This window comes from Ruditapes philippinarum, unplaced genomic scaffold, assembly GCF_026571515.1.
Source record: "Ruditapes philippinarum isolate M1 unplaced genomic scaffold, ASM2657151v2 ctg5907_1_1_1_1, whole genome shotgun sequence".
Classification (NCBI taxonomy): domain Eukaryota; kingdom Metazoa; phylum Mollusca; class Bivalvia; order Venerida; family Veneridae; genus Ruditapes; species Ruditapes philippinarum.
Genome location: NW_026853611.1, coordinates 1 through 72,089, shown reverse-complemented (window position 1 = coordinate 72,089; position 72,089 = coordinate 1). Strand labels below are relative to the sequence as shown.

Genomic DNA, 72,089 nt, shown 5'->3' with positions numbered 1-72,089 from the left:
TGTTGATGAAATAACGGACATTTGAAAAAATAGTGTTCTGCATCCTCTATGGTATATCCACAGTCACATTTTTGATTATCACGTAAGTGGTTGTAAAATAAGTCGGAGTTTAGGTTACTACATTTATTACGTATTCTTGCATGATGGACCTGTGAAAATCTTTCCCCAGAAATAAAGAATGGGGGGACTATTGGGGGTTTAAATTTTTCTTTTAGATTACGTTTAAAAGCTGATAATGAGTCTACAGTACGAGATTGAGTGTCCAAATTGTTCCAAAGTTTGATAGATGAAGGTATTGTAGATTTAGCATAGATTTCAAGCCGGCGTGCCATAGTAGCATAGTCAGAATTGTTTCTCAAATTGTATGTATTTGCTTCTAAAACGGTATTTGGAAAAAGTTCAGACAGATAACAGGGTAATTCTCCACGGCTATATTTATATACCAAAATTAATTTCTGCATGCTTCTTCTGTCTGATAATGAAACCCACCCTATTTCTTTTAGTAAACGTTCTATTGATACAGATCTTGTTAAGCCAGTTACAATTCGTGCAGCGTCATACTGAATTTTGTCTAAAAGATCTTTTTCATAAACTGTGCAGCTATCCCAAACAATCGATGCATATTCAATAATTGGTCTAAGATAAGATATATATATTTGATTCAAAGTTTTCCGTTTAAGCTTAAACTTTAACATACGCATAGATCCTAAAACTTTTGTGGCGGAAGATGCTATATTTGTAATATGTTCATGCCATGAACCATCTTTACTAAATGTAATACCCAAGTGTTTATGGTTGTCAACAAACGTTAAGCGTGTATTATCAAAGAAAAGTGTAGGTACGTTCACGTGTTGTCTATTAAGAGAGAGAAATAATACTTCTGTTTTAGTCGGATTAAATTTAACAAGCCATTGTTTTGCCCATTTTGATAATATATTTAGGTCGTCATTTAATGTTGATTCGATATGATAAATATTATTGGAACTAACTGATAATGAACTATCGTCGGCAAATAAACGTGTTACACTAGACAGAGAATCTGCAATGTCGTTCACGTAAATAAGAAAAAGTAGAGGTCCAAGTACTGAGCCCTGTGGCACGCCGGCATTAATAGTTCTTTCCTCAGAAAAGGTAGATCCAACGAATACTTTTTGTTTTCGACTTATTAAGTAACTAGACATCCATTTAAGAATATTGTCTGTAATTCCATATTGTTTTAATTTGAAAATCAAACCCTTATGCCATACACGATCAAAGGCTTTACTAATATCACAAAAAACGATGCAAGTCGAATTCTTGTCATCAAAAGCTTTGCAAATTTGATTGTAAATGTCAATTAATTGATACACTGTAGAATGTCCAGGTAGGAAACCTGACTGATTTTTATAGATTAGATTATTTTCATGAAAATAGTTATAGATATACTTAAACATAATTCGTTCCATAACTTTACCTATACAACTAATAAGTGAAACTGGTCGATAATTTGACGGCATTGAGCTATCACCCTTTTTAAATAAGGGCATAACATTTGCAGTTTTCCAGCTATCTGGGTACATATTAAGATTGACAGACATGTTGAATAATATTTTCAGGGGTTCACAAATAGTAAAACGAGTGTCCTTTAACATACGATGGCTTATTTCATCAGGTCCACTTGCCTTATTAATAATAAGATTTGAAAGAACGTCAATAATATCTTGATTGGTAATGCTGAAACTATCGAGCTGTTTATTCGTCTTATATACTAGCGGTGGTAAAGTGGTATTAGAGTCATCAATAGTTGAAATAGATACGAAAAAATCATTAAGTGTATCGGCCTTGTCTTTATCAGAAAAGGCTAGGGAATTATCATCTTTTATTAATGGGGGCATACATTTACAATTTGGGGAATTTTCTTTGACTAATAATTTAACCAGTTTCCAATATTGACGCGGATTCGTTGAACTACAATCACTCAAAGTAAATTCGATATTATTAAAGAACTCTTCTTTAGCATGCTTTATCATGTTATTAACCTTATTTCTTAAAGTTTTATATCCGACCCAGTCTTCGTATTTTCTGGTAGAAATAGCTTTTCGTTTTTGTTTATTTCGTCTTTTAGTGGTTTTCCTAATTTCAGAATTGTACCAAGGTTTATCTTTTGGACGGATAGTTGCCATAGTGGTAGGAATACACGTTTTCGCCAAATTTAAAAACTTATCTGTAAATTGTTTTGTTGCAGTATTAATATCAGTGAGTGTCAGAAATGACCAGTCAGTGTTTTGAATCTTTTCATTAAGTTGTTCGAAATTTTCTCTTTTATAGTTCCAGACTCGTCTTTTAAAAGGATCATTAATTTGATATCTTGTTCTAATATAGGCAAATGTTCCAAAATGGTCACTGATTAACTTGTCTGTATTATAAACACCCGAGAATAAACATTCTAAAGAAGACGACATTCCAATAGGATCTAATAGAGTTGCGAGTAAGGAGTAATTCTAGTGGCTTCAGTTATAACATTTTCCATATTATTTAAAAGAAGTATATTACGCAATTTGTTATTGTTTGAATTGAGTTGGTCCTCATTTAAGTCGCCAACTAAAATAATATTATTACAAGTTTCTAGTGCAGTTTCCATACTAATATTAATCCTATCCCAAATTTCAACGCTTGCGTTAGGTGGCCTGTATAAATTACAGAGTAAATACGTTTTAAATTCCGTTTTAATTTCCAGCCAAATAGATTTAGGTAAAATAACTTCTAATTCTAAAATTCTTTTTGAGCCAGAGGACACGTAAATTAAAAGACCACAAGAATGGGCGGTATTATCTTTGCGATACATCTTATCGAAACCATCTAGATGTAAGGAGTCATTTGGAATATCAAATGATAATTTACTTTCTGTAAAACAGACAATATCATAATCAAGAAAATTTGTCTTAATATAATCAAACTTATTTCTTATGCTACGGATATTTTGATGAAAAACAGATAAACACGAATCAAATGTATTTGGTCCCGGATTTTTCTCTACATCGCCGGATAAAATTAACAATATTTCAACTATTAATAAGAAGTATGAAAGAAATAGTACGTCAGTAACTTCTGAAAATATTCCAATAGTATTGTTATAATAAACACTACACACTACTAATGCAACTGCTAGCGAGAAATAATAATCAACAATACCGTAATACAAAAACATCAAAAAGCGTATGATAAATTTTCGACATCGAACCTATACCTTTAATAAACAAGCCAGCCAATATTTGAGTAACTTTAAATTCACTCCTATATTTAATACGTATGTGCTGTCTTCGAACATTAAAGAGTCCAATGGTCGATCTGTAGGATATTAAATCATTACCTGTAAGGATACATAATAATGGTTATACAAATACAGATCGACCAGTGGACGAGAGTTACGAAACCAGAAGGAGAATGGTGACGAAAAGCGTAATCAAAAAAAGACGGAAAGGTGAACAAAGTACTCAAATGATAGAAAAAAAGATACATAACTACAATAAAATATTGCAAAATTCGAAATACAAACATATAATGCCTTCTGAGCTAAGCTAAATCTGGTACATTTTAATAATGCGACATCTTACATGAAACTATTATATATAATTTGATTTATAATTAAATTAGCCTGAGAACTATATAAAAAATAAGAATTGAAATTAATATAATAAATGTGTTAGTGATATTTTAGAACATAAACACTGTGGAACAACCACAATGTCGAGTTCTGTAACAATAAAAGCTATTTTGCTACACTTTACACATTTTGCAATTAGAAAATTGTTAACATTCTTATTGTACCTTACATACATAAACTCGGACACTCCAATTTGTTGAAATTTTGCAAAACAACAGTGATTGTCGGCCATTTTGTCGAAATCGAAAGTACAAAACATATACCGTAATGTTTCGTTGTTCTGGTCCCCTACGACTACGTTCGCTGAACAATAGACAACAGTAACCAATAAATTGATGGTTACCGTTGTCTACTGTTCCTCGCACGTAGTCGTAGGAAACCAGGAGAGCGGACCAGTACGATGTATGTTTTGTACTTTCGTTTTTGACAAAATGGCCCACCATCAACGGAATTTTGCAAGATTTTAACAAATTGGAGTGTCCGAGTTAAAATGTAAGTTATTTAAGATTGTATGTAAGGTAGATGAAGAATTTAAACAATTTTCTAAATGCATGGTAGCAAAATAGCTTGTATTGTTACAGAACTCGACATTGTGGTTGTTCCACAGCGTGTCCTAGTAAAGCTCCATAGCGTTACAGCGACTAGGTGACCTTTTCGTAGTAATGGTATATAGGGGGAAAAAAAATCATTTTTTTTTCTTAAACTCAACCGAAAATAGTTATTTTGATATTGTTTTTTTTTTTCAAAATTTTTTTTTTTCAATTTTTTTTTTAAACTTCATTTTTTTATATGGGCACCAAGACTGGACGAGCACCTGTGTTTATACTCGCCACCAGTTGCCCATATGGGCGAGTCCTCCAGAAGAGTATTAGTCATTTTATTTTTCGGAGGATAGTGCAATTACAGATACAGAAAGATGCCCCAATTCCAGAAGCTTCTCCTGGTTCTTTAGCGTGCCAAGTGTTTAAGCACTCATACATGGGACCTCGATTTAAAGTCTCATCCGAAAGACTGATTAGTAATTTTAGTTGGCCGGCCCGGGAATCGAACCCACAATGTCGAGATTACAAGTCTCGCGGTCTAACCGATTGAGCTAGCGTGTTTTGGAAGTTTTTTGTTGAAACTTCTCCAAATCCCTCCAGAGGCGTGCACGTCGCGGAGAATGCACACGGCAGGTCAAGGTCAAGTCATCTCAAGTACCAGAGGTGATTGGTTGTCCTTTCGTGACTTACTCTGGAGGTTTGGCGCTAATGAATGCCGTTTTTGTTGTCGTCAGTCAGGAAGTTGATGCCTTGCCTGTATTGTCATCTCCTTTACCACCAACGAACGAAGAATGGGCTACCAGGAAGATTCGGCTTGAAAAAGACGTCCTCGATTCTATAATCTCGGACATATGGTTATTCCGGCCCCGAGTATAAATAAACTTAAAACACACACACTTTTGTTAAAAACAAAACAAAAAAAAACAACAACACATTTTCTGTAGTATTTTTTGAAGTGTTGTAAAATGAATACGAAATTCCTCTTATGCCGCCGATTATTTTTAGAACATAAACATATAAGTTTTTTTATTTGATTTATTCAAATAAACATTAATCACTTCAGCGCCCGCAAATATCGTTTTCAAATTAAAGTTTCGTAAGATATATTGATGAATTCCCGATGCTAAACTGTAAGTCATTCGCATATATATATATATATATATATATATATATATATATATATATATATATATATATATATATGGATTTATATTCAATATAATATATATATATATATATATATATATATATATATATATATATATATATATATATATATATATATATATATATATATATCACACAATACGGGATCATTCATTTGATTGAAGACTGATCTTTGCGTCTTTCTCTGAAATAATTATTTCCTTGTTAAAACATATTTGACCACATATTTCTGTCATGTAACTGTTCACTTTACAGCTATATGATATGGCGGTTTATGAGCGTTTTCCGCGTACAGCCTCCTAGGGTGTACTAATAAGTTTGTTTTCCCTAGTTATCACGCAAGCACGATCCATGTCTCTGATGTAAGCGCCAATTTACCATTATTTGTCTTTAAAAAATATTAAGGACTATTAATGGTTTATGTCAACAAAAGAACATGCATGATATTGAGACTACGGTGTTGCAACGTTCTAGTTAATGACCCGTCATAAACAGTTGGTCGCTGCGTAGTAATTGGAAAATTGTTATCAAAAATAATAAAGAATATTTGCCACCTAATAAAAGCATTTACTTATAAATTTTCTTTTATGCTTTTTGTTAAAAAATTATTGATAAAATTATTATGTAGAAGGGTTTTCATACCAGAACTATTTATTACAGACGTACGTATGCCTAAACCTGATTACCGCGGCAGTATGACGTCACGGAGTAGTAATTTTGAAAAAATAACAAACAAAAATCAAGAATTTTTCAGAAAATCATTATCTGATATGAAATTAAAGAATGAAAATATATTCATATTGTAAATGTCTGTGATGAGTGATCAGTCAGCTTAGAAAAAATCAAGGTACTATTTTTTGACCTGATTACCGCGGCAGTAAGATTTGACAGATGGTATTAACATTGGGTCGGCATAGCCTCCACAAAAATTACATGGTAAAATGATGTTTTTCATTTTTTCACCTTGTCTTTTAATTGGAGCGAACCCCATTAATTAATTAAAATAATGTTTATGTGTGTTTGTTTTTATTTAATTCTCTCCAAAGTTTACAAAAAAAGAGAGTATGACCTCTTTAACAGATAGAAATACATCTGAACATGTATTAAAACGTTCTGAAAATAACTTTTTTCAGCAAAAGAAATGATAAATGGTTCACGTCCTGTCCTTAAGTATGCAAAAAACAATGTGTTTGTTATTTTCAGATTATATAAGTTTTGAATGGAGGTGGAGGTGCATGGTTGACAGCAACATCAAGACCCGGTACAAAGCATTTCTTACTGCATGACTCACGGTGTCAAAGCCATGCAGCAAATGTCTGTTTTAGTCCAACAGCACTGCGTATCTAGGCAGAAAGAAAACAATGTTGTAGTTTGTCATCAAAGCGCTTGTTATGGTAAATGTATCATATATAAATATGCAGAAGAAATGCAAATGTATATATAGAGTACAAACAAAAGAAGATCCGCCAATTTTGCAATCAAATTCCCAATGTCTATCACTCTTTCTAGAACAGATTAAAGCTTTTTATGGTAATTGTACTAATTATTGATTTGGAAATCGTTATAAACAATGAAAATATGACAACAGACAGAATGAGAGACGAAAATAGTACATGTTTAATGTTGTGATCCTCACAAAACATTATTTAAAATATATTATGCTATTTGATGATTTCATAGTGTCCTTTAAAAGACTGGCAGTTTTTATAAGAAAAAAAAAACAAAAAAAAACAAAACAAATTAATTTGACAAGTAATAGGGAATGCAGCTTCCTGAACATTGGTTTTACATTTACTTATTCAAATCAGACATAGTCAGAGGAATTTTCTATATTTCAATAAATGTCTTCAATAAAAGTATTTTACCCAAAGATGAGCATAGTAAAAGTTTTGCAGAGAGCTGACTGCTGTATCAAACGTACGTGTTATAACCAAATGAAAAAAATAGAAGTAAAGTAAAATAAGCAATGGTAAAGTCTTTACTCTTTTCGTCATTGAAAACTGTTAGGAAAGAAAACTGTTGGATATAAAGGGATGTGAGTATTAAAATGCATATTTATAGCGACAATTCAATTTTGGACACATCCATGCCGTTAAATTTTCTGTAACTATGAAATTGCACTTGTAAATTTCATACAAATATGAAATTGATTAAAAAACGAACTTTGTGGTGAAAAATCAAACATTGATTTTATGATCCATTTCGAATGACAGGAAGTCACCTGACAACTGCAGCTGCCAAGTGCCGTGTGTAAGCTGTAAAATGTTGCCCCGTACTTCACTTCAGTGTTGTTTTTATAATTATATTTTTCTGGTCATTCGGGATCATTGATGTCAGAACTATTAAACGTTGAGAACTGAGTACCACTCAAGCCGGTTTTAGGGGCGTGAGGGAAGTTGAATTTAATGATTATCCTTGATCAAACCAAGTCTGCAATTTTCATATAATTCTGTTGTGATTAATTTTCCTGAGGGATCACTTTGTTTCCATATTTTATGGTAATGTTTATTCCAATTATGAAAGTAAGAGGAACTCGAAACACATAAACTGTTAGAATTTTTATTTTTAATTTTTATTTTCTTGTATAATTAAAGACATTGCTTTATCGGACCATGCCATTAGATGATGGAATCATATATTAGAAATACAGACTCATTTGATGTATATTTATTCATTTACAAATCATTATATTATATTTGATATTATTATATCTTATGCTATGAAATTCAGTCGTCTTCTCGTATTCCAAGGCATTTATTTTCTTTCTTAGAATGGGTAGACTGAAAAGAGAACAATATATTCTACATGTATAAAATATACATTTTTATGAGATAAGATTATTAGTCAATGTTTTCAAGTTTCATATTTATCAAATTTCAAAATCTTTCTTAAAATTTTCCCAAGCAGAGCCAAACTAACAGTTACTGGAGGATATTTAGATTAACAGTTACAAATATAAGTTACATTGCACCTTGTTTTAACTTGCAACATGAATATACTATTAAATATAAAGTACTATTCCAACAAAACGAAAGGTGTAAAGCAAAGTTTTAAGAAAGTAAAAAACAACTCTCAATTGTGTAAGATACAATGCTTACCTGTATGTATTTTTAACCCTAAACAACAAGGTATAATGATCCTCTCCAAACCCCTCCACATTTCTCACTTGTAGCACCTTTACAATCACGGCTACATTCGCTGTCGGCAACCTTCTGTTCTGTTGTTAAGCTGTTTCCACAATAACACTGATTAGAAAACTGTGAACAACAACAAAAACACGACATGTTTTAATCAACAACGACAAAAAATATAACCACAAAAAAGGTTTAAATCAACAACGACAAAAATTTAACCACAAAAAAAATAAAAAAATAAAAACACAAAACCGTAAAAAAACCCACAAAAACAACCGCACTACCAAAGAAAAAACAACAACAACAATTAAAACAGTTTAGTAATGTATATTCTTATTTAGGCCACTTACCTGAGTTAAAGCATATTTTAGGTTGTGACTTTTGCAGAAAGCAATACATGAAGCTGTCGTCATCTGTTTGTTTTTGGTAGATTGTTCATTAAGAATTCTGGTTCTGGAGTCAACATAGCATCCAAGATATCCTGTATGGCAAATATAAAATCCATTACAATTATACTGAAATATCATTTTCCCCTAATACTCAATTTATAGATTGTGTTGTACATGTTAGAAACTGTAGATTAATCTTAAGTAATATCTTGAATTGTTCAAATTTAATATGGGCTGGTTATTTTTGACACCACATGTTTATACTAGTCTAGTATTCATCATTAAATTGAAAGTTTATTTTTTTAAATTCAAAGTATTTATGATTTAACCGTGTATTTATCGTAAAAACAAACGAATATTATCTGTTTACTCACTATGTGTCTCATACAATGATATTTTCCAAAAACCACCGCAATTCTGGGCGGCATTTCCATCACATTTATAATCACATTCTGTTTCAGGACGTTTTGTGTATGGTCTTAATTGTGAACTACAAAAGCATTCGGTACTGTACTGAAAAGAAAAAAAATCAACTTTATTTAGGCTTTCATTGACCATGTCATGTCAGTATCTTTTTATGGATGAAGCACATCATAAAATATTAAAAAGGAACCATTAAATCTCAAAACAAGATAATAATAATAATAATAATAATACTACTAATAATAATAATAATATTAATAATAATAATAATGATAATAATAATAGTAATAATGATAATGATAATAATAGAATAATAACAATAATTAAAAAATAAAATGATAATAATAATTATTATTTTTATGATTATTATTAACTATTATAATTATTGTTATTATTATTATTATTATTATTATTAACCATGTTAACCAAAAGCGTTTAAAATAGGAAAACAGCGACAAGAAAAAAGCACCTTTTCAAAACACTCAAGAAAAAAAGTTAAATAATAAATTAATATGAAAAAAGGAATAAAAATAATATATACGGACATAAACATTACAACAACAACAAAAACAACAACAACGACAGAACACAAACTTAACATGATACCAGATTTCACCAAGAAAAAATTAAAATTCTTTGTATTTAAAAATCCATTTATATTCATTTTTTAATTGTGCATATAAAAACGTTCTGGTGATATAAACGAAGGAGATTTTTTTATAGTTGAAAAAAATAAAACTATTAAGTTATAAAACTTTTATTGCAACAATTATTATTTTCAATTTTAAACATTTGTATTAGACAAAATGGTATTTTTAAAATTATAAAGAACATACCCGGAAAAATAATTTGTCATCTTAAAAATATTATTTGCATCGTATGAAAAAATACATCATTTTTGCGATGACAGGTTATAATTAACTCATAAAGATGAGCTTTTACCAAAATAAGCAATTACAAAAAATTCCCGTATCATTTTATCATTACTATTGATTGTTTTATTCAATATTGTTTTTTTTAACGAAAAACATGTAAGAAGTTTTTGTTAAGCAGCGGTAATTGCTATATTTACCTCAACACCTGCAAATAAAGTTCGCTCCATGCTGCATCTTTGCAAGCATTTCTCAACTGTCATACCGCCAGTCGTCATTGTACCTTCTAAGATCCTTGTTGAATTGTCTTGGAAACATCCTATATAGTTAGGACCAGAAGCTGCAAGTGAAATAATCAAATTTAGATATTCATATCATTGTTTAGTGTCACAATTTATCATATAACCTACTCGGACTAACAATGATGTTCCTTTGTCACCAGGACAGCCTGTACTTCAACATTTCTTTTAATTTTTTGAAATTCAATTCACTTATACTTTAAATGAATTGTCTCAAACTCAAGGTAAACAAAATCTATAAAAAAAGACCAACAAAATGTATAAATAGTTAGAAAACATTTTATATTTTATGCTGAAAACATTGCTAGATAACATTTTAAATTTTCTGTAACTATTTTCGTCATCATAATTTTTATATTTTATTATTTTTATATTTTATTATTTTTATTTTATTATACTTATGAATCTTTATACCGTACAGTGCACTTAATATTTAACAGCTTTAAAATCATTTTACTTTTCCTTTTTATTTAGTACATCAGGTAGTCTTAAAGCAACCAATCGATTAATGTGGCAGGCAATTTAGAAGCAAAATAATTATAATATAGTAAAGTCTTGAATAAATATTCGTAATTGAGTTAGTTATTTAACACAGGAAATAAAATAACTCGTATAAAAATGTTTATTTTAATGGCAGTTAGAATGAAAAACTTGACTTAACAAATATTTTAATTACTTAAGCATCGATAAAATTTTTGTAAACTCAAAACATAATTGTACATTTATTTTTTTCTCTCTTTTTTACAATACTTCTGCAAAAGCTTTAAACAACTGTTGTTTTTTAAATGAAACTTCAAACAAGTATTCATTTAATACCAATAGACAACATAATGGGTTTGCGACCAGCATGGATCCAGACCAGCCTGCGCATCCGCGCAGTATGATCAGGATCCATGCTGTTCGCTATCAGTTTCTTTACTTGATTTAGGGTTTATAAGCGAACAGCATGGATCCTGATCAGACTGCGCGGATGCGCAGGCTAGTCTGGATCCATACTGGTCGCAAACCCATTATGTTGGTTTTGTCATGATGCAGCTCATATTATTCTTTCTGATTTTGTTGTTAAAAAATGCCAGAACAAAAAATATGTTTTTTAGCATATTGTAAAATATTTCCTAAAAATAAATAAAACATTAGATACCGTAAGTTGCTGATACGAACACGGTCACAACTATCGCCAAAATAGAACTCGTCATCATTGTTCCTTTGTTTAAAGAAATGAACTTATTCTTCGGTAGATGAGTCTTGATATGTATGAAGTGTTAACGCTTTGCCTCTTATATAGGGCTGCTAAGCATGTTTATGTCAGTTTGGGCGGAACAATTAAATGATGTTGTTTTTTTTCTCAAAAAATCCCAAAGGCCTTCGGAGACACAATTAAAGATAGAAATCTGTACAGTTTAATGTATTTTTCATATCGAGGAAATCTTGAAAGCGTATAAATCGTAAAAAGATAAAACAAAATGTTGTTTACCTTACGGAGTTGTATTGTTTAAGTCTTATGACAAAATTATTTCACCTTTTTTGTCATGATCATGAAGAAGCATTCGTGTTTGATATTGCATTTTACAGTTGAAATGTTAATTAATATTTTGTTATTGTATTTTGCATGATTGTTTGTACGATATGGTTATTTCATTCGTTTGGTGCTTATAAAGAAAAAAAACGTAAAATTGTACAATATACATAGAATATTTGTTTGATACAAAAAACAATCAAATTTATTTTTTTATTTCATTCTTAGATATACGTTGAAATGATCAAATGTTAATATCGATATCAAATGATGAATATTAACTTGAATATAGAAATATGTTTACCCCATTGGTAGCCCCAAATTTTAGACTGTTTGTTTGTTTCATTTTACGCCTTATCCAACAGTATTTCAGTCATATAGGCGATTAGTTTCCTAACCATTGTTCCTGGAGAGTTACACCAGTACTAGACTACCTTCCTCCGTACTAAACTACCAAAGCATCTCCAGGGGATCGAACCCACGCCAGAGAAGTAACTGGGTCAGAAGTCGCCAACTCTAACCCCTCGACCACGTAGGCGGTCTCCAATTTTAGACGAATATCTCATATATACATGAAAGTAAATTTGGATTTGATAATTTTACACCTTTTCAAAAGAAAGGAAAACTATTTGAGGATTGTTTCAGTTAAAAAATAAATGTTGAAAGATGTGTATAAATTCAAGAAGCGACTAGAATTTTGGAAAATATGGATAATTTTGAAAGGATTTCTTACGAACGCAGACCTATTTTCTTATATTTCCGGTTGATGACGTCATTGCTTTTATACATTACATTACAATTATTGCCCGTAGTTCTAAAACATGCACAGAATGTCCCTGAAAGTAGTTGTGCACGTGGAATGAAGTGCAATCAACAGACTGATATGAATGTAGCCAAAAGTAAAGAGACAATGTTTGGTGATTGGAAAATTGAATAAATTGAAAGAAGGTTTTATCTATTTGATTACGTTTGTAAAATTTCTAAATCTAGTACAGCTTTGTTTTGTAATTCATTGTTATACATCTGTTTGCATTCAACAGAATATGTACATGCCTTTTACAAAAAAAAATGTATTACACGAAAAGTTAAACTAGCGACTATCAAAATGGTGGCATATTTCAACATACAAGTCACAAAGGGCTTTAAGAACTATCCATCATAGAGTCTCCCACCTGGAAAGCGTAGTGGCCAACTGTAAAAGGGTCGAACACTTAACATGCAGTATGTCTTACAATAGTAGGGTCATAACCTCTTTTAATAAAACGTTTAATGATTTTGAAAAACAGCAGAAAAAAATCTAGTAAAATATTTCCGTAATTTATGATATTGGTAGCCCTGTTTTAGAAGCTTGCTGGTAATAAAAATATTCCGCTCGTTGAAATCCTTTACGTTGCTACAAGCTCTAGCGAATCTAATTAACTAAGAAACATATACCCCGTAAGATGTTGCATGGGGTACGTCTCCATCTAAATGTGGATAATTAACTATACAAAAGTCAAAGTCATCTCTTTTATCATAGATTTTCGTGTGAATAGAATTGTTGTTGATAGTAATATGAAGATCCAAAAATGATGTACTAAAATTTCAAGAGTTCGTTTTATTAAGTTGTAGTTCATGCGGATAAATGTCAGACACAATTTGATCAAAATAAGAATTATTGTTTAAAATGTCTTTTTCGGGTTGCAGAGGTTTTAGAATACGCATTAGTACTACAGTATTAAGTTACTTATGCAAAACGTTAATATAATGGATTCGTTATACAATTATAATACTATTAGCCGCCTTGTCCGCTGGCATCAAAACAAATTTTGAATGAAAAGCTAGAATATCTTTTTTCAGATGTCTTAAAGTAAGTCTTTGTTTAGGTGGCAAAAGATGTTCATTTCCACGATAAAAATTAATACGTGAATCAATAATTTTAAAGATTTCCATGTAACTAGAGCATTACTATACGCATTTTACGGCGACACCATATGACCGAAAAATCCTCTATAGATTCAGCAATCTGACCAAAACAATTATTAAAATCAATCTCAGAAGGAATTCTGTATTTAGGTCCTTTCAAGAATAAGTTGCAACTTTTGCCTAATTTGTTGAAGCGCGGGAAAAAAGACGCACGTGTCAGGAGTGCAACGACTACACACAAAAGTAGTTCAAGTTTCTACTCATCATTGTGGTGTTGCCTTTTAGTATAATAGTAAAGTAATGATATTTAAATCGACAAATATACCATAAAGTACAAAACGCAACAATATGCACGCGTAATAAACAGTCTAAAGTGTTGAATAAGAGTCTTAATCTATTTCTAGACTGGGGAAAATCCAATTCAGCCAGTGAATATGATACAACACCCAGTGAATATGATTATATAAAAAGTTCCGTTGAATACTGTTTGGACCAATGAGATTGCAGCTAAAGTTAGATCATACAATAATTTAATATATTTAATATTTACTAGCTGTGTTAGTAAAAAGAAAACACGGGCACTAGATATACAAAACATATTTACTAAATTCTTCATTACATTTTCATATAATTATTATAAACCTATACCGGCTTATTATAGTTATAATTATTACAATTAAGAACAATTGCCATTTCGAACAAGAGCATTTGGATCACTTTATGTTAATAACTGGTTTGCAGATATTCATCTGCGTTAGCAAAAATAGTCCATTTTTGTATCAAACTTTCCCTTCCACTTAATAGTTAGACGAATTTTATTATACGCCTATGGCTAAGTGTGACATAAAATATCAATAAATAAAAGATACAGCTAATGCAGCATCCTGTTTATTTTTGCATCCTGTTTATTTTTATCAAATTCATTTCGTCCAATAACAGGACGACCCTGAGGTATATTTATGTAATTTTCTTTTATCTCAGTTGATATGGGTAACTTTTAAAAGCTTTTGCTTCCTTGAGTGTTTTTTAATATCATTTTTACCGATTTTTTCATTCACCATAGCCTAAAACACATTTACGGCTTTTTATTTCTTATTTAAAATAGATATATTCGTATCAATATCATAAAGATATTTTGCTTTGATATTAAGACAACTAAGATGAAGTCATGTGTCTATGTACTGCGCCAATGGCGACTGAACAAGTGTATTGTTGGGCCGTTTGCCAAACAAGCATGGTTGTATAACAACATGTAAGTTATCAAACAACACTCAATGAATGTTTTATTTATTTGAGTTCCTTCTCGTTTATAATGCAATAATGAAATATTGACTATTGCCTCGTTACAATGTATAACAGACAAAACTTTTGCTTTAATTCATATTTGGCTGTGTCATACAAGTAAATAAATAAATAAATACATAAATAACGAACTTTTATCGTATTAAATAGAGAAAACGGAATCCCTAAAGAAAGCCTAACACGGCTGTAAAATGTTGCAAGCTCAGTTTGATTGAGCCTGTTCATGGAAGGTACTGGAAAGTGCAAGTTACCGTCCACGCCTCCTAGCACCGGCTTTAGCAGAATTGAACATTTAAACACAAAAAGGTGACATTTTAAATTAAAAAGCATCCGCAGATGTGTTCAAATGGCTGTTATCATGGAACCTTCAATGTGAGACAGTTGTGTCATTCCATGAAAAGCGGCATATGGTCCCCCAAGTAAAATAATGCGTGTGCCCTAAACGAGAAAACAATGGGCGGAACTAAATAAAATGGAATTTTGAAAGGGGATCAGAGGTTATGAAGCCTGCGTATCACAGATAATACGTCAAAAGACAAATTTAAAAAGCAGGCAACATATTCTTAGGGTGATTCAACATTATTCAAGTAGGAATATTGGAACCACCCAACTAGAAAATACCGAAAAGTTGAAACTAAAAATACCACAAGCACAACAATTATGTCGTGCTGAACGATCTTCAAGGGTCGAAAATATAACATCATTGATTAAATGTACGTGGAGACTTTTTACAACCGCCACACGGCACAAATAACACGGATGTGATCATTAAATTCATAAATACAGAATCCCTAAAGAAAGCACAACACGGCAAAATTGAAAATGTTGCAGGCTTTGACTACCAGATATATGAAAAAAAAAAGAATTGAGACACATAAAAATGAGATTTTTTTTTTGTTCGTATTTTTGTAAAGGAATAGAATAGAAAACTTCTACCCATTGTTTAAAGGTGCATTATGTCAGAGAAAGACGATATGTTAAATCTGCATGCCTCTGCATGAGCTAAAAATAATCAACCTTAAATAGAGTAAATTTATTCACAATTTAAGTAAAAAATTACATTTAATATTCAATTAATGACTGTTTTGCAGAATTTATCACCATGTCGTTACTGCATGACTAACACGGTAACGTATATTTTTGCGTATTCTGGCCTGTTGTTTTGATAATGTTCGTTGATTTTAAGTGCCATTTGCAATGCGTAAATTAATTTTTATTTTTTTATATTTTACTTTTTATAAGATTTTAAATATTTTCATGAAAATAAGCATGAACCTGGAGGATTAAGGCTTATTCAAGTAGTTACTTTCAATACCGTTTGATGTAAAATATAATCAATTTTTAAAAGGGAAATGAACGTAACCTAATATTAACAAATGACGATTAATATAGTCATGGTAGTACTAATTGGTTGTCATTTACGAAGAAAAAGTACTTGTGTTTATCAAGAAAAAAAACACATTGAGTTATCACATACAAAACAATTGTATATAAACAATTGTATATAAATGTATAAGCACTTTGTACAAGGTCTGTTTGATGAAGACATCCATCTATGCCGTTTTAAAAACATGAGAATTCAAGATTTTTTAACAAAAAAGGTAGTTAAATTTACAATGGTCACTGCCAAATTTGTTATAAAACAATCAATAACCTAAGTTTCTGCTTTTAAAAAAACAAACAATTTATTTGATAATCATATAATAAGCAGTTGAGATAAGTTGGTGTTGAATTTTGAAACGCCCGTACAACAATGCATAATTAACGGGTCAATCCGTGTAATTATGCATTATACATGTGAGATAGGGCACAAAATATGCGCAATTTAATGAAACAATTCTAATATGTTACAAGAATAACTCTAAGTAACATGTACGTAACATCAATGTAACACATATAAAGGCTGTAACCCTTAAGGTTACTTATATGTGTTTTGAAATCAATTGTAAAAAGTAAGTAAAAATGTTCATTACAATCCCAGTTGGCGTAACATTTGTAACAAAACCTTACATCTTTGTAACCTTATTAATTCCGATTTCTGACCATTTTCAAGGCTTGTGCTGTAACACTTGTATCAACCTGTAACATTTGTAACAATTATCTGTGAAATTTTCATTTCATTCTCACTTCTATAAACATTTGTAACAATGCTGTAACAACTACGTAACAACATTGTAACATCTATGTAACCTTATTATTTCCGATTTCTGGCCATTTTCAAGGCTTGTGCTGTAACACTTGTAACAACCTGTAACATTTGTAACAATTATCTGTGAAATTTTGATTTCATTCTCAATTCTCGAAACATTTGTAACAATGCTGTAACAATTCTGTACCAACCTTGTAACATTTTTAGTAATAATTCCGAATTCTGGCCATTTTCAAGGTTTGTGTTGTAACACTTGTAACAACCTGTTACATTTGTAACAATTATCTGTAAAATTCTCAATTATGTGTGACATTTTCGTTTCACTCTCAACTCTCGAAATATTTGTTACAATGCTGTAACACTTGTAACAACCTGTAACATTTGTAACAATAACGTTACAGGTTGTTACAAGTGTTACAGCGTAAGCCTTTAAAATGGACATAAATCGGAATAAATAGGGTTACATAGATGTTACAAGGTTGTTACATAGTTGTTACAGCATTGTAACAAATATTTCGAGAGTTGAGAGTGAAACGAAAATGTCACACATAATTGTAACAAATGTTACAGGTTGTTACAAGTGTTACAGCGTAAGCCTTTAAAATGGACAGAAATTTGAATTAATAAGGTGACATAGATGTTACAACGTAGTTTGTTACAGCATTGTTGCAGCATTGTTACAAATGCTACGAGAGTAGATAATGAAATGGAAATTTCACACATTATTGTTACAAATGCTACAGGTTGTTACAAGTGTTACAGCGTAAGCCTTTAAAATGGACATAAATCGGAATAAATAGGGTTACATAGATGTTACAAGGTTGTTACATAGTTGTTACAGCATTGTAACAAATATTTCGAGAGTTGAGAGTGAAACGAAAATGTCACACATAATTGTAACAAATGTTACAGGTTGTTACAAGTGTTACAGCGTAAGCCTTTAAAATGGACAGAAATTTGAATTAATAAGGTGACATAGATGTTACAACGTAGTTTGTTACAGCATTGTTGCAGCATTGTTACAAATGCTACGAGAGTAGATAATGAAATGGAAATTTCACACATTATTGTTACAAATGCTACAGGTTGTTACAAGAGTTACAGCGTAAGCCTTTAAAATGAACAGAAATCGGAATTAACTTGTTGCAAATGGTACTGAATTCATATGCGTTATATAAGTGTTACTTAGTGTTACGCAAATTGCGCCCATTTTGTGCCCAACGTGCAATAAAAATATCAGTTTTACAGCGAACATATGCTTCTGATTAGATGCATGGAACATGTCTGTTCAGACAAAAATGTTAAGTAAAAACTTTTTGTTAGAGTACATAGCGTCAATTCATCTCGCGGCAATTTTTCTTGGATTACAGCTTTGTGTGTTATATTGCCGGAAAAACGAACCTCCAAACCATTGCTATGGCTAATTCGCAAAGAAATCAGACACACATTTTTCTGTTGGTGATTTGCCAAAAAAAATTACGCTTTTCACGTAAATGTGGGCCTCTGACTGTTATATTCCGTGGGACTTATATTGTTGTATCAACAAGCATTCAAACTATTGCTATGGCTAATTCACACCTGAATCACACCAGTGCGTTTCTGACTGAGAGTTGAAGAAAAAAGTATATTTTACGAAATTCGAAGACCATATATAAAAAGAAATCGCCAAAGTTAAAAGCGACAATGCCATGTGGGCCTCTGACGATTATATTTCTTAAGCTAGATCTTTGTGACTTACACTGCCGTAAAAAGAACCTCTTAACAATGTTATGGCATATTCACAACAGAATCCGACCAATTGTTTACTGACGATGAGCTATAGAAAATAGTGTTTTATACCAAAATTCGAAGACTTTATTTACAGGAAGAACAGATCGCAAACAGAAGAAGCGACGCAGGCCTCTGACGGCTATATTTTTTGGCCTAGTGTTTTGTGACTTATATTGCTTTTAAAACGAACCTCCTCCAAACCTATGTTATGGCTTATTCGCACCGGAATTAGACCAATGGCTTTTTTTACGGTGGGCTGTCGAAAATTGAGATATTTCTAATTTATTTGTAACTTAATCCTTTTTCCGATTTACTTTTTCTTTCTTTTTAAAATCAATATGGAAATGTATTTGATATAAAATCTCATAACGGCAGTGCTAAGAGTCGTAGGTGGTAGCATGCATTTGCCACTTCCTTGATCAGGCTACAAAAACCGGAACCTGCAATTTCAATTTTGCCTAATTTTTGGCGTTCTTTAGGGGTTCCGTTTTTCTCTATTTGACTTACATTACAATTATTATGAATTAAACAAAAACAAAAAAGGAAAACTTGGTTAAAGGTGTATAAAAACTACATGCATTTCAGACAACCCAGATGTTATACAACACATGGAAACAAAGCATATAAGCTTACAAGTTAATCAACCAAAAATACAGAAGAAGATATGACATAGATTTATATTTTGTTGACCAAAGATGGACTGTAAATCGCCGATGTTTATCTATGACATCATGCACCAAGAACATTTTGTGTAAACAAAAAATCAATAAGAAAGCATAAGATTAAGTTCACATAATTTTATTATCCGTAAACTTGCTGTACATGTTAAATAAACTCTTTCAGCTTCCATTTTAGAAATGTCCAGTATCAGTTAAAGGGATGTTATAGAGCAAATTTAAAGATAGCCAACCAAGAGAATAGAGCATAGAAGAATAATATTGTCAAACTAAGGTATAGAAAAGTAATGGTCTTGTTAAATATTTAATATAATGGCAGTGTTTGACAATATGATTGCTGTTACTTGTTGTAACTATCAATTGTGCCAAAATATACGCATTTCATAAAAATTAAAATATGAATTACGAACCTTGCTGTAACATTTAGCTGTATCTATTCTTAATGAATAAATGGTGGTTTTATTGTTTGTGTGTCAAGTATTTATCAAGTTTTGAGATGCAAGTACTCTACATATATGCCGAAGTTTGGAATATTACGTTTGAACTTATAGCTTCATCATTTATTCTATATCCGTTGGATATATTAAACGATATATGTGTAGTATTGTCATTTTCAGTATTGTCATTTTTGAGTAATGAAACCGTTGTGCTAGAATATGCAATTCAATAATGGAATAATTCTTAAAGAATTCAAAATCTTTTTCATGAGATTTATTCAATTACAAACCATAATTTGTTTAACATAAAAGATATGTAAATGAAGTCATTTTGATCTAGAATTTAGTCGTGTGATTGTCCATTTGGACCTCTTGTACATTTGATCTGTGTGCTCTGAAAAAATAATTAAGCAAAAATATTACATATTTGTTATTGCATGATTTAATAAATAAGGAAAAAAGTATATACTGTCATACATTTTATGGCCAAAGCCCTAGATTATAATTATACATATCTTTAAGTTCAGAATTTTAAATCACCGCATTTCCATTGGTCAGTATACATTCTGAACTGATTTCTGACCAATCAAAGTCTGAAGATCTGAGTTTCCTTTTTAAGAAACATACAAAGCAAGGTATAAAATGTTAGCACAGTATCCGACAACTCCTTGTTGGACATTTAAAATGAAATTTGTTTGGATTAGATTCTTTCTTTGCAGTTAAAATTACAGTCGCCCAAATTATTTTATCATAATGATTTCTAGATAACAATAATCAATAGTAACAGGAAGACCACCGAAACACAAGGCTATATGACTTGTACGAGGGGGCGTACCCCCCCCCCCCAAAAAAAAGAAATAAAATAAATAAATAAATAAACCAATCAATGGGCATGCTCTGGAGTGCGGGTAACTAATAATGTGCATTTTTGTTAACGCACTGTGCATGTATGTGTGTACGGTTTAACTCTGACACATTTTTATCATAAAGGTCCCCAAACTATGATACAATTGGCATTTAACAATAACTTTTTATAGGTAAAACTCAAATGCTCATAATTGTAACATCACATGAACAAGCAGAAAACAATTTTGCAAAATATAAATCGTGTTTTAGAAAAACTAACCATAACAGTTCAATTAGAAACACACCATTTAAACAACAAGGTATAAAGACCCTCTCCAAAACCCTCCACATTTTTCACTTTTTTCACCTTCGCAAGCATAGCTACATTCGCTGTCAGGTGCCTTCTGTACATTTGTTAAGCTGTTTCCACAGAAACATTGTTTAGAATACTGTAAAAAGAAACAAAATTATGCTAAAAACAGCAATTTCACAAAAAAAGCTTCTATTATTTTTTGACAGTTGATATGCATTCAGCTAAGATAAACGAATTAAAGTGCGGTACATGATAAATAGATGTTGAATATTATTGAACAATAATGATCTCCTGTTATATATAAAGATCAAAAAGCAATGCTGTCTAAACTGAGATAAAAAAATAAAAGCGAATTATTCGTTTATACATAATGTATACATCTATAACACACCTGGGTCAAAGCATATTTGAGTCCGTGACCTTTGCAGAAAGCAATACACGATGCCGTCGTCATCTGGTTGTTATTGGTAGATTTTTCATTTAGAATTCTGGATTTGGAGTCAACATAACATCCAAGATATCCTGTGATTGAAAATGTAAAGTAAATGTTTACATTTGTTGTGTGTGATGAAGTTTGTTGTATCAATATGTTTTAAACACGCAGGATACATTTTGAAAGTTTTAAATGATTACATTTGTTTTAGTTACACGGATATAATATAGCATTAGCATAGTTCTCACGACCTTAGCTTCTCTCCACAATTTCCCTAACATACATTTATTTTGCATAAATAAATGTTCACTTAAAAACTTATTATCTTTCCGACGATTTCATTTTATTCTTTCAAATGTAAGAAAGTATGATTACTTACTGTTTGTGTTATACAATGATATTTTCCAAAATCCACCACATTTCTGGCCCGATGTTCCACATACAGAATTACATTCTGTTTCAGGACGTTTTGCATATGGCCTTAATTGAGAACCACAAAAACATTGATTACCAATCTGAAATATATAACAAATATAAATGATTTTGAAATATGTACACCAAGTTTCAAATGATGTCCTATTTAATTAAATTTGAATATAAATTGTGTGTATCACCTCACCAGAAAGAGTGGAAAAGGATCAATGTTGATACAATATGAAAATGTATTTAAAGGTCTATTATACCTCAAAAATGCTATTTTTTTATTTCTTAATTGGTATAATTATAGTGAATTAGTATTTTGTATGGAAGTCAAATTTCTACTTTGTTTACATTTTGCTACCTTTATGACACATAACAGTATGTCCAGCGCTACTTCTTCAGTTATAAATCATGTAAAACATCTAATACATTTATGCTCTTAACCCTTTATCAAAACATAATTTAACACATGTTTGATTTTTCTAAAGAATAAACAAATACTTATTTCTGAGGTATAATGTTCCTATAACATTTCCACCTTATCAGATTTTTTTTCACCTTCTGATCATAATAATTCAAATTATCTTATAAATAGATAAACACTTTAGGAAAAGGGAGGAAAGCAACGATAAACCAATGATTTTGAAATTCCCTTGTATCTGTGCGTTATAAATTACCACTAAATCAAACAAAATGCTGAACATTTAATAAATACCTTAACCAATGCATTTAATGCTATTTACCTCAACACCTGCGAACAACTTTCTTTCCATACTACATCTTTGTACACACTTCTCCACCGTCATACTGCCTTTAGTCATTGCACCTTCTAAAATCCTTGTCGAATTGTCTTGGAAACAACCGATATAACCAGTGCCAGCTGCATAATTTATGAGAAATAAAATATGAAACTTAGAGGAAAATTCTAAATTTTAAAAATATTGCTCAACATTAAGTAACTTTTCAAAGTACATTCAATTAATGCGACATTAATGCGTATACGCTGTGTTGCAAATGATGAAGGAAATAATTTCTATCCCTGTATCCACTATACATATCGATCAAAGCGTCCAAACCAACTCTTGTTTGTATGAAATACAGGTTTATTTAATTTGTGAAAAAATAACAACGTAATAAAAAATAAATAGATAAATAAATAAATAAATAAATAAAAATAAATAAATAAATAAACAAATAAATAAATAAATAAAGCAACAACAACTCTTCCGCGAAACAAAATCATAATAAAATAAGATATAGCTTGTTGAAGACTTTAGTCATTTTTAAAATATGGCAGAAACAATTCATTTATATTTCAGAGAGTAATTTTACCATCTTATTAACTATTTTGATTTTATTATACCTAAATAAATTACTAATAAAAGTATCTTACCGTGAGTTGCTGAAATGAACACCGTGACGGCCAAAATAATCGCAAATATCATTTTTGTTGCCATATTTCTTCTATGTCTCCTTTGCTACGAAGTATCAGTAAATCGAGCTCCTTATGAATTTTGTCATCCGACATTTCCACTTTTATAGGGCTTGCGAACCCTGTTTACGCCACTGTGACTAAAACAATTATTATTATTAATTTAATTAAACAATAAATTATGTAACGTATTCGTAGAAAATTACTTGTAATTTTAATACTGCAACGTCTTCTTTCCGTGAAGTACACCGATGCGTATAAATATAAATGTTAACTTCTGCACTCCTCGTGAAACGTGTGCGCTTTATTATTAAATCTTTAAGAAGAAGACTTTGTTTAAACAGATTTGATAAATTTCTAGGACCTTTGCATGTTCTCAAAATTTTAGTGCAATGCATTGCATTCACTTAGTTCCGTTCAATGATAACTTGGAAAATATGACTTGCAATTTGAATCTACATATAAAACAGACAAATTTATTCCTGATAATGCAAAAAATATTTTAACTAGATTGCAATAAATGAAATGTTTACTAGTAATATTACTCATCCTAATTCATAAAAATCTATATCTTAACACAGTGTTTTTGTTTTGTTCGGCGTAAGTGTCATTGAAACTGCATTTATTTAAATAGTTTGCTAAACTAGGAATACGGATATTCATGTATTTTTGTTTCGTTTGCCTAACCACTTACTGGATGATTAAAATCCACCATATAGATGTTTATTTATTTTTTTTAATGTTAAATCAGAGGGCCGTTCTGAAAATAAGTATACTTCTTACTGTGTAAACTTTGTATGTTACCTTCTATAAATTAAGATTTTGTTATTATTATTATTATTATTATTATTAATATTATTATTATTATTGCATTGTATTATTATTATTATTATTATCAATATTATTATTATCATTATTATTATTATTATTATTATTTCCAGTTTAATTTTAAATTAACATAAAAATTGCAAATATAATTCAATATTTAAAAAAATGTGCATGTAAATCATGTGCCTTTTTATAAGGGTAATCCATGGTCTTTTAATTTTTTTTACATTGTTTTCATGCTCATTCAGACCCAGCCTGCAACATTTTCAATGTTGTTGTTTCGAGTGTTCTTTAAGGATTCTGTGCGCCTCTATTTTTCTTCTTCTGACATTCATATAATGTAAATGGTGATCACGTGAACGTATAAGAATGAACGTATAAAGAGAAGCTAAAATGATTGGTCGAAAAAATGTCAAAATGCATGATAAACCATACTCAATAGAATGAAACATTTTACAATGCTCGAATTTGGTCTATATTATTTTGATTTTTTTATATGTCTGTTTTATATGTATAGCCTCGAGCGTAATGCTCGCAGAACATTAATTTAAGACGACTTGGCGTTATGAGTCATTTTGATGGAAAACAGATCTCCGAGTTTGTTTTTTTACTATTTAAAATAGAATAAAGTTTCATTACTTTTTTGCATTTGTTTAGTCACGACGACAGATATACATTACAAATCATATAAACATATATAAAATCATATTATTTCATAATATAAATCTGAAACAAAAGTAAAAGTAAAAACCCTAAAGGATACATAGACGGCGATGGAAAAATACATAATATTGCAATTTGAATCTGATAAATATAAATGTACTAACATTTGGTAGAATAATAACGCGGTTTTAATCTATTGCTCGTGACTTAATTTTGATAGCGTTTTTATTTCTAAGACATTTAATTTTATTGACGTGATGTTGAATAAGCAAACAATAAGGTTTCCGTGAAATCATTGTTGTCATTACAGTCATATAATACGTCAATGCAAATAAAATATAATAAGACATTAAATTATACAATTTATGCATTAAAAAGTAACACTGCGCTTGAGGATATACAAGAAAAGTTGATTTATGTAATGAGAAAAGCGTGACTATTTACAATTTATGTTCCTTTTCATCAATTCATTTTGCCCTCAGCTTTTTTTTTACATTCTTTGCTTTCCTAGATGTATTTTGATTGTCTTCTTGGAACATTAAACAAAGCAACTACAAAACTCAAATCACGACAACGACAACAACAACAACAAGATATGCATAGTTAATAATTTACGCGCTATTAAGATATTAACATAAATAAGCAGTCGTAATACTATTGTTTTCCAAAACCATAATTAGGTCATGCGCACTTAATAGCGAAAACTTTTTTTATCACGTCATCTATTTCCGTTAACGTTGTTATTTATATTAACCTACAATTTAACGCTGATATACTATTTCATGGAAAAATTAACATTTAATAACATTGTTTTTCCGTCAAATAACATTGTACAGGACTACACTTTTAAAGTAAACTAGTAAATAGTAGATAAAACAATCAGTATGTAGTTTTCAAATGCAAATTAAAACTTTATACATCTTGGTATTGTTCAAATAAAACCACAATATTTGGTTAATAAAATAAAACCACAGCGACCATACATCTTTACGTTCTTGTCAAAAGTCAAGGTTAATAAAGGGCGAAAAGGTTTTCTGGATGTAATATTGCAATACAGCTTAAACTATTCAGAATGATTATTAATATCATATTAATATAACAGTAAAACATAAAAAAATTAGAGTGTGTTTCTAGGAAGATAGTTACAAGTGATCCTTCAAATTTATACTTCAAAAGCGTTTATTAAAATTTACTGTGCGGTTCTTTTCTCTTTGCGAAACCGAAATAGAGATGTTTTTTTTAATGTTTTCACAAATGCGTGAAGTAGATGCTTACTTCCCTTAATACGACAATATGAAACAACATTAATGTATTTTAATCATTTATAGGTCATCAAAAGGTGACATAAGGTCATAAACTCAAAACTTGAAAAGGTAACTGTACTGAAAGGTAACGAGTTCTTACGTTTAATACGCTTGTCAGTGACCTTCATTGTATGTTTTTACATTTAAATTGATAGTTAAACAACTTGCAGTATCCACTGCTAGATGTGTGGATTATTTTGGATTGAATGTTTTGTAAATTGCACCCTGTTGTTGCACAAAATATACCTGCTTAAGTATCAATTGGCGTTAAACAAGAATACTCTAAACAAAAGTTAGTTCAAATGTTTCAATATTTGAATGGTTAACGATTACCGGTAATAAAATGAAATCGACCGAAGCATTTTTATTGCTTTGATAACTGCTCTTATTAGAAGAGTTTATCATACTGCAAGATTTTAAAGTTGAACTTCATTTGACAATAGTGACATATATTGTATTTTTACGTGGTACGTGCTTGCATTTTTATTGTTTCATATGTGTTTGTCAGAAGTTAAAAATCTGTATCAATCGACATTAATGCGAGATAGAGAAACAATGATGGTGAAAGCCTGGATAGTGTAGAAATTTTGAAGTCCTAAAAATGCTATTATTCTGTAAAAAAAAACCTGCCGTAAGAACTATGGGCCTTAAATAGTGACCTCTTATTATGCTCTCAATCAAATATGTGGTTTTTCAACAACCCATATCCTATGGTTCTTTTTGTGATACAAACTTGCATGCAAGAACTGAACCAAAGTATGACGCCGACTCCGACGTCGACGTCTGGGTGAAAACATCAGTTATCTCTTGTCCTCCTCTTCGAGTACTCGGGCTAAAACGGTCAACGAGGTATAAACGAATTGTACGACTTGGTATTAAACATTTACATTTCATTTTACAGTCAAACAAAACCGAGGGTATTGCACATTTGTATGTGTATATTTGAACATAACGCCATTTAGATGTTTAACAGATTTTAAATATGATCCAATAATAAAAGATAAAACTTTATGGAAACATTCTCGTCCATATATCTGCTCAGCTGGAGTCTTTTTCTTTGTGTTTTTGTTTTAAATAAAAGAGTTAATATATTAGGATTATTGCTCTGGAACATGTAAATATTTGATTTTACTAGGCTTTACGCAGTAACGCAGAACGTGATTAATTCTAGTAGAATACATAAGAGCCAAATACAAGTACAAGTAATACAAAATACTCATTTCATAACCTTTCAATTATTTATCTTTACAAATTTAAACAACAAATTATATCAAACCTGATTGAATTAAGTATATGAACGTCAGTATAGTTCATCCTGGATAGTGATATAAATTTAGTTTCTGTCTGGTCGGATTAGTGCTTATGATACATGCATTTCTTAAAGTCATGTATAAAATGTGAAAAAAACATTATTTATTGTGTGCTTGAGTTTGTTATAGTCAAATGTCAGTGGTAAATTTTTATGATGCAACCACGTGCTGAAATATTTCTATCTTCGTAGATAAATACCCGAACTTAAATGACATTTGTAGACTGTTGCATTCAAGTTTGAATACTCAATAAAAAATAACTAAATAAATAAAAAAAATCTTGACAAAGTGTGATCACTTGGGATCATTAATCATAAAAATTGCAGACTCGGTTTAATTGAGTTTGTATATGAGGGATACATTTTTGTAGTTTTATTATCGCAATGAATAAAGAAATATTACGATTCTTTTTCACAGTTTGTGACATTCTAAGATCGTATGTCTAGTACAAGTGTCAGTACTGTCTTTGTGACATCACAATTGATTAGGTTAGGTGGATTATATATAAATACCTGTAGGTTTATTTAGCACAGTTGTTTCTTTTTCAATCTGACCACATTTAAACAACTATCTAGATACGATGATCTTTTAAATAGCCTTCCAAATAGTTTGCTATGGCTATTTTCAAACAAAAACTTTGCAATCATCCGAAAAGTACACTATGAGGTAAAAGAACATTAACTTAACAACAGGACGTTCGAAACATGATGTTCCCAAAACGAAAATCGTGAAACAAATCAATTTATCTAACAGTTACAGCGATCGAACTGTAAATTGCCATCCGCTATATTAATATATTTTCTTATGGTTATTTTGATTAATTGCATTGAATGGACAGAGCTGAATTTAAAGTTTATAATCTATTATTTGATACAACACTTGTGAGTAAAACATTTATTAATACATGTATCATTTTTCTTCACCTTAACATTAGTATGATAAGGGAGCCATATTTCGATATTCACTGGTCACAAAGTTACGAAATTGTATCAACAATCTATGTAAAACGGCGCAATATTGCGAATAGAGATTCATTACATGTATATAAAATGTTTAGATATGGATTCTCATTTTCTTAACGCCCAGCACACTCTCTCTTTTGACGAGTACAATATTTCTTTGTTACATTAAAGTGACGACAGTCAAAATAAGTTTTAATTTCTTTCAATAACTTTCTAGCATGAACAATAATTAACTCACGTGACCAAAAGAACATTTTATAAATACCTATCGGACTTTGCCTGTAACATTCAATGTATAAAAAAGAGTTGAAATTAGACAGATTCATATTTTATTCTAAATATTTTCCTATATCAAATGTTGGTCAATCACAATTATAACATTAAATCTTTTGAGAAACATACTTAGTTTATCTTAACTTGACAATGAATAATGACCATAATGTCACATTATATGCTATGATTCTTTGGTTCACGAACATTAGAAAAACGAAAAAAAAACCCAACAAAACAACAACAAAAGAACGGGAAGACAGTTAACAGTATTTTTAGTCAGGGAACAACTTTTCAGCACCACAGCTTATACCATATTCATAGTTTTAGATAATCAATGCTAATACATTGTTGTATGCACATAAAGTGCCTGTAAATAGTTTTACTCGTATATAAACTTTATAATATTTAAAAGAAATGTTTTATTGTCAATGTCTGTGTTAATTGTATATATAATACGGTTACAGGAACAATAGTTATTATAGGCATAATTTTTATATGTTTAAATCATGGCTACTTTTGTAGATATTTATCATTCAAATTTCCTTTGGTATATATAAAAAATATTATGTGCAATTTTGAGCTTTCTGTAATTAAATCTCTTCGCTACAATTTAACATTAAATGATTAAATAAAGTAGAAGGAAATCAAGTTTTATTTGATAGACATTTTATTCATTTACAAACAATAATATGTTTTTTTTACATAAAAGTAATAGAAATAAAAATATTTAAAGGTAGTATTCAGTCAATAGGTATAGTATCCAACTGCACATTTTCCTTTCGTATGGGTGCACTGAAAAAATAAAACATTCTTTTTAACATGATGTTGTAAAATTGATTTAGGCCTGAGTATCCAAATAAAGTCTCATGAAACCTTTTAAATTCCTTACATGACACAAATCTGCATTCAATTTTATATGCCTGGATTTTCTCTTCAGTTATATAACTGCCGATCAATTTATTTGTAATATCTAAATATGGTATGATCAAAATATCATTGTTTATTAGAAAATAGCGACTGACTTGCTTATAGCTGAAACATTTAACATTTAGGAAAAAAACAGACACGAGTACAATTTTAAAACATAACCATATCTAAAATATAATTTAACCATACAAAACTTGACAATTCAACATAAAACTCACCATTTAAACAACAAGGTATAATGATCCTCTCCACCACCCTCCACATTTCTCACTTTTAGCACCTTTACAATCATAGTCACATTCGCTGTCAGGTGCCTTCTGTACATTTGTTAAATTGTTTCCACAAAAACAATACGAAGAATACTGCAAATGAAACGAAACGTGACATTACTAAGAGTACAGTATAAGGAATAAATACCCGGTATGGTCATGATCAACAAAATTGAATAAAGGAACTAGATCGCATAAGTTACAATTAAGCCATCGTCTGTAAATAGAACGAATGCACTGTTAGCCATAGTTATTTTTCATATCTATCACAACAGACGGGTATACATGTCTATAAATTAAATAATTCTAGAAAATTATTCGAGAAACGTTTTGTATAAAACAAATTCCGAACATTAATGAAATTTATCTATATTACCAGAAAACAATGTTTGTCCTTCCATTTGCGAAACTTAAGTTTGTGTAAACTGTTTAGATTTACCATACCGATAATAGTTAATGCAATTATAACAAACCTGAGTTAGAGCATATTTCAGTCCATGACCTTTGCAGAATGCAAGACAAAGTTCCGTCGTCATCTTGTTGTCACTTGTATTTTTTTCACTTAGAATTCTAGATTGCGAGTCTACATAACAGCCAAGATAGTCTGTTATTGAAAAATTGAAATTTCATTTTTTACAATCCATAAATGAGGAGAAGTCTTAAGAACCTATTATATGTTTAACCTAGCTTGAAAATGTTCAATGCTAATTCAATAACAAGAATACAATAAAGTGCTACACTATATTTTCTGTGCTTTATTATCATTTTGTATGTAAAGGAGTTTTTCGTGAAAATTTTATTCATTATGCTTCATTTGACAAGATTTCTTTCTCAGAATTTATAACAAAAAAATTACTCACTGTGCGTGTTATACAACGAAATTCTCCAAAATCCACCGCATTTCTGGCCAGAATTTCCTCCACAGTTGTAACTACATTCTGTTTCAGGACGTTTTGCGTATGGTCTTAATTGTGAACCACAAAAACAATGGTTACTGTACTGAAATATTACAATTTTAGATGATTTTTAAGTCAATTGTTCCAACTGCCCTATTTTTATGCAAAGATTGATAATAAATTTTGAATACTGTATGTAACGCAAGAAATTCCACATTTGAGAATTTTACATAAAAACCAGAGTTAAATGTGTTAAAATATGACTATTTTACAAGAAATATTGTTCAAAAATCATAGACATTCAATGGTTCTAATAAATAAGCAATGGCAAACCAATAACTAAATAACTGAATATTAATTGTGCATTTATCATGCATTTTTTATTTTTTGTACATTAAGGAGTTACCTTGTCCAAAACAGATATTTTTTTTTACCTCAACACCTGCGAACTTCTTTCTTTCCATGCTACATCTTTGTACACATTTCTCGACCGTCATACTGCCTGAAGTCATTGTACCTTCTAAAATCCTTGTCGAATTGTCTTGGAAACAACCGATATAACCAGTGCCAGCTACATGTAAGAAATTAAAACGAAATTAAATATACACTATTGTTTTTATGTTTAATTTAACATTTATTTGTACTCTAACGGTTTTGTTTCTGTTTATTGGCATTATTTAAAAATTTACTTCATATACCATGTACATACACTGAATCATTCGTTTTACCGACTAAGGAAGTTTTGTATCTGCACATTTAAATGAAATTCTAAATAATGAAAATTATGACGAAAACACTTAAAACAAAGTCAAGTGCCTGTGATTACGGAGATAATTTTATTCTCGATTCTTTGATTAAAAGAAACTGAATTAAAACCTGCTTCCATATAAGCTAATTCGAACTGTTGCAAAAGAAGTACATTGTATATTCAATTTGACACAAAAAAAATGTGAAAAGACAAGTCCAATCTTGGTGAATTAAACAATATAATTATAACAGTGAACAATAAGCTTATTTTCTCATTTTATGAGATTGTGACAGAAAATATTTTTCTTTGCTTTTAAAGAGTTATTAGATGATGCTTTTTACTTATGATCAAATTACTATTACAAATGTCTAACCTTTAGTTGATGAAACAAATACGGTCAAAACAATCGCAAATATAATATTGGTTGCCATGTTCCGTCTATGTACTTCTCTTCTTTGCTATGAAGTTTTTGTATATATGAAGTTGTAAGTCGGATCGTCCTCTTTTATAGGTCTTTTAAATCCTATTTACGTCTCTTGATAGAAAAAAATGTCGATGGGACGCTTTCAGAGAAATGTTTACCTTTTAACATTTTTTTTCGTTGAACTTTGTGCACTCATACTTTTAAATCACAAACAATAATGTTATGATATAAACTTTCTACAGTACAAGTGATGCGTATTATTCTTTGACGGATGACACTAGGCAAAAAATATGTACTTTAACATGATTAATGTAGGACATAACGCATGCATGCATTATTTAGGGCAAATAAGTACACTCTGGCGACATCTGAAGTATAATGTGAACAATCGTCGGTAAGGTCCACAAGTTTGTTTCTTCCTTAGCTTTCGGTCTTTATATATAAAACGAAAACATATGACCCCTTAAGCAGAGCCAGTTTTATCTCCAGGGCTAAATATTAAGCAATCTGTGTAGAGGGTACACAAGACAATGCCTTGTGTCAAATATCTATGCTCTAATCCTAGTGGTGCTACAGAAGTTTAAACGTCAACAGTTAAAAAGAAAAAAAATACGAAAGGAAAAATGAGTGCTTATGAAAATTCAAGCTGCTCAAATGTAAGTATAAGACCAACGATTTCCTGTTTTTCCCAAAAATTCAATCGAGCTTACTTAATAAAAAAAACAAGGCTAATGACGTAATAGATGTCTGTTTACGTCAACAAATATTGTAGAACTGTTTGATGAATTAGGAAAACAATGCCCATTTATCATTCCGCCTGCTGTCAAACACAAGGCGTTTTCTCGCTTCCAAGAAAAAAAATGTAGATTTTTCATTGAAAACGCTTAACGTCGTAAGAATTATGAGAATGTAACTAGTGATTTTTTTTCAAATTTTACATGCCTTTGCCTTTTATGTCGATTATCCGTATTCTGTCCAGCTGATTTTCAGCTTTTATGTACGTTTGTTTGTAAATAACATTGAGTTTGCGAAACCACCAAAAAAGAAACAGTAAACAGACAAACTGTGATACAGATATAGAGGATATTTGTTTGTTTTGCATGTAAGCTTGAAATATAATTTCACTGAGTGAACACCAGATGCAATATTTTCACGAGTGGCGTAGCCACGAGTGAAAATATAATAGCTGGTGTTCACGAATGAAATATATTTCAATCTTATATGTAAAATATATAAATTTTCTTTTTATTTCATGCTTTTTAAGTGATTTTAAGTACTTTTTACTAATTTTTCCGCGTAACGTCGCGCATTGTGACGTCATCACATCATGACGTCACATCATCAATTTTGAAACATAGGTCTGTTAAATTTCTCTAATTGTGCTACATTTTTAACATGATCTTTGATGACATCGACTTCCTTTTCTTAAAGAAGCAAAATTTACGCATGACGGCATTTATTTATGCCTGTTATTCCTTGCAGTTTTGATTTTCTTTTCATCTGCATTCAGATATAGTCCGGCTACAGTGAAAATTATATTTTATAAATTTCACTAGTGGTTTATGAGAATATAATCATCTGATATATTACAATAAAACACTGGAAAGCATGAAATAAAAGGACAAGAACAAGAACAACAATAGTAATATGCAAAGTTAATAATATATGCTCCATTAAGTTGTAAACATGAAGGCGTTCCATGAAGCAATAATATACAAAGTTAATAATATATGCGCCATTAAGTTGTAAACATGAAGGCGTTCCATGAAGAATACAACAACAACAACAATATGCAAAGTTAATAATATACGCGCAATTAATAGTCAGACAAGATATTATCGTTTTTCGGTCACTCGCACTTAATGGCGGAAACCTACCTTTATTATGTTAATTGTTTTCGTTAGCGTTGTGATTTATAGAACAAAAAATGAATTTAACGCTTATATTTGATATTTCATGAAATATTTAGCAGTTTATCACTTGGAACACTTTTTCCTACAATATAACACTGTACAGGACTACAGGGTTAAAAGAAAACGATAAGATAGAACATATGCTATTAGCATATAGCTTTCTAATGATAATATATCAAATGTATGTGAAAAAAAAACTTTTATTAATCCTGTTTTTGAAATAAAACCGCAGTATATGATCAATACATTAAAACCACATTGACCACAAATCATGTAGGTTCTTGTCAAAAGTCAAGGTTGATAAAAGTCCAATCGGTTTTTATAAATGTATACTCCCAATGAAACTTAACTATTCGGCATTTATACCGTAGTATAACAGTAAAACATAAATCTCATTAAAAAGCTTTTTAAACAGATTTCGAGGGACCTGTTAATGTTTTATTTAGAGGCGATAGTAACAAGTGATCCAGCAAATTTATTTTTTCTATAGCGGTTATAATAAACTTCCATACATATTATTTACTTTGTTGTTCTTTTCTTTGTGTGAAACAAAAATAGAGGCAAACGCGAAAAATTAATACTTACTTCCCTGTATACGACAATATCAAACAACATGACTGTTGGTCATCAGAAGGTGGCATAAGTTCATAAACTCAAAGCTTGAAAAGATAACTGTACTGAAAGGTAATGTGTTCTGACATTTAATACGCTTGTCATTGACCTTCATTGTATGTATTAAATCAATTATTAAACAATTTGCAGTGTCCAGTGCTTGATCAATTTTATAGCTAATTGTTTTGTAAATTGCATCTTGTTATGGCACAAAATATATCTGCTCAAGTATCAATTGGAGTTAAACAAGTATATTCTAAACTAAAGTTAATTCAAATGTTTTAATATTTGAATGATTAAAGATTACCCGAATAAAGCTTGGAATCGGCGGAAGTATTTTTATTGCTTCAATAACTGCTCTTAACAGAAGAGTTTACATACTGCAAGATTTTAACGTTGAACTTCATTTAAAATTTATTGTATGTTTACTTGTACCGTGTTTGCATTTTTATTGTGGCAGAATTTGACAATCTGGAACAATAGACTTTGGTGCGTGATAGTGAAAACAAAAGTCTGGATAATATACAAGAAGTGGTAAAAATGCCAGCATTCTGGAAAAAAAATGTCCTTAAGAGCTATGGGCCTTCGTTAGTAACCTATTTTGCTTTCAGATAAGTGTGTGCTATTTCAACTTATTCTCTTCATCCATTGATTTTGTGATACAAACTTGCACGCAAAAAGTGTGTCTCCGACCCCTACATCGACGCCGACATCGACGCTTGAAATACAAGCGCAAGTAATACTTAATACTCCTTTAATAACCTATTAATCATTATTCAGTGTTGTTATAGTTTTCTGGTCCTTCGGGATCATTGATTCTAACACTTTAATAAGTGTTGAAAATTGAGTGCAGCTCAAGCTGGTGATATGGGGGCATGGGGGATGTTGCACTTTTTCATTCCCCCTCATGTACAGACTCTGCAACCGAGTCTGCAATTTTCATTTAATTTTGATGTGATTCATGCTTCCGAGATCAAGACCACTGTAAGTCTACGAGGTCACAATTGATTGAATTAGGTGGGTTAAATATATCTGTATGTTTATGTAGCAGAGTTTGTTTCGTCGTCAATATAACCTCATTCAAATAATATCTAGGTACAATGATCATTTAAATAGCCTTCAAAATAATTGCTTTGACTATTTTCAACAATAAAGCTATAAAACTGATATTTTGCAATCATTCAAAACAGTAAACCTACAATACAAGCTAAATAAGCGTTGACTTCACAGGACGTTCCAAACACCGTGGAAAGAATCAGTTTATCTAGCACTTATAGCGATTGGACGGTAAACTGCCATCCGTTATATTATTATATTTCCTGAGGGGTTATATTGATTAATTAAAGATCCTTTTACTCATTTGTATGGTTTTATATAATAAATATAATACTCAAATGAAGATGTATCAATTCCAAAGAGTATCATTTGTAAAGATATTACCGAATTTCTACCGTTTTATGTAAATCAAGGGAGGTAATTAGAAATTTAATTTCGATAAAGTCTAAGCCAAATATTTTAATAACAAATGATGCATATATTTTAGAGATTAATGATAATACATATAAACATTTTCAGTAAAATTTCACTTATGTCTTGTTACATCCTTAATTAGATCTTAAATGGACACTGATGATTCTACTATTTAAAGAGTAAACCATTTTGTAATATCTCTACTTTGTCACTTAAAATCAGTATCATAAGGGAACCGTATTTCGATATTCACTGACCAAATGTTACGAATTTGTATCAACAATTTATGTATTGCGCCGCAATATTACGAAGAGACATTCATTATATAAAATGTTTATATCTGGGTTCTCATTCTGTTACCGCTCAGCACACTCCCTCTTGTGCCGAATACACAAAACTTCCTTATTACATCAATTATATGTCATGTTTTTCTTGGCTTACACAATGCAAATACATGTACCAAACATTGTAGGTAACAGTAAAATTATTTCTAGTCAGATAACAACTTAAATAAACATTCTTTGGTGTATATGAAATGATTATCTGAAATTTTGAACTTTCTGCAATAAAAGCTCTTCACTACAAGATGACATTAAATGATGAAATAAAGTACAAGAAATTCAAGTTCTATTTGATAGACATTTTATTCATTTACGAACAATAATATGTTTTTACATAAAAGTAATATAAATGAAAATATTTAAAGCTAGAATTCAGCCAATAGGTATAGTATCCAACCGCGCATTTTTCTTTCGTATGGGTGCACTGAAAAAAGAAAACATTCTTTATTACATAATGTTGTAAAAGTGATTCAGGCTTGAGTATCCAAATAAAGTCTCACGAAACCTTTTAATTCCTAACATGGCACAAATCTGCATTCAATTAGATACGCCTGGATTTCTCTTACTTTTGCAGTTAATATATATAAACTTGCCAATCAATTTTGTGCATTTTCTAAATATTGTATGATTAAAATATTGTTTAAATAAAAGAAAAAAAAGCGACTGAATTAATATGCGAACATTTAGGAGACAAGCAGACAAGAATACAATTCTTAAACATAAGCATATCTGACATATTTTAACCACTCAAAACTTGAAAGTGCAACATAAAACTCACCATTTAAACAACAAGGTATAATGACCCTCTCCAAAACCCTCCACATTTCTCACTTGTAGCACCTTTACAATCATAGCTACATTCGCTGTCGGGTGCTTTCTGTACATTTCCTAAACTGTTTCCACAGAAACACTGCGAAGAATACTGCAAAAGGAACAAGACGAAACGAAACATTACTTAAAGTACTGAACACAGAAAAAAACCCGGAATTTTCATGATATACAAAAATCGAATTAAGGAATTAGATCGTATAATTTACAATAAAGCCACAGATGGCACTGTTAGTCATTGTTATGTTTCATAACTATCAAAACAGAGGGTTATACATGTCCATAAATTAAAGAATTCTAGAACGTTATTCGAGAAACGTTTAAACGTTAAAACACTTGTGAACGTTAATGAAATGTACTAATATCTATATTACCAATAGCAGCTTGTGTTCCTCCATTTCCAAAACTTAAAAAGAAGTTTCTGTAAACTGTTTAGATTTACGCAACCGATAATAGCTAATGTATTGATAACAAACCTGAGTTAGAGCATATTTGAGTCCATGACCTTTGCAGAATGCTAGACAAAGTTCCGTCGTCATCTTGTTGTCGCTTGTATTTTTTTCACTTAGAATTCTGGAGTTAGAGTCTACATAACAGCCAAGATATCCTGTTATTGAAAAATTAAAATTCAGTCTTACAATACATAAATGTGAAGAAGTCTTGAGAACCTATTATATGTTTAACCAAACTTGAAAATGTTCAATGCTAATTCAATAACAAGGATACGATAAAGTGCTACACTTTATTTTCTGTGCTTCATTATTATTATTTTGTATGTAAAGGAGTTTTTCATGTAAATTTTATTATTCTATTATTTTTCATTTGACAAGATTTGTTTCTCAGAATTTATATACAAAAATAATTACTCACTGTGCGTGTTATATAATGAAATTCTCCAAAATCCACCGCATTTCTGGCCAGAATTTCCTCCACAATTATAACTACATTCTGACTCAGGACTTTTTGCGTATGGTCTTAATTGTGAACCACAAAAACATTGGTTGCTGTACTGAAATATTACAATTTTAAATGATATTGAATTGTTTCAACAGGCTTTCTTTTATGCAAAGAATGTCAAGTCTTACAAGAAAGACTTGACAATGCTGGTTATAAATTTGGAACACTGTATGTGACGAAAGAATTTCCATATTTTAGAATTTTACATAGAAACCAGAGTTGAATGGGATAAAATATCACTTTTTACAAGAACTATTGTTCCAAAATGTATCATAGACATTCAATTATTATCTTACAAATGAGCAACAGCAAACCAATAACTGACTAACTGAAGATTATAAGTGTATTGGTCATTCGATCTTCAATATTTCATATATTCAAGAGATCCAATACAGATAAAAATATTTACCTCAACACCTGCGAACATCTCTCTCTCCATGCTACATCTTTGTACACATTTCTCGACCGTCATACTGCCTGAAGTCATTGTACCTTCTAAAATCCTTGTCGAATTGTCTTGGAAACAACCGATATAACCAGTGCCAGCTACGTGTAAGAAATAAAACAATTGCTTTTATTTAATTTAACATTTATTTGTACTGTAGCGGTTTTTCTCTTCATACCATGTACATACATAAATATTTTGAAAAAGTAAGTTTCATCAATCGTTTTACGGACTCAGCAATTTCAGAATTTTAGTATCTGAACTTTGAAATCAAATTCTAAATGATGAATAAAATAAAGAAAACTCGTTAAGCAAAATCAATTTAATGCAACAGGTACGCGATGCGTTGTTATGCATATTATTACGGAGATAATTTGTATTCTCGACTCTTCAACAGAAAGAATAAAGAAAAACTTGATTAACACCTGCATCTATATGAGATAATTCGAACAGTTACAAAAGATTTACATAAAAGAAAAATTTAAAAAGCGAATCTTGGTGAATTAAAACAATATAAAAACAGTGCACAATAAGTTACACTAAATTAAATTTTAACTTCTAAACCTTTTATAAAGTCTTGAAGAAAATGTGTTTGTTTAGTTTTTAGGGTTATTTGATGTTGTTTAGTTATTAATAAATTACAGTTACAAATGCCTTACCTTTGGTTGCTGAAACAAATACTGTCAAAACAATCGCTAATATCACATTTGTTGCCATGTTCCTTCTAAGTATGTTCTTCTCTTTATTTGCTATAAAATACTTGTAGCTAAGAGTGATCTTGATATGAAATTGTAAATCGACGCGTTCTCTTTTATAGGTCTTTTAAATCCTATTAACATAAGTTTGATCGGAACCATTGTGGTTGGATGCTTTCGTAGAAATGTTTACCTTTTTAATTTCTCTTTTGTTAACGTTTACGTCATACACTGTGCAGTCATGCGTTTTAAATATAAACAATACTGCTATGATGTAAACGGACTGTGTTACAGATTAACATTATTCGCTTTGCATATTCTTTTGCCTTTGATAGATGACAGTACATGCAGTCTTAAAATTTTATGAACTTTGATATGATTAATGTAGGAAATTGCGTACACATGCAGTATTTAGGGGGAAAATACACGAGGACCCGTTCAGTAACTACTTTAGGTAACCTAACTGAAGTAGGTTATGTTTTTGTTTCTGTTCAATTTTGTTGTTGATGTCATATTTTAACATGTTAAAGTCCACAATTTGTAAAAAACAAAATTTGTATTTGTCAACTACACACTATTTTATGCTAAATATTTAAGCCCTTGCATTTTCTAAATCAAATATTTTATAAGATTTCCTATATACATATTAGAAAAATCCATTACATCACCTCTGCTGTATGGGACCAATTTTGAACCAAGGGCTGCAGATGAGTAGACAATGTTTCTTTCCAAGAATCTTAGCCAAGTAGTTTTGTAGGAGCAATTTTTTTCAATTGTTATTCAATGTAGATAGGGGTTTAATACTTAACACCCCGTCGCTGAACCAATTTGACACCAGGGCTATAATAGGGCCAGTAGAACATGTTTCATGCAAAATACCTAAGATTTTGCCCATGTAGTTTTGAAGAAGAATTTTTACGATAATTATTTTTTATGTTAAACATAATTCAACCGAGAGTGCTTAATTATAAAAATCAAGGGTAATGACGTCATGGTTTTCCGTTAATTGTATTTTTTTTAGAAGTGGTTGATAAATTTAAAATAACAATGATCATATATCAGTCTGGCTGTTGTCAAAAGTCAAGCTAAAAAATGAACCGTCTTCTCGGTTGATTTCATGTAACATTTGCTCAACGTTAAAATTTAACCCTGCTGTGTTTAAAGTTAAAAAAGGCAGTAAACAGTCAAACTGTTATGTTCCTGTATCCTAATTGCCAAATGTATCACGTCCAAATCAAATAAATTAGGCACTGTCTTTTAAAGAATGATGATGATGATAAAAATAATAATAATGAGTTAGTAAGAGACAGGAAAGAAGAAATGATGTATTTATATGCCCGAAGATATGAGATACAAGGATTGGTGCAATATTATACTGGCCACTCAAGCAACAGCATTGGCAATTTTCAATCTTCGACTATAAACGACTAAAATACTTTTTTTCAAAAGCTACGATTTTGATTTTGACAGTTTAAAATATGATCATGCTGACCAAATTGATATTATTATGCATGTTTACGGTTTTTATATTGGAGGGTTTATTTGTTTAATACAATATACAAGGGTTGATCTCGTATGCTTAGAAGTATACATACGAATGTGATCACTTACTATGTGAAATATACAATGATATGCCACATTTCTGGTCTGAGTTTCTACAACAATTGCAACCACATTCTTATCTAGGTTTCTTTTGTGTGTGGTCTTAATGTTGAATCATAAAAACATTTGTTACTGTACTGAAATATTGCAATAATTTTAAATTGTGCGCAAATATGAATAATCGATAATAATATCCATAAAACAGTCCAAAAAAGTTTTTAAGAGATTTTGAAGAGTTATCTGATGGTATTAATCATATCTTAAAATATTATGGGTAAAATAATCTAATAAGTCATACCGTTATTACTGAAAACAATCGCAATTAATTAAATTGTGTGCCTTGTTTTTTCTCCGTATTTCTCTCCAATATTTACGTGACACTTTCATGGAAAGATTAAATTACTTAATATAATGCTGAAATGTTTTCTTTCAAACATATAAATATAAACACAAAGGTTACGACGTTATCGTTCTGCACTTTAAGAAGTGTTCACTTGATGTATTTTCCACCTTTTAATTGTATTTCTTCCCGTTTGATGAAACATTAGAATAATAATGATCAGCAGTTTAAATTTGCATCTAAAAAATCAAAATATTACCATATTATTAATTATGCAATAAATAATAACAGGATTGCGATTTCATTTGTTTTCCTTTTGGTATATTTTATTATGTAAAGTCGCAGTGACACTTCAAGATCTTATGGTAACGTGCTTGCTTTACCGGTGGTGGAAGTCATCCAAGCGTGTACCCGAACAGATATTCCGACCTTTCATAAGATAGCTGGTTAGATCCTCACTTGGAAGAATAAATCATCGCAACTTTGCGAGGAATGGCATTTTTTTTTCAATGTCCATTCTTATGAAAGCAAGTTAATATTTAAAATAAATTTCTAGAAACTCTAACCGCTAAAGTAGATGTCTAGACTTAAAACAGAAAACCAACACAGACAACGTAAAAAAGAATAATGTTTTTATTTGATTTATTGAATTATGTTTATTTGATAGAAAAGATACAAGACTGTTTAAAAGTGTTTAAATTCAGGGGAATTTATTTTACAGCCTAGTATACATTCACCAATCAATGATCAAATGTCACTTTTGGAAGGTGTAAGCTCATACATTACTTTCAACTTTTTTGTTTTGTTTTTCTGCCGTAAATGTACAAACAATACATTTTTCCGTAACACCATTTTTGTAAGAAAAATGATAAATGAACGAGTCAACTATAACAATGGTTAGAAATTACACAATTAATACAATACGAAATATCAACGCATTTTAAAACCTACAAATGAGGTATACTTTAATAAACAGATACTCTCGTAAGTACACACAATCTATGTTGTTTATATTATAAAGTCCTTAACATCATGCCTGAGCTTTCTTTAGTTTCTTGGCCTTCCGGGATTCATTTTGACCGTCTTTCTGGAAATGAAAATAAAACAATCTATAAAAATAAAAGAAAAACACAACAACACTCCTCTATGGCCTTATAATATACGCTGTTTTAACCGGTAAACAAGAAGGTTTACGGCCTATAATAATTTCCAAAAACATAAAAAATATTTACGCGCGTACTTTAATAAAAAACTAGTTCAATGGCGTTATTTTTTCCTCTGACATTGTTTAGTAAATAAAATATCCAACGCTTGTGTAAACCTTTCATAGAAATTTTGTACACAATTTCAGATCGTACGCTCACTCTTTTTTTCAAGAACAATTATTCTAAATGTGGAATTCGAATATGACCCTACATTGCAAAGCTTTTTACTACAATCCGGCAAAGAATAGTTTCAATTTATTCTGAGTATTTCTTAACTATCAATTGCATATATTTCTGTTTAAAGTGCAAATTTATGGTTTAAGTATTTTAGGTCTCAGTGGAGTTCCTTTAAGGAATAACACTGCACTTTAAGATCTACAAGAAATGTTGATACATGCAATGAAAATAGCATGACTGTAAAAAAATTTATGTTCGCTTTCACCAATTTACCTTTTCCTCGGTTTCTTTACTTTATTTTCTTTCCTAGATTTATTTTAATTGTCTTTTTGGAAAATTAAAAAAAAAAATATAAAGAACTATAGAAACTCTAAGAAAAGTCGTTCCATGAAGAATACAACAAAAACAACAACAATATGCAAAGTTAGTAATATATGCGCTATTAAGATATAAACATGATATCATACATTATATTTTCGTTTTTCTAACAATATAATTCGGTCACTCTCATTTAATGACGAAAACCTACCTTTATTATGTAAATTGTTTCTGTTTACGTTGTGATATAATAGCAATGCAAAATGAATATAACGCTGATTTAATATTTCATGAAAAATAAAGCAGTTTATCTTTGGGAACACTTTTTCCTACAAGATAATATTGAACAGGACTACAATTAATAGAACAATAGTAGATAGAACATATGCTTTAAGCATATGTCTTCAAATAATAATATATCAAATATATGTGAACAAATTTTATGAAATAAAACCACAGTATATGGTTAATGCATTAAAATCACAGCGACCAACAATCATTTAGGTTTTTGTTAAAAGGCGAATCGGTTTTATAAATGTATACACTCCCAATGAAACTAAACTATTCGGCATTAATACATAGTATAAAAGCAACATAAAACTCATTAAGGAAGCCTTTTTAATACGAGTGACCTATTAATGTTAATTTGGAGACGATAGTAACATTTCTATAGCGCTTATGATAAACATCCATACATATTATTTGCTATGTTTTTTTCTTTGTGTGAAACAAAATTTCAATTTTATTGTCAAACGCGTAAAATAAATGCTTACTTTCCAGAATACGACAATATCAAATAACATTAATGTATTTTAATCATTTGGTCATCTGAGGGTGAAATTAGGTCATAAACTCTTAACTGTACTGATAACGACTTCTTATGTTTAATACGCTAGTGACCTTTCTTGTATGTACAACGTGTTTCATAATATGTGATACACTTTTAATCAAATGTTTCGTTTATGTAAGAATGTCAGTAATAATGAAAAATGTACCATATTAAAGGGGAATGCTGTCCATTTATGAAAGTGTAGTTTTTTCCTTATTTAACCTACCAATAATATTTTTTAGCTACGCTTGAAAACAGGGTCCATTTATAGCATATACTCAAAATGACGTCCAATATGGCGTCACACTATCTCCACACATTTCATGAAGTTTTCTATCACATTATTGCACATGTCATTAGTAATCTTTCTTATTTCACATCTTATGGACTGTTTAAGCTGATCTATCGTCTTTGGCTGCACTTTGTAGACTCTGTCCTTGAAATAGCCCCAAAGAAAAAAATCCAAAGGACAGATCTGGAGAGTGGGGCGGCCAAGTGCATTCCGTCTTCAGAGAGATGAATCGTTTGTGAAATGTTTTTTAAGCCATTCAAGAACTCTCTGGGCCGTGTGTGGAGCGGCACCATCTTGTTGGAACCATGTTTGTGTCATATCAACCCCTTTCCGACGGAGTGCAGGCAGAAACTTGTATTTTAGAAGAGACAAATAGCGGTCACTGTTGATTGTCTCGGTATTTCAGTCTTGATCTTGGAAAAAGAATGGCCCTGGTTACGGTGTCTCTGGTCAAGTACACTTCCATGCTGCTCAAATCTTTTAACTACTCTGCTTACTTGTAGCCTGGTCACCCTTCTATTGGCAGGGTACATTTTCCTCATTCCTCTAGTTACAGATAGGATAGAATGGTGTTCATAGAACATTTTTATGATATCTTGACACTTTTCCATGGACAACGCCATCTTGAAAATAACAGATAATAATTAATTAATAGTAAACGTTTTCCAGTATTTTACGTCGCATTCAAAATGGTAAAGTGTCTCGTTTATTTTGGTTTAAGCATTTTGTTTGTAGCTATAAAATCAGTAAAGCAACAATTATTTGAAAGTGTATCACATATTATGAAACACCCTGTATGTACATCGAAATAAATAATTAAGCAATAGCAGTGGGAAAGGAACAACAACAACAAAAGAAGAAGAAAAAATTTCCGTAACCAATGCTAGATATGTGGATTAGTTTGGATTCACTTTTATGGCTGAATGTTTTGAAAATTGCACCTTGTTATTGCACAAAACATCTGCTCAAGTATCAATTGGAGTTAAACAATTATATATTTTAAACTAAATTTAATTCAAATGTTTCAATAGATTACCTGAATAAAGCTTGAAATCGACGGCATTTTTTGCTTCAATAACTGATCTGCAAGATTTTAATATTGATCTTCAAATCGGTGCTAGGGGGCGTGAGAGATGTTGCACTTATTCATTATCTGTCATGTTCAAACTCAATTAAACCGAGTCTGCAATTCTCATGTTATTTTGTTGCGATTAATGGTTCCGAAGGATCACTTTTCCAGAATTTTAGACTTCACAACAGAAGGTGTCAAATGCCGTGTGGCAGCTGTAAAAAGTTGCCCCGTACTTCACTTCGGTGTTGTTATATTTTTCTGGTCCTTCGGGATCATTGATGCCACAACTATTAAGTACCGCTCAAGCCGGTACTTTGGGCGTGAGGGATTTTGCACTTATTCATTACCCCTCATGTACAGACTCGATCAAACCGAATCTGCAATTTTCATGTAATTTTGTTGTGATTAATGCTTTCGAGGGATCACTTTGTTTCCAGATTTTCATTTGACAATATTTACATTTATTTTAAATGTATTTTGACGTTTTACGTGTTTGCATTTTTATTGTTTTCAATGTGTTTGTCAGAATTTGAAAATGTGTTACAATCGACCTTAAAGCGTGATAGTGAAAACAAAAGCCTTGATAATATACAAGAAGTTCTAAAAATGCCATCATTCTGTCAAAATCCTGCCCTAACAGATATGGGTCTTCGGTAGTAATCTATTTTGCTCTCAAATAAGTGTGTATTATTGCAACTAATTGTCTTCTGTTGCTTTTATGATACAAACTTGCACACAAAAAGTGTGACGCCGACCCCGACATCGACGCCAAATTTATTAAATACAAGCGTAAGTAATAATAAATACTCCTTTTATAACCTTTCAATTATTATTCAGTGTTGCTATATTTTTCTGGTCCTCCGGGATCATTGATTCTAACACTTTCAAGTGCAGCTCAAGCTGGTGCTATAGGCATGGGTGATGTTGCATTTTTTATTACCTCTCATGTACAGATTCAATAAAACGAGTCTGCATTTTTTTATTTAATTTTGTTGTGATTAATGCTTCTGAGGGATCAAACTTTTTTCCAGATTTTTAATCATGTCAAATTTAAACTTCAAATTAAACCAAACCCTGATTGATCACACTGGATAGTGATATATATTTAGTTTCTATCTGATCGAATAAATGCTTGTGATACATGCATTTCCAAAAGTCATGTAGAGAACAGGTATATAATATTATAATAAATGCATTTTTATCTAATTACTGAATACTTATTATCTATTGTTTAATTGATTTTGTAATAGTCATATGTCAGTGGTAAATTATTTGATGAATTTGCTAAACGTCTAGCACTTTGAGTTGGAATATTTTCATTGTCGTATCCTCGTAAATACATTCTGATCTGCTTATATGACATTTTAGATTGTTGCATTCAAGTACGATTAAACAATTAAAAGACTTTCAACAAATCTTTAAAATGTTTGTATTTTTAAAATCGCAATGATTTAAGAAATGTTACGATTTTCTTTTCATAGTTTTTGATATTCCAAGACCTAAGACCGTCCATTTCACGTGACTGTAAGTCTACGAGGTCACAATTGATTGAATTAAGTGGGTTATTATATCTGAATGTTTATTAGCAGAGTTGTTTTTAAACAACTATCTAGATACGACGATCTTTTTAATAGCCTTCAAAATAATTTGCTATGACTATTTTCAACAATAAAGCTTTACAACTGATATTTTGCAATCATCCAAAAAGTACAAGAAAAGCTAAAGGAGCCTTCACTTCACAGGACGTTCAAAACCTCGTGGAATGAATATGTTTATCTAGCACTTACAGCGATTGGGCTTATATTGCTATCCGTTATATAATTATATTTCCTGAGAGGTATATTGATTAGCTGAATTTAATCGACCCTGACGATTTTCAAGTTTTTAATCTACTTTTATATACGGCGTTTAAGAGAAAAAACCATTTAGTAATATCTCGTCTTTTCTACTTAAAATCATGAGAAGGAAACCGTATTTCTATGTTCGCCGACCAAATGTTACAAATTTGTATCAACAATTTATTTAATGCGGCGCAATACTACGAAGAGACATTCTTTATATAAAATGTTTATATCTCGGTTCTCGTTCAATTAACGCCCATCACACTCCTTGTTGTGCCGAGTACACAACAATTCCTTGTTACATTAATAATTTGCCATGATTGTGTTGGCTAACAAAATCCAATTACATGTACCAAACATTTTAGAACACATCAGAAACAGAGTAAATTTATCTATATTCAGGTAACAACTTTCAAGCATCCTAGTCCACCATGAACACATTTTATAATGCAAATCATCAATGCTAATGAGAGCTGCATTACTGGTACTGGTACTGCAGTACGTACTGCAGCGATTTTGCAAGTACTAGTACTGATACTGAATTAATCTTACAAAATTTTGCTACTACTGGTACTGGTACTGCATTACTGTCTTAAAAAGTGGTACTGCTACTGCATTACTAGGCAGTATTTTTGGTTTTGATAAAAATAGCATCAATTTTTCTCATAAAATAAAGCTGTAAATTACATTATTTTAATTTTGTGAAAAAGTAAGTTATCAAATCTATAGATAATTTGCTGCTATATTCCTTCATAGTATTCATCAAAAAAAAAAAAAACACCAAAGACTTTAAGTAAAAATTAAATTGAGATAAACAGACTCAGTAACTCTTTACCCTAAAATATCCTTATTAAAATATTTTATTACTTTCTATGTACTAGTAAAGGAGCAAAATAATCACTAATTAATTGTTTCTATTCTAAATAATCCTATTTCAAGTGATATTGTTAGCACCATAAAAAGTTGTTATTTACTTTGGTATAAATTGAACAGAGGTGTGAAGGTGTGAAAGGCAACAAAAGACTGTTGTGTTTTAAATGAAAGATGATTGCATTGTATTACAGTTATATGTTGTAAATATTGTTTGTAAAAAGTATGTTAAAACTATAAAGTTGTAAAAATGTTATGTTAACTTTAAAGTAAATTATGATTTTATTTCTTTGCTGAATAATATTTGCAATTATTTATTTGACAATGTGTACTTATTCAAACTTTGATGCATATATAAAAGTAATGGTACTGATACTTAATTACTTCACCAAAAAAAGTACTGGTCCTGCAGTACCGAGCTAAAATCTAGTACTGGTACTGGTAATGGTACTGCATAATTTGCCAAGTACTGGTAATGGTACTTAAGTACTACACCCTTAGTACTGATGCAGCTCTGATGCTAATACATGCACATATAGTGCCTGCATATAATTGTAAAAAAACTTGGTCTCTTTTATTATCTTTAAAAAAAAATTATTATCATTATATGTGTAAATTGTATATATAATAAGGTTAGAGGAACAAAAGTTATGAAACTGTTATAGAATATACGTTTAAAGTATTGTTACTTTTTGTACATATAACATATATATCATTCAAATATTCTTTGGTATATATCAAATTATTATGTGACATTTTGAACTTTCTGTAATAAAATCTCTTCGCATCAAGATTACATTAAATGATGAAATAAAGTAGAAGGAATTCAAGTTCTATTTGATACACATTTTATTCATTTACAAACAATGATATGATTTTTTACATAAAAGTAATAGAAAGCTAGAATTCAGTCAATAGTTATAGTATCCAACCGCACATTTTCCTTTCGTATTGGTCACTGAAAAAAGTAAACATTCTTTATGACATGATGTTGTAAAAGTGGTTTAGGCTTGAGTATCCAAACTTAAGTCTCATTTATCTATTAAATTCCTAATTTGACACAAATCTGCACTCAATTTTATATTCCAGGATTTTCTCAGATTTCTTTGCAATAATATAATTGCCGATCAATTTAGTTTCTTAATAACATGAGATTAAAATATCCCTGAAAATTCTTTAAAGGAATAGCAACTAAATTTCTTATAGCTGAAACATTAAGGAGACAAGCAGACACAAATACTATTCTAAAACATAACCACATCTTAAAGATATTTAATCACACAAAAGTAGATAGTTCAGCATAAAACTCACCATTTAAACAACAAGGTATAATGACCCTCTCCAAAACCCTCCACATTTCTCACTTTTAGCACCATTACAATCATAGCTACATTCGCTGTCGGGTGCTTTCTGTACATTTCCTAAACTGTTTCCACAGAAACACTGCGAAGAATACTGCAAAAGAAACGAAACGAAACATTACTAAGAGTACTGTATACAGAAAATATTAACCCGGACTTGTTATGATATACATAAATTGAATCAAGGAATAAGATCGTATAATTTACAATAAAGCCGCAAGTAACCGTTAGTCATAGTTATTTTTCATAACTATCAAAACGGAGGGTTAAACTGTCCATAATTTAAAGAATTCTAGAAGATTATTTGAGATACGATTAAACGTTAGACAGTTAGGAACGTTAGTGAAATGTACTAATATCTATATTACCAATAGCAATTTGTATTCCTCCATTTGCAAAACTTTAAAAGGAATTTGTGTAAACTGTTTAGATTTACAATACTGATAATAGTTAATGCATTGATAACAAACCTGAGTTAGAGCATATTTTAGTCCGTGGCCTTTGCAGAATGCGAGACAAAGTTCCGTCGTCATCTTGTTGTTGCTTGTATTTTTTTCACTTAGAATTCTGGATTTAGAGTCTACATAACAGCCAAGATATCCTGTTAATGAAAAATGAAAATTTCATTCTTACAATGCATAAATGTGAAGAAGTCTTGAGGACCTATTATATGTTTAACCAAGCATGAAAATTGTCAATACTTATTCAGTAACAAGGATAAGATAAAGTACTACACTTTCTTTTCTGTGCTTTATTATTTTTTGCATGTAAAGGTTTTTCCGTGTTATTTTGTTCTTGTAAATTTTATTCATTATTTTTCATAAATTTTGTGTCTCAGAATTTATATACAAAAACAATTACTCACTGTGTGTGTTATATAAAGAAATTCTCCAAAATCCACCGCATTTCTGGCCAGAATTTCCTCCACAATTATAACTACATTCTGATTCAGGACGTTTTGCGTATGGTCTTAATTGTGAACCACAAAAACATTGGTTGCTGTACTGAAATATTACAATTTTAAATAATATTGAATTGTTTTGTTTCAACAAGCTTTCTTTTTATTCAAAGATGGGCAAGTCTAGCAAGAAAGACCTGACAATGCTGATAATATATTTGGAACACTGTATGTGACGAAAGAATTTCCACATTTTAGAATTTTACATAGAAACCAGAGTTAAATGTGATAAAATATGATTACATGTATTTTACAAGAAATATTGGTCCAAAATGTATTATTGACATTCAATTATTCTTATAAATAAGCAACGGCAAACCAAAAACTGAAAATCATTCCTGTATTTATCATTCCGTTTTTTATTATTCTGTACATTAAAAGAGTTATCTTGTCCAAAACAGATGAAAATATTTACCTCAACACCTGCGAACAACTTTTTTTCCATGCTACATCTTTGTACACATTTCTCGACCGTCATACTGCCTGATGTCATTGTACCTTCTAAAATCCTTGTCGAATTGTCTTGGAAACAACCGATATAACCAGTGCCAGCTATGTGTAAGAAATAAAAAACATAATCAGGGTAACACTACACAAATTGCTTCACGTTTAAATTAACATTTATTTGTACTGTTACGGTTTCTTTTCTAGTCATTGATATTCTTTGAAATTTTACTTAAGATTTCATACCATTAACATACATTATTATTTTGAAAAAGTAAGTTTCACCGACTCAGCAATTTAACTATTCGCACATTGAAATCAAAATTAAATGAAGAAGCCTTGTAAAGCAGTCAATTTAATGCACACATGTATGTAATGCGTATCCATACAGGTGATTATTGGGATAATTTGTATTCTCGATTCGCCAACACATAAAAAAAGAAATGTGATTAAAACTTGCTTACATATGAGCTTATTCGAAAAGTTTCAAAAGAAGTATACTCAGTTCGTGACAAAAACAATGTCCAATCTTTGTGAATTAAAACAATATATAACAGTGCACAATGAGTTATAAGTGTACTACATTGTATACAGTCTTAAAGAAAATATGTTTGTTTAGTTTTTAGGTTTATTTGATGTTGTTTTTCAGTTATTATTAATAAATTACAGCTACAAAAGTCTTACCTTTGGTTGCTGAAACAAATAAGGTCAAAACAATCGCTAATATCATACTTTTTGCCATGTTCCTTCTAATTAAGTATGTTCTCCTTTTTTTGCTTTGAAATACTTGTAGCTAAGAGTGTTCTTGCTATGAAATTGTAAATCGACGCGTCCTCTTTTATAGGTCTTTTAAATCCTGTTAACATAAGTTTGATCGGAACCATTGTGTTTGGACGCTTTCGTAGAAATGTTTACCTTTTTTATTTTATCTTTTGTTAACGTTTACGTCATACACTGTGCGCTCACGCGTTTGAAATATAAACAAAACTGCTATGATGTAAACTTGCGTTGTTACAAGTACACTTTATTCGCTTTGCGTATTCTGTTGTCTTTGATAGATGACAGTACATGAAGTCTTAAAATTTATGAACTTCGATATGATTAATGTCGGGAATTGCGTATGTATGCAGTATTTAGGGGAAAAATACTCGCGGACCCGTTTAGTAATTACTTGGAAGAACATGCGTTGCAATTTTACATAGACTTACTGGAATAATTACAAAACATGAGAATATATTAAGGAGTTCAGCAAAATAAGCCTACATTTGAAAGTATATGAAAGAGTAATACTTGACAGCTTGTACTTGTTAATATTTGCATGATGTTATATATAAAATAACTTGACTCACTTCGATTCCTAGCAATATTTTCTAAAGATTTTGTTTACGTTGTCTCTCCTTTTAAATTTAACAAAACATTTTCGGTGGTAACAGATAAAAGTTGCCCAAGGAGCTGAGCCGTTTTAGATGACCAATGACTTTCACCTTAGAAGCGCACAGTGAACTTTAAAAAATAATGTAAAACAAGTAAATAATCATTAGCAACCACTTTCCTGTATTCTCAGAATGTCCATTTATTATAAAGCATTCACGAATGAATGACAAAAATATGATTGGACATACTCATCCAATGCATACATTATTTTGAAATCCAACTACAACATCAACAATCACAATATGCAAAGTTAATAATATATGCGCTAATAAGATGTAAACAGGGCCATATATCAAATTAACGTTTTACAACAATATAATTCGGTTAATAGCACTTAATGGCGAAAACCTACCTTTATTATGTTAATTGTTTCCGTTAACATTGTGATTTGTAGCACAAAAATGTATTTTAATGCTGAATTGTATGGTGGCAGATTTGCGTCTCGTATTTTCGCCCGCGACCCTGCTTAGCGAAAAATCGAGAATTAACAAGTTCAAATGGCGAGGGCGTGGAGCAAAAACACGTTTATTATATTATCGTAAGCGTGGGCGAAGTTTAATAAATAACCTTCGTCCGACAGGGGCGCGGAGCGAGATTTAAGAAATAAAACGGCGGGGGCGCGGAACAAAAACACGCTAATTAGCTTTGCGCGGGGCGAAGATAAGTTGATAAAACATTCGCCCCCTTTGGGCGACGTTTTATTTATAACCCTCTTTTTAACTTCATAATTTTCGACTTTTGGCTTGATGGTGTCGCGGGGCGAAAACACGTATGGCACAAAGCAGCCACCATAGCTTGATAATTGATGAAATAGTAACTTACAGTTTATCACTAAGATACAAGATAACAATGAACGGGACTATAGTTAAAAGAAAAAATAGTAGATAGAACATCTGCTATTAGCATATATCTTTCTTATGATAATATATTTAATGTATGTGAAAAAAACTTTCATTAATCCTCGTATGTTCTTGAAATAAAACCACAGTATATACTTAATACATTAAAACCACAGCGACCACAATCATTTAAAGGTTGATAAATTGGAATCGGTTAAACAATGAAACTTAACTATTCAGCATTTATACCATAGTAAAACAGCAAAACATAAAACTCATTAAGGAAGCCTTTTTAACAGATTACGAGTGACATATTTATGTTTTATTTGGAGACGATAGTTAAAAGTGATCTTCCAAATTTACATCTCTATAGCGCTTATATTAAACTTTCATACATATTATTTACTGTGTTTACTTGTTCTTTCTTTTTGTGAAATAAAAAATTTGACAAACGCGTAAATTGAATGTTTACTTCCCCGAATACGAGCGATGGCCTAGTGGTAAAGATGCCTCTAAACCCAGAGATCATGGGTTCGAGCCCAATTCGGGTAACGACCATGTTTCTTCATATGACACCAGCACTGGTTGGTTTCAGGAAGCGGGCTCAAAAGTGATATTATATAAGTTGCCCGAATGAAGCGTGAAATCGACGGAAGCATTTTATTGCTTCAATAACTACTCTTATTAGAAGAGTTGATCATACTGCAAGATTTTAATTTTAAACTTCAAGCCGGTGCTAGGGGGCGTGAGGGATGTTGCACTTATTCAATATCCCTCATATACAGACTTAATCAAACCGAGTCTGTAATTTTCATGTAATTTTGTTGTGAATTATGCTTCCAGATTTTTATACTTCACAACAGTAGGTGTCAAGTGTCGTATGGCAGCTGAAAAAAGTTGTCCCGTACTTCACAACAGTTTAGTTATATTTTTCTGGTCATTCGTGATCATTGTTGCCAGCACTATTAAGTGTTGAGAATTAAGTACTTCTAAAGCCGGTACTAGAGGGCGTGTTAGATGTTGCACTTATTCATTATCGCTCATGTACAGACTCAATCAAACCGAGTTTGCAATTTTCATATAATGTTGTTGTGATTAATGCTTCAGAGGGATCACTTTGTTTCCATATTTTATTGTAATGTTTATTGAAATTACGAAAGAAAGAGGAACTCAAAACATATAAACTCTTTGAAATTATTTTTTTTTATTTTCTTATATTAGTAACGAAAATGCTCCGTTGGATTATACCATTCCGAGAAATCACTTTGTTTCCAGATTTTCATTTGAGATTATTGACATTTATTTGAAATGTATTTTTACGTGTTACGTGTTTGCATTTTTATTGTTTTCAATGTGTTTGTCAGAAGTTGAAAATCAGTGACAATCGACCTTAGCGCGTGATAGTGAAACAAAAGTATTAATAATGTACAAAAATTGGTATAAATGCCAGAATTCTGTCAAAAGCTTGTCCGTAAGAGCTATGGGCGTTCAATAGTATTATGCTCTTAATGATTGTGTGCTATTTCAACTAATTCTTTTCAGTTGTTTTTGTGATAGAAACTTGCACGCAAAAAGTGTGACGCCGATTCCGACGCCTGAAAAACAAGTGCAAGTAATACTAAATACTGTTTTAATAACCTTTCAATTATTAATCTTGTTGTGTAAATTATAAATTTTACCAAAACCTGATTGATCTAACTGGATAGTTATAGATTTAGTTTCTTTCTGGTCGGATCAGTGCTTGTGATACATGGATAAGAAAAAATCATATATAAAATATGAACACATGTACATAATAAATGTAGTTTTTTTCTATATCTTGAAAAAAACCACAAACAAACGACAACAAACACAACATTATTATTTATTGTTTAATTGATTTTGATATAGCCATATGTCAGTGGTAATTATTTGATAAACCTGTGGTAGGTGTTGGAATATTTTTATTGACGTAGCCTTGTAAAAATATTCTGAAAATCTACTTATATGACATATGTGGCTTGTCGCATCAAAGCACGATTAAACAATATAATTACTTTCAACAAATCTTTGAAATGTGTGTATTTTTATAAATGCAATGAACAAAGAAATGTTACGATTTTCACTTTTCATAGTCTGTGATATTCTAAGACTGTCCATTACACGTGGCTAAAAGTTTATGAGGTCACAATTGATTGAATTAGGTGGGTTATATAACTATTTGTTTATTTAGCAGAGTTGGTTCTTCTTCAATCTGACCTCATTTAAACAACTATTTAGATACGATGATCTTTTAAACAGCCTTCACTTCAAAATAATTTGCTATAACTGTTTTCAACAATGAAGCTTTACAATTGATATTTTGCAATCATCCAAAAAGTACAATAAAAGCTAAAGGAGCATTGACATCACAGGACATTCCCAACATCGTGGAGAGAATCAGTTTATCTAGCACTTTTGGATGGTATATTGCCATCTGCTTTATAATTATATTTCCTGAGCGGCATTTTGATTTATTGAATTAAAAGATCACGTAACTCATTTTTTATGGTTTTATATAATAAATATGATACTCAACTGAAGATTTATCAATATTGTAAGTTCAACAAAAATGCATTATTTGTAAAGATATTACCGAATTTACATTTCATGTCAATATAGGGAGGTAATTAAAAATTATTTCCGATAAAGTCATATCCAAATTTTTCAGTAAAAAATGAATGCATGTATTTTAAAGATTACTTATAACGCGTATAAATATTTGCAGTATAAATTTAACATATTTTTGGATGTTTGGAAATTGTTTTAGAAAAATAATGATATACATATATAAAATTTTACTTATGTGATGCTACATCCTTAAATACAAACATACAAGATCTTTAATGGACACTGATGAATTTCAAGTTTAATACGACATTAAAGAGTAAAAAATTAAGTAATATTTCTTCTTTTCTAGAAGGGAATCGTATTTAGATATTCGCTGACCAAATGTCACGAATTTGTATCAACAATAATTGTAATACGGCGCAATATGACGTATAGACATTCATAACATCTGGGTTATATATTAATTTTTTCTTCTAAAATTCAAGTGCCTCATGATGGTTGTTAACAACAGTTTTAGAATTGTAATCATCTTAACTTAGACTGCCTTATCACACTTCATTCCACGGTAAAAAAAATAGCAATTAATCTCGGATAATGCCTAAAATACATCAATACATTATATAGCTGATATTGGTGAATATTTTTTTAACAGTTTTGAATATCATAACACTTAATGTAACGTTAATAGAATAATTAAGTTAAAAAGGGTATACAAAAGGAGGTAGTAAAATCGATAAATTATGTTACAGAAAGATGGCGTTTAAAACATGTATCGCTGTTACGCGCTGTAATGCTATAATGTATATATTTTAAACATTGGTTTCTTTTATTACAAGAAATGTATTTTTAATTTTCATTATCTGTGCAAATTGTCTATATAATAAGGTAAGAGGAACTATTATAGGAATATATGTTTAAATTATGGTCACTTTTTGTACATGTATATGTATCATTCAATGTCCTTTGGTATATATAGAAATATTATATTAAATTTGGAGCCACTGTAATGAAATATCTCCACTGAAAAATAACATTAAAGAAGAAATAATGGACAAGAAATTCAATTTCTTTTTGTAAGACATTTTATTTATTTACAAACAAATATGTTGTACATAAAAGTAATAGAAATGAAAGTCAATAGGCATAATATCCAACCGCAGATTTCCTTCTCGTATGGGTGCACTGAAAAGAGAAACATTCTTTATTACATGGTGTTGCAAGGGTTATTTAGGCTTCAGAATTAAAATTTAAGTGTTGTGCAATCTTTTAAATTTCTAACATCAAACATACTCCCATCGAACGCACGGGTTTGATCTTAACTTTCTTTGCAATTATATAACAGCCGATAAATATATTTGTTAAAATACGATATTTAAATATTGTATGATTGAACTATCATTGTGCATAAGAAAGTAGCGACTGAATTGCTTATAGCTAATTTAGAAGACAAGTAGACTTGAAACCTATTCTCAAACCTAAGCATATCAACATTAAACTTACCATTTAAACAACAAGGTATAATGACCCTCTCCAAAACCCTCCACATTTCTCACTTTTAGCACCTTGGCAATCATAGCTACATTCGCTGTCGGGTGCTTTCTGTACATTCCCTAAACTGTTTCCACAGAAACACTGCGAAGAATACTGCAAAAGAAAAAAAGCGAAACATTACTAAAAGTACTGCACATAGAAAAAATAACCCGGAATTTTCATGATATATAAAAAGGAATTAATGAATTAATTCATATAATTTACAATAAAGCAACACATTACACTGTCAGTCATAGTTATTTTTAATAAATATCAAAACAGAGGGTTATACATTTCCATAAAATAAAGAATTCTAGAACATTATTCTATAAACGTTTAAACGTTAAAACATATATATTACCAATAGCAATTTGTGTTCCTCTATTTGCAAAACTTAAAAGGAGTTTGTGTTTACGATACCGATAATAGTTAATGCATTGATAACAAACCTGAGTTAGTGCATATTTTAGTCCATGACCTTTGCAGAATGCAAGACAAAGTTCCGTCGTCATCTTGTTGTTGCTTGTATTTTTTTCACTAAGGATTCTGGATTTAGAGTCTACATAACAGCCCATATATCCTGTTAATGAAAAATTTTAAATTTCAGTCTTACAATATATAAATGTGAAGAAGTCTTCACGACCTCGTATATCTTTAACTCGCATGAAAAATGTTCAATGTTTATTCAATAACAAGGTTATGTTAAAGTGCTAGTCTTTATTTTCTGTGCCTCGTTATTATTTTTTGTATAACAAAAGTTTTAGGTGTAAATTTTATTCATTATTTTTCATACGAGTTGTTTCTCAGAATTTATAAAAAGAAATATAATTACTTACTGTGCGTGTTATATAGCGAAATTCTCCAAAATCCACCGCATTTCTGGCCAGAATTTCCTCCACAATTAAAACTACATTCTGAATCAGGACGTTTTGCATATGGTCTTAATTGTGAACCACAAAAACATTGGTTGCTGTACTGAAATTTTAGATGATATTAAATTGAAATGTTTCAACTGGCTTTATTTTTGTTTTGACTCTCATCTAAAAATGCACAAGTTACTGTACGTGCCAAGAGTATCTTGTCTTACAAGTAAGCGTTACCAATGCTGATAATAATTTGGAAAACTGTATGTGACGAAAGAAATTCCACATTTTAGAATTTTACATAGAAACCAGAGTTAAATGGGATAAAATATGACTATTTTACAAGAAATATTGTTCCAAAATGTATCATAGACATTTAAATTTTTCTTATAAATGAGCAACGGCAACCAAGAACTGAATAAATGAATGTAAATGGTATATTTTTGATTCAGTTTTTATCATTCTGTATATTAAAGAGGTTACCTTGTCAAAAACAGATAAAAATATTTACCTCAACACCCGCGAACAACTTTCTTTCCATGCTACATCTTTGTACACATTTCTCGACAGTCATACTGCCTGAAGTCATTGTACCTTCTAAAATCCTTGTCGAATTGTCTTGGAAACAACCGATATAACCAGTGCCAGCTAAAATTTAAATGCAAGAATTAAATGAAAATTAAATTAAATTTACATTCACGTTTAAATTAACGTTTATATTTATTCATTTATAACATCATTTATATTTTACTTAAAATTTCATTCCATGTAAATACATTGAAAAAGTAAGTTTCATCTAATCGTTTTACCGACTCAGCAATTTTAGTATCTAAACTTTGAAATCAAATTCTGAATGATGAATAAAATGAAGAAAACTCGTAAAGCAAAATCAATTTATTTGCAACAGATACGCAATGAGTTGTTATGTAGATTATTACGGAGATAATTTGTATTCTCGATTCTTCAACAGAAAGAAGAAAAGAAATGCTTACATACGAGCTAATTCGAACAGTTAGTTCCAAAAAAAGTATATTCAATGCGTGACAAAAAACAATGTCCAATCTTTGTAAATTAAAACAATTATACAATAGTGCATATTAAGTTAATTTTCTGTTTAAATGATAACTTCTAATCCTTTTATAAAGTTGTGAAGAAAATACATGTTGTTTATTTTTAGTTATTTGATGTTGTTTTTCAGTTATGATTAATAAATTACTGTTACAAATGTCTTACCTTTGGTTGCTGAAACAAATACGGTCAAAACAATCGCTAATATCATATTTGTTGCCATGTTTCTTCTAAGCATGTTCTCTTTTTTGCAATGAAATACTTGTTGCTAAGTGTAATCTTGATATGATATTGTAAATCGACGAGTCCTCTTTTATAGGTCTTTTAAATCCTGTTAACATAAGTTTGATCGGAACCATTGTGGTTGGACGCTTTCATAGAAATGTTTATCTTTTTAATTTCTCTTTTGTTAACGTTTACGTCATACACAGTGCACTCATGCGTTTAAAATATAAACAATATACTACTATGCTGTACACTTTCGTCGTTACAAGTAAACTTTACTAGCTTTGCGTATTCTTTTGTCTTTGATAGATGACAGTAAATGTAGTCATAAAATTTTATGAACTTTGATAAGATTTATGTAGGGAATTGCGTACGCATGCAGTATTTAAGGAAAAATACACGCGGGCCCGTTTAGTTATTACTTGGAAGAACATGCGTTGTAATTTTACGTAGACTAACAGGAATAATGAAAAACATGAAAACATATGAAGGGTTCAGCAATATATATATAAGCATAAATTTGAAAGTATAGGGGAAAACGTTATACTTGACAGCCTGTACTTGTTAATATTTACATAATGCTATTTACAAAATAAGTTGACTCACTGCAATTCCTAGCAGTATTGTGTTCAGATTTTGTTTACCTTGATCCGTCCTTTTAAATTAAACAAACACTTTTTGGTGGAAACAGATAAAAGTTGCCCCAGGAGCTAAGCTCATTAGATAACCGATGACTTTCATCTTAGAAACGCATGATGAACCATAAAAATAATGTAAAAAAAGTAAATAAATATTTGCAAGCATGTTCCAGTATTCTCAGAATGCCCATTTATTATGAAAGCATTCACGATTGAATAACAGACATATGACCAGACAGAATCATCCAATGCATATATTATTTTGAAATCCAAAAGTAACCTTGACATTTCTAGCTATCCACCTGACGTTTACGTGTTTCAAGTTATCTAAATGGGCCTGAAATGTATGCCTAGGTATTTTTAAATTCATCCATATATGACAAAAACACAAATAAATAAATAGATTAAAAAATAAATAAGACAATACTCAAAAGTATTAACTGAAGTAGGTTATATTTTGGTTTCTTTTCAAATGGTGTTTGCGATAATGCAGTAGTGTTTAGCCAATTTGGTTGTCGATGTCATACTTTAGCATGTAAAGTGCAAGACAATGTGCAGATGTATCTATATAATGTTTTAATACAAAGGTCATAGTATGATAATTTATGAAAGTGTTAAATACGACCTCAAGGCCATGATTTAAAAAAGAAACTTATGTAGCTGTCCACTAGACAATATTTCATGCTAAATGTTTAAGCTCTTGCATTTTCTAAATCAAAGATTTTATAAGTTTTCCTATATACTGATTAGGAAAACCCATGACATCACCTCTGCTGACTGGGACCAATTTTGAACCCATTGCTATATTTTGAACAATCTTAGTAAATGAATTCACAATGTTTTATGCCAAATATCTTAGCTCTAGGCAAAGTATTTGTGTAGTAGATTTTTTTTTCCAATTGTAATTCAATTGTATAGGGATCTAACCCATAACGCCCCGTCGCAGAACCAATTTAACACCAGGGCTTTAAAAGGGCCACATTCAAAATATCTAAAATGTTGCCATTTTTTTTATTTAAAACAGAATTTTTACACATAATTCAATTGAGCAAGGTTTAGGGTAATGACGTCATCATTTTCCGTTAATTGTATTATTTTTTGTAGAAGTGGTTAACAATAACATATATCAGTCTAGCTGTTGTCAAAAGTCAAGCTAAAAAATAAACCGTCTTTCTTCTCGGTTGATTTCATGTAATATTTGCTAAACGTTAACATTTAACCCTGCTGTGTTTAAAGTTTTATATACTTATGTTTGTTTAATATACTTTATATATATTATGGAAAGCCACCAAAAATAAGGCAGTAAACAGTCAAACTGTGATGTTCTTTTACCCTAATTGCCAAATGTATTAAATAAATTTGGCACTTTCTTTTTAAGAATGATGATGATATAATAATATGGAGTTAGTAAGAAGAAGGAAAGAAGAAATGGTGTATTTATAGGATACAAGAATTGGTGCAACATTGCACTGGTCCCTCAAGCAACAGCATTGGCAATTTTCAATCTTCGACTAAATTCATTAAAGAATTTGAATATTGGGACAATTTCATGGGCTATAATACACTTTCAACCACTAAGTAAACGTTTATTCGCACTGTAACAGGTGATCCTTTTATATTCATTTTTACGATGAATCTAACTACGATAATAATAATCCAGTATTTTCCCCATTGTTTATCTAATTCTGCAAATTACTGGAGTAAATATCTGAACCGCGAATTATTATCAAGTTTTAAATGATGAATGAAAAACAACGCGAGTACAATGACAGATACAAACGTTTTCTTGCAGATGATGTAAAAGGGAAGTGTGTTCACTCTCTTCTTATACAAAAATGAATTAAAACAACCCTCATTCCCATACGAGTAAATTTCTGTTGTTGATGAAAACAATTATTTTTAAGTTTAGCACTTTTTTTATAATAAGGTTTGTTGAACTTTTTTTATTTATTATAGTACTGCAGATTTAAAACTTTTGAAGTTGTTTTAAAAATCATGCAATACTTCATTCTTTCGATAAAACAGTCCGAGAAGAAGAGTTTTTAAGATATTTTGAAGAGTAACTTGATGGTATTAATCATGTCTTAAAATATTATGGTATAATAATCTAATACGTCATATCGTTATTACTTAAAACAATCGCAAATGTTAAATTGTGTGCCCTATATCTCTCAACGATTAAATTACTTATTATCTTGCTGAAATGCTTTCTTTCAAACATATAAATATAAACACAAACGTTACGACGTTATCGATCTGCACTTTTAGAAGTGTTTGGTTGGTGTATTTTTCCACCTTTTAATTGTATTCTTCCCGTTTGATGAATAATATGACTAGCAGTTTGAATTTACATCCAAAAAATCAAAATATTACCATATTATCAATTTTGCAATGAATAATAGGGTTTCTTAATCGGACAAAAATCATAATCGATCATCGACAATAATCGAACAACCTTTTTCGATCAATCATCGATTATATAATCGAAACATTTATGATAACAAAGTAAATATGTACAATGCACATATCTTGCTTTAATATTTATAAGAATTCCATTAATATTCTATATTTTGTGTAACTACCACTTAAATTAATCAACTGAAATAAACTAGATACTCATGCTTATGTTCATCCTTGAGTAAAATATTTTTATCAAATAAATTCATTATATCTATGAAATTATTATGTCTCAATTCCAATACAGGAATGAATAAGCTATGTTTGGGAACAAGAGAAGTTGGTCATTAATAAAAATGCCAGGCTTTTTAATGACACTATATATGTATATTGTTGCCATTTTTAGTTTACAGTAGTGTGTAGAATAATTTTATACATATCTTCTTTGTTTGAAGTCAAAACATGTTTATTTCATATTTACAAAAAGACTGTGTAGCAATTTTCTAATTTCGAATTTGAGCATAGTATGTCTGTATACTAGAATGCCTCACTGTCAACTATTAACCTAATGGTCACTAGTATGCTTTCATATTCATTTGAATGAAAATTATTGGGTAAATCAAAGCTGGCTTTAATTTAAAGTGTTGTTATAATACAGTGAGTCACTTAAGTAACAGTAAGAAGATAAATAACCGATGATCGATTATTGAACTTTGTATTCGATCATCGCTAATCGGTCCTATAAACGATCAATTATCGATTATACTCGATCATCGTTTAATCCCTAATGAATAATTATACCGGATTACGATTTAATTGTTTCTTTTGGTGGATTTAAGGTCGCATTGACACTCAAGATCTTACGGTAACGTGCTAGCTTTACCGGTGGCGGAAGTCTAACAAGCGTATACCCGAACAGATATTCCGACCTTCCAAAAGACCAAAGGACTGCTGGTTAGATCCTCACATGGAAGAATTAATCATCGCAACTTTGTATGAGGAATAGCAATATTTTTTTTTAATGTGCATATTTAAGTAAATATTTAAAATTAGATTTCTAGAAACTCTAACCTCTAAAGTAGTAGTGTAGACTTAAAACAGAAAACCAACACATACAACGTAAAAAGGTATAACATTTTAATTTGATTTATTGAAATATGTTTATTCGATATAAGAGATACATGTTTAAAGGTGTTTAAATTCAGGCAAATTTATAGTCTAGCATTTTACAGCCTTGTATACATTCACCAATCTATGATCAAATGTCACTTATGGAAGGTGTCAGATGATACATTATTTTCATTTTGTTTTTTACTTTGTTTTTCTGTCGTAGATGTACAAACAATACATTTTTCGCAACACCTGTCTTGTAAGAAGAATGATAAACGAACGAGTCAACTATAACAAGGGTTAGAAATTACACAATTAATGTGATACGAAATATCACCGCACTTAAAAACCTACAAATGAAGTCTACTTTAATAAACAAATAATCTCGTAAGTACACACAATCTATGTTGTTTATTGTATTAAGTCCTTAACATCATGCCTCAGCTTTCTTTAGTTTCTTGGCCTTCCGGGATTCATTTTGACCGTCTTTCTGGAAATGAAAATAAAAAAATCTATAAAAATAAAAGAAAAACACAACAACACTCCCCTTTGGCCTTATAATATACGCTGTTTTAAACGGTAAACATGAAGGTTTACGACCTATAAACATTTCCAAAAACATAAAAAATATTTACGCGCGTACTTGAATAAAAAAACTAGTTCAATGACGTTATTTTTTCCGCTAACGGTACGTTGTTAAGTAAATAAAATATCCAACGCTTGTGTAAACATTTCATATAAACAATTTACAATTAATCACAAAGGGCACTAACTTTATAAAGATTTGCTGATAAATTTCTTCGTTTTATGAATATAATCAGAACTAGACTTAAAAGGAGAAAAGAGTCACGTTGAATTGCTGTAAAACTGAATATATGCATTTATAATTAAACAACATTTCATTACAGGTAATAATAAAATCATTTCGGTCAATTGCAATAACAAAACAAGGTGAAGTATAGAATGGTTATAGTCATAAATGTATAATAACCAACATATGCATAATTCTAAAGAAAATGGTTTAAATGTATGTGAGTAAAAGTGCTTTAAAACAGTTAGATGTTTTCAAAATATTGCTATTCATTTACATTAATACAAAAAAGATATACCTTCGTTGCTTTTGGTCTCTTGGTAGCCTTTTTTTCTTTTTGCAATTTCCCATCCTTTCCAGTTGTAGCCTTTCCCGAATTTGAAGGTACACAACCCGTACTTGCAGTAACAGATTTCTTAAAGAGTGGAACTGTCTTACTGAATGTTGGTCTGTTGAGTGGAGTGAGTGCTGAAGCATTATTTACGGAAGAGGACATTGGTGTTGAAACGGGTGTATTTAAAGGAAGTCCTTGCCTTTCAACAGACGTTAGATGGCCTTGAACAGAAGGTCTACTTGGAGTGTGTGAAATAAATGCTTTGTTAACAGTAGATTTAGATTTCTGTTGAGAAATACAGCCTGTTGATGATTTCTTCTGCGGATGAAACACTGGTACAATTTTCTGTGCAACCACTGGTTTAGCAGATTCAATTAATGGCAAAAGTTTTTTGGGTTTGAATTGTGGAATCAATTTGTGTGAACCCGTTTCTTGCTTATTCATTAGACTAGAACTTGTTGTTGGAGTGTATGCTGATAAATGCACAGAGCTGTTTATTCCAACTTTTGAAGCATTTTCTGGGGTTCTGATAAATCTTTCCTTATTTTGACTACCTGATTGCAAAGCCACAGAAATTGCTGACATCTCATTGTTACTATTAATACTGCTCTTATCTGAATCAGGATGTTCTTTTGTAATTGGTCTGATATTTTCAGATAAAATATTTCGACTGAATTGTGCTTCTTCTTTACTATTTGCAATGCATCTAAAAGACTGATTACTGATACGTTCCTGATTGTTAGGAGTAACACTTTTATCCAATGTCTTTGAACGGTCAGAAAATTCCTGAGATATATTCTTGGTGGATATGACTGAAACTGTTTCTTTCCGTCCATTTAAGCTCTGTGAACAGTTCGTAGGGTTGGGAATAGATGTGTTGTTTGACGATGCCATCATTTTCACCATCTCATCTTTTGTTCTATACACAGTAGGTCGAGAAGAACTCATCTTATTTGTTAAGTTTGGATGATCTTTTATTGTATTCTAGAATAGAATTAAATATTAAATCAATATTTACTGGGAACATGGGGTATTACATAGAGGATAATGAATGAGTGTAAATTTTACCATTTAATACTAAAATTATTGAACAAGTTGAATAATATCATAATATGCGAGACTCTGACAAGCCTAATATTGTTTTATTCGACGAGTTCAATAAAAGAATTGAATCTACACGAATGTATTTTTCTATTTATCACATGTTCAAAATAAGAACGGTTTAAAGTCATATAACACGTAATGTACACGATATTTAACATTGTCTCTGACTTTATATTATCTTAGCCTCAGAAACGATTTTTTTTCAATCTTTAGAATTTGTTACAGGGTAATCTTGTTTTATAATGTTTAAATAACGGTTTAAGAACATTATAGAAGCCTATGACCTGAAGAAAATTGTGCATCTAAAATTATCTGTCATAAAAGTAGCAAAATGTAAGCATGGTGGTATTTTGACATCCATACAAAAAACTAATTCTATATCTTTTCACTAATAGCCAACAAGAGCTGTCGGTAGGACAGCAACGCTCGACTATTCTTAGTGCTTGATAGTAAAAAAAAATTGCTTGATACAATTACCTCCTCCTGTTTACAGGTTGGGGTAATGATGGTGAACAAGTGTGCAAAGTTTCAAAGCCATATGTCAATGGACTTTGAAAATATTTGAACTATTACAAAAACTTTAACGTAAATTCTAAGTCGAAAAAGGGGCATAATTCTGTCAAAATGCTTGATACAGTTACCTCCTCCTGTTTACAGGTCGGGGTCATGATGGTGAACAAGTGTGCAAAGTTTCAAAGCCATATGTCAATGGACTTTGAAAATATTTGAACTATTACAAAAACTATAACGTAAATTCTAAGTCGAAAAAGGGGCATAATTCTGTCAAAATTCTTGATACAGTTACCTCCTCCTGTCTACAGGTTGGGGTCATGATGGTGAACAAGTATGCAAAGGTTCAAAGCCATATGTCAATGGACTTTGAAAATATTTGAACTATTACAAAAACTTTAACGTAAATTCTAAGTCGAAAAAGGGGCATAATTCTGTCAAAATTCTTGATACAGTTACCTCCTCCTGTCTACAGGTTAGGGTCATGATGGTGAACAAGTGTGCAAAGTTTCAAAGCCATATGTCAATGGACTTTGAAAATATTTGAACTATTACAAAAACTTTAACGTAAATTCTAAGTCGAAAAAGGGGCATAATTCTGTCAAAATGCTTGATACAGTTACCTCCTCCTGTTTACAGGTCGGGGTCATGATGGTGAACAAGTGTGCAAAGTTTCAAAGCCATATGTCAATGGACTTTGAAAATATTTGAACTATTACAAAAACTTTAACGTAAATTCTAAGTCGAAAAAGGGGCATAATTCTGTCAAAATGCTTGATACAGTTACCTCCTCCTGTCTACAGGTTGGGGTCATGATGGTGAACAAGTGTGCCAAGTTTCAAAGCCATATGTCAATGGACTTTGAAAATATTTGAACTATTACAAAAACTTTAACATAAGTGGTTACGCCGACGCGGACACCAACGCCGACGCCGACGCTCGGGTGACAACAATAGCTCTACTTATTCTTATCGAATAGTCGAGCTAAAAAGCAACAGAAGCAAAAGCTGGTCCATGTGAACTGTCCAATGAGTTAACTTTTCGTAAACTGTACATAGTAGTTCACCAAAAATAAAATATTTTGAAAAATGAAAATGAAAGCATTTCCATTTCTGGGGAATCTTTGCTTAACACAAAGAATATCATTTCAACCTTTGTTAATCTACTTTGAATGCCAGTCTCTAATAAGACGGATAACGTACCTCAATTTCTTTTTTTGATTTGAATTAATTTAGTAAAATGAACTTGATATGTTTAAGCTTGCAAACTTACAAGCTTTTTAATTTTCAACACATATAAATAAATTTCTACATCTTTAATTATTAATCTATATTTTTTTTAATTTGGAAAGTACTATGAAACCTGGCCACTGGGAAGAAGATCCGTCACAGTAAACTTGGCTTTTGACTGAAGTTTGATTGGGCAACCACACACAGTTGGAAATTTACTCTGTATTTCTAACATAAATGATCTCAGGATTGGCTTTGGGTCTACTCTTGCCACTTTCTGCAACTCTCTTCCTCTTAGACAAACTTCAGGGTATGTTCTCAAAGTTAAGGAAATGTATTCACAAATGTCTTTTGTTCAACTTTTCGTGTGATAAAACTCATTGAGAATGGGTAAGAAAGAATGTATATACAAAGTCATATGTTTAAAGTAAAAATAACTACATGCAATTTTGTTTAAGATTAACTTGAAAGTCCCAATGTAATTAACCAACCAGATTTGGACTGTAAAACCTCATCCAGTTTACTCAACTCTTGCTGCTTCACATCTGTTAGGAAACAATTATATATGGTCAAACTAGCATGAAATGATATAATTAACTTACAAACAAATAAAAGCTAGACTCTATTTAAGTATGTACTAAGTTTTACTTTTACACATATTGAAACAGAAAGGATATGTAAACAGTTTTCCACCTTGAGGACCAAATCTGATTTGGTAAAAGTTAATATCATCTTCACTCTCTGGAAGTCTGTACCCATACTAGAAATAAACAAAGTGAAAAGAGACTCTTTAATTATCTAAAATGATCAATTTAGATGGAAATATTTAATATGTAGAAAAGTAAAATTTTGCAAAGGCTAGATATTTTAAATCATGTGTTTTATATCATTATGTGGCAATGTTTCCATTTTAAAATAATTCAAAAAGATTTCCAACTTTTTATTACCTATTTACAAATGTTGGACACCATATGGATTTACTGGTAGATTATGACACATGCTAATAGTATGTAGAATAGTTTGTCTACAGTGTATTTATATTATGAATAATTTTATCATTGCAACATTAAAATTCAATTAGATCAAAAGGAGCGAGTTTTCAATGTGCTTGCCATAATCTGATTTATAGAAGAACAAAAAAGCAGCAGGAGACAAATTGAAAACTTGGTCACATTTAAAGTTAACCTTTATCCTATGCAGTTATCTTGATTCATTTGAACTAAATATAATAATACAATTTATACTGTCTTAAATGGTAAACAACTCATTAGACACAACCATGTTTTGGTTCAAAGATGTATTTCAAGATCAGATGAATAGTCTCCCTTTAATTTTAAATACTTATAAGATTGTTTTGTTTATTTAGAAGTGCCATCTTTAAGCCTAGAATTAGGAAAATCTTTGAATTTTCACATTATCTCAATATATAAAAGGCATTTTTTTATTTATTAAGTCCCTGACATTGATTTTGTTAATGTATATCTTGGCTATTGCCTCATACTTGTTTTTATTTTTCTGAATATTGAAAATAAAGAGCAGAAACAGTAAACCTCAGATAGGAGGTTAAATAGACTACAAAAATAGGTGTCATGAGATGAATTCTCTGCTATTAAAAATACTGAAATGTCTCACCAGACTTCAGAGTGTTTCTAATTTACAATGCTGCTTTACACATTGCATTTAAAAAAATATGTTTCTCCAAGACTTTTTTCAATATGATGTCTCCTTCATTATTCATGTTATTTAAAAAAATAAATAAAATGGGTTACTGGCATAGACGGGACACAAATGTATATCATATAAAGTTAAAACAATATATAAAATGTAAAAACAAAACTATAACCAATGTTAAAAACATACTGAAAAGAAATTAAAAAGCTGCTTTCTTAATGAAATTTCTATAGCAATATTATAACTGTATTGAATAATTACAGTATTCTTCCAGTGTCTTTTCAGATCCCTGTATGTCTTGAATGGACTATCCTCTGGTATTTCATGACTTATACTGACAATACGACCTCTCTTCATGCTGTATATGAAATATAAGATATGATACAGCAGATAATATAATATTATATATATATTTTTTCTTTTTTGTCTGTTATGCTGTATTTTAAAGTCAGTTCATCATCATTTGTTTTTTTTTCATTATTTTTAACATATTTAGTTTAGCTTAAATCTAAGTGGAATCTCTCTCGAAACTGCTTCCTGTGAAAATGGTTGTGACCAAAGTATATATACTGCTTGAACCTATGATTCCATGGTAAAGGGGCAGCTACCTTAACCACTAGGCCACAGCTCTCCTTAAACTGTATTAAACCTTAAGACATTTACTACTACTTGTCATGTACATTGTACTAACAAAGTGTTTTTAAATTTTGAACCACTACATTAGAAAATTTCTTTATGAAACTACCAGTCTCTTATATATGATCTTTACAGGCATTAATTAAAATGGTAAATGGATGGAGAATGGCACATGACATATACATGTATGTATTGTAAATTTGAATATAAACATGAACTTAACCATGTACATTACTCACGAGAACTGTCAGTTTCAACTTGAATGATTCAATTACTATATTAATTTGAGCCGCGTCACGACAAAACCAACATAATGGGTTTGTGACCAGCATGGATCCAGACCAGCTTGCACATCTGAGCAGTCTGATCAGGATCCATGCTGTTCACTATCAGTTTCTCTACTAGCTATAGGGTTTGTAAGCGAACAGCATGGATCCTGATCAGACTGCGCAGATGCGCAGGCTGGTCTGGATCCATGCTGGTTGCAAACCCATTATGTTGGTTTTGTCATGACGCGGCTCATTTATGTTTCTTGTAAGATGAGTTTATTTTGTTATTCAGTTTATTTTAATGCATTTGTTTTGGTATATGAGCTTTACATTGATTGTAATAATATGACAGTTTAATTAATATGACAGTTTTAAGTTCTCTTTATGGTATGTCAATGCATCAGGCATTTGAAATTACCTCAATACTGCATGCAATATTAAACCACCACTGGGCTAAATATTTTAAATGGAAATAAAATAAAATCAATAATGAAAGATCTATTGGTCTAATTCTGTAGCCTATTTGGCTAATAGTAAGCAAAAGATTACTTTTCATACAAATAATAACATTTATTATTATAAACCTATAAATTTTCTCCCTAAATACACACAAATCTTGAACCGTGAATATACTTCAACTGATAGAAATATCTTGTGTTATATTAGTGACAATTCATTAAATAAAATTTAGTGATGCAAAGTTAATTAATTTAAGTTTAACAATCTTCAGGTCAAAATGTTTTCTGTTAATTATGTGATTTACATTATAAAACCATAAAACTGTGTAATTAATGAGTAAGTAAGTTCAGACAAGTTATTGTGACAGTTAATGCTATGAAGAAGAAGAGCATCAACCTCTCAACTAATGAACTTTAAACTCATGACAGTTCACCTTTAACATAAACAAATGTTATTGTTTCCTAAATGCATCAAATCTTCAATTTTATACTCTATATGAAAAAAAAATCATGTTATAAAAATAAATGAAATTATTCAGTAAATAAGTAAGTAAATGATATCAAATAAAAATAAGTATTAAAAAGGAAAAAAAACGAGTCAATAAATGAATTTATTTATTGTATACTTATGAAGAAATATTGAGAAATATTGATGAAATAATATGCGTATTTTCAGTTTTTCCATATCTTCACTGTAAAAATTTATTTTTCATTGCAGTGAAACATATTTTCCATATTTTCACTGGTGTCTTGCCAGACGACTTTCTTCTAAATTCAGTCAATATTAAAAATTTAAGTGAAAGTCTTTCATTAATGTGTCCAAAAATAAAAAAAAAATAAAAAAAAAATAGAAAAATGTAAATAATCAGAAAATTCAAGTTTTTTTCTATAAATACAGGATTCATTTTCATCTTGTGGTATGAAAAATATCATATTTCACTTGTGGCTACTAGTAAATGCCACTAACGAATCATTTATTTTCATACCACTCAATGAAAATGAATCCTATATTTATAGAAAAAGCTTGAATATCTTCTATTTATTATATACTTATAAATGAAATAGTGAGAAATATTAATGAATTAAATGCGTTATTTTGTTTTTTCCAATTTTCACTGTAAAAATTTATTTTTCCACATTTTCACTGGTGTCTTGCCGGACTACTTTGTAAAAAATTCAGCTAAAACACAAACTTTAAGGATTAGTCTTTCAAATTAAAATTTCCAAAAAAAAGGAGAAAAATTTATATAACAAACAAAAAATTCAAGATTTTTTTTCTATAAATACAGGGTTTATTTTCATCGTGTGGTATAAAAATTATCATATTTCATTCGTGGCTACAGCCTGACTTGTGAAATATTTATTTTCATACCACTTGATGAAAAAAATCATGTATTTATTGAAAAATTTCCTCTATTTATTACCTAAATGAATAAGTAAGTAAAAACTATAAATAATGAATAAATTCATAAAAATTAAATAAATTATAATAAAATCAAATAAATAGATTAAAGATCCTGTAACACATTTT

General features: G+C 30.4%; 5 protein-coding genes across 6 annotated transcripts; all 5 read right to left on the bottom strand.

The window, feature by feature from the left end:
* Positions 1 to 8,004: 8,004 nt before the first annotated feature.
* Positions 8,005 to 11,714, bottom strand: LOC132737347 (uncharacterized). The gene is made up of 6 exons (XM_060724616.1): positions 11,611 to 11,714; positions 10,371 to 10,510; positions 9,250 to 9,388; positions 8,837 to 8,967; positions 8,451 to 8,609; positions 8,005 to 8,132 (listed from the first exon to the last, which is right to left on the bottom strand). The coding sequence occupies exons 1-5, from the start codon at positions 11,666 to 11,668 to the stop codon at positions 8,469 to 8,471; spliced, it is 609 nt and encodes a 202-aa protein (XP_060580599.1). The 5' UTR covers positions 11,669 to 11,714; the 3' UTR covers positions 8,005 to 8,132; positions 8,451 to 8,468.
* Positions 11,715 to 20,484: 8,770 nt separating this feature from the next.
* Positions 20,485 to 23,790, bottom strand: LOC132737346 (uncharacterized). The gene is made up of 6 exons (XM_060724615.1): positions 23,631 to 23,790; positions 22,981 to 23,117; positions 22,197 to 22,332; positions 21,776 to 21,906; positions 21,352 to 21,520; positions 20,485 to 20,619 (listed from the first exon to the last, which is right to left on the bottom strand). Exons 1-5 carry the CDS (start codon positions 23,692 to 23,694, stop codon positions 21,380 to 21,382), a joined length of 609 nt encoding a protein of 202 aa, XP_060580598.1. The 5' UTR covers positions 23,695 to 23,790; the 3' UTR covers positions 20,485 to 20,619; positions 21,352 to 21,379.
* A 5,868-nt stretch (positions 23,791 to 29,658) lies between these two features.
* Positions 29,659 to 59,489, bottom strand: LOC132737344 (uncharacterized). The gene is made up of 19 exons (XM_060724612.1): positions 59,332 to 59,489; positions 58,610 to 58,746; positions 58,072 to 58,210; positions 57,685 to 57,815; positions 57,211 to 57,349; positions 51,528 to 51,536; positions 50,815 to 50,951; positions 50,307 to 50,445; positions 49,912 to 50,042; positions 49,397 to 49,535; positions 38,804 to 38,940; positions 38,308 to 38,446; positions 37,914 to 38,044; positions 37,441 to 37,531; positions 31,536 to 31,672; positions 31,066 to 31,204; positions 30,679 to 30,809; positions 30,155 to 30,298; positions 29,659 to 29,801 (listed from the first exon to the last, which is right to left on the bottom strand). Exons 1-18 carry the CDS (start codon positions 59,402 to 59,404, stop codon positions 30,158 to 30,160), a joined length of 2,220 nt encoding a protein of 739 aa, XP_060580595.1. The 5' UTR covers positions 59,405 to 59,489; the 3' UTR covers positions 29,659 to 29,801; positions 30,155 to 30,157.
* Positions 36,894 to 39,658, bottom strand: LOC132737348 (uncharacterized). Of its 2 annotated transcripts, none has more exons than XM_060724617.1 (6): positions 39,499 to 39,658; positions 38,804 to 38,940; positions 38,308 to 38,446; positions 37,914 to 38,044; positions 37,388 to 37,531; positions 36,894 to 37,033 (listed from the first exon to the last, which is right to left on the bottom strand). In XM_060724617.1, exons 1-5 carry the CDS (start codon positions 39,554 to 39,556, stop codon positions 37,391 to 37,393), a joined length of 606 nt encoding a protein of 201 aa, XP_060580600.1. In that variant the 5' UTR covers positions 39,557 to 39,658; the 3' UTR covers positions 36,894 to 37,033; positions 37,388 to 37,390. The 2 variants fall into 2 exon arrangements, with proteins under 2 accessions (XP_060580600.1, XP_060580601.1); XM_060724618.1 differs by having other exon boundaries at positions 36,894 to 37,029.
* Positions 59,490 to 63,558: 4,069 nt separating the features above from the next.
* LOC132737352 (uncharacterized protein C18orf63-like) lies at positions 63,559 to 69,553 on the bottom strand (the record flags this gene model as incomplete). The annotated part of the gene is given in 5 exon segments (XM_060724620.1): positions 63,559 to 64,026; positions 64,646 to 65,665; positions 67,658 to 67,872; positions 68,173 to 68,284; positions 69,457 to 69,553. Coding segments are annotated over 5 exon segments (1,501 nt in total), but the record flags the coding sequence as incomplete, so codon positions are not given.
* Positions 69,554 to 72,089: the final 2,536 nt, after the last annotated feature.

Excerpts from the sequence above, each read along its gene's own strand:
- LOC132737347 (XM_060724616.1), bottom strand. The coding sequence starts at position 11,668 with ATGATGACGAGTTCTATTTTGGCGATAGTTGTGACCGTGTTCGTATCA. Across the intron at positions 10,511-11,610 it reads GTTCGTATCAGCAACTTACG|CTTCTGGTCCTAACTATATA; the intron begins GTATCTAATGTT and ends TTTCACTTGCAG. Across the intron at positions 8,610-8,836 it reads TAAAATATGCTTTAACTCAG|TTTTCTAATCAGTGTTATTG; the intron begins GTAAGTGGCCTA and ends TGTTGTTCACAG.
- LOC132737346 (XM_060724615.1), bottom strand. The coding sequence starts at position 23,694 with ATGGCAACAAAAATGATATTTGCGATTATTTTGGCCGTCACGGTGTTC. Across the intron at positions 22,333-22,980 it reads AGTTGTTCGCAGGTGTTGAG|ATTGGTAATCAATGTTTTTG; the intron begins GTAAATAGCATT and ends TATATATTTCAG. Across the intron at positions 21,521-21,775 it reads TCAAATATGCTTTGACCCAG|TATTCTAAACAATGTTTCTG; the intron begins GTGTGTTATAGA and ends TTCTTTTTACAG.
- LOC132737348 (XM_060724617.1), bottom strand. The coding sequence starts at position 39,556 with ATGGCAACAAATGTGATATTAGCGATTGTTTTGACAGTATTTGTTTCA. Across the intron at positions 38,045-38,307 it reads TTCATTATATAACACGCACA|GATATCTTGGCTGTTATGTA; the intron begins GTGAGTAATTAT and ends TTTCAATAACAG. Across the intron at positions 37,532-37,913 it reads TCAAATATGCTCTAACTCAG|TATTCTTCGCAGTGTTTCTG; the intron begins GTTTGTTATCAA and ends TTCCTTTTGCAG.
- LOC132737344 (XM_060724612.1), bottom strand. The coding sequence starts at position 59,404 with ATGCTTAGAAGAAACATGGCAACAAATATGATATTAGCGATTGTTTTG. Across the intron at positions 50,043-50,306 it reads TTCTTTATATAACACACACA|GATATCTTGGCTGTTATGTA; the intron begins GTGAGTAATTGT and ends TTTCATTAACAG. Across the intron at positions 30,299-30,678 it reads TGAAATATGCTCTAACTCAG|TATTCTTCGTATTGTTTTTG; the intron begins GTTTGTTATAAT and ends TTTCATTTGCAG.